This window comes from Notechis scutatus, chromosome 1 (assembly GCF_049901735.1).
Source record: "Notechis scutatus isolate UNSWTSFEM ecotype Mainland chromosome 1, rNotScu1.2, whole genome shotgun sequence".
Lineage (NCBI taxonomy): Eukaryota > Metazoa > Chordata > Lepidosauria > Squamata > Elapidae > Notechis > Notechis scutatus.
In genome coordinates this window covers 339,505,186-339,577,274 of record NC_142009.1, presented here as the reverse complement: position 1 = coordinate 339,577,274, position 72,089 = coordinate 339,505,186, and the positions used below count along the sequence as shown (strand labels likewise).

Genomic DNA, 72,089 nt, shown 5'->3' with positions numbered 1-72,089 from the left:
CTCAGAAAGGATAACAGTTGCATGATGAAGGATCTGCTTTTCATGAATCAGATTCAAGTATGAATATACAATCATTGGTTGTATAAAGAGAGGCATAGAATCAAAATCACGTGAAGTATTAGTACCGCTTTATAAAGCCTTAATAAAGCCACACCTGGAATTTTGCATATGGTTTTGGTCACCACGTTACAAAAAAGATCCTGAGACTTTGGGGGGGAAAAGGGCAAAGAAGAGCAACTAAGATGATTAAAAGGCCTTGAGACTAAAACATATGAAGAACAGATGAAGGTTTTGCTTTTGTCTAGTCTAGGTAAAAGAAGGACTAGAGAAGGGGTCATGATATCAAGAAGGGGAAAAGAAGGGGAACATGATATCAGTATTCCAGTATTTGGGATGCTGCTACAAAGAGGAAGGGGTCACTTTATTTTCCAAGGTGCCAGTGGGCAGGACAAGAAACAATGGATGGAAACTAATCAAGGAGAGCAGCAAATTGGAATCGAGGAGAAGCTTCCTAAAAGTGAGGAATATTAACCAGAGGAACAGTTTGCTTTCAGACCTTGTGGGTGCTCCATGCCTGGAGGTTTCTAAGAAGAGACTGGATAGTCACTGGCCTGAAATGGTACAGGATCTCCTGCTTGAGAAGGAGGCTGGAGTAGAAGACCTCCAAGGTCCCTTCCAGCTCCATTCTAATTGGAGCTCCCTCAGATTCCATTTGTGTTTAGAGGTGGTAATTGACAGCTCTATTGCATAGGGAAGCCAATTGCCCATTATTATTGCTACCAGATGTTGACCAGATGAAGCTTCCAAGTGGTCTTCAAAGGGAGCTCCATGAGGAGCCCATTGCAACTGTCCACCTGTGAGATGACTAAGGCCTAAAGGACTAGGAAGAAGGGCTCTCAATCCAGGGACAGGCACAACTATTGCACAAGCCAAATCTGTACAAAGGCCTTCCTGGCCAGAGGTGTCACCTGCTCCTAAGTCAGGTTCTGAGAGTCTGGAATGTCCTCCAAATTGTGCCCAAATCCCTAGTGTGACACAGCAATTCCATGCAGGATAAAAGATGGCTAATATGTGTGAATCGGGAGCTTCAAGCACTGACCACCCCCTGTTTGGCTCATCTTAATCTTGTGCCTGTTCCTCTCCATCCAGCTCCCAACAACCTTGATTAGATGATTAGGGGACTGGAGGCTAAAACATACAAAGAACGGTTCCTGGAACTGGCTATGCAAAGTTTGCTGAAAAGAAGGACTAGGAGTGACAGGATAGCAGTGTTCCAATATCTCAGGGGCTGCCCCAAAGAAGAGGGAGTCAAGCTATTCTCCAAAGCACCTGAAGGTAGAACAAGAAGCAAAGGGTGGAAATCAAGGAGAGAAGCAACCTAGAACTAAGGAGAAATTTCCTGACAATTAGAAAAATTAATCAGTGGAACAACTTGCCTCCAGAAGTTGTAAAATGCTCCAACGCTGGAAGTTTTTAAGAAGCGACCGGATAACCATTTGTCTGAAGTGGTCTAGGATTTCCTGCCTAAGCAGGGGGTTGGACTAGAAGACCTCCAAGGTCCCTTCCAACTCTGTTATTCTATTCTATTGTATTCTCAATGTCTAGAATCTGTGATGAGACCTTGCCAGCATTACGTGGTTGGCTAGGGGTTGACATTAATTTTTTTATCTATTGATATGCTACACATATCATGATTCCAGGTGACTCTGAGCAGCTTACAATGTGATTAAAAATAATGAAATATAATGGAAACATAAAAAAACAATTCTAAATATAAAACAGGTGAAAATTGTAATAAAATTCAAACAATCAAGCAGCTTAATAAAGATACCAGACCTCAAACCAAAATATGCCTTACTACAATGGCTAGATGTAGAAGTTAAACAAAAGGGGATAGAATGTCAAGCATTGGATCTCCCTGAAAATCTTGTTTCAGGATCATTGCACAATGACAGGAATCAGATGGAAAGAAAAGGGAGAGCTATGTTGCTCCATGTACACCAACTTGCTCTATGTAGTAAGTCTAGAAGATGCCATGATGGAAAGAAAAGGAAGAGCTATGTTGCTCCATGTACACCAACTTGCTCTATGTAGTAAGTCTAGAAGATGCCATGATGGAAAGAAAAGGGAGAGCTATGTTGCTCCATGTACACCAACTTGCTCTATGTAGTAAGAATAGAAGATGCCATGATGGAAAGAAAAGGGAGACCTATGTTGCTCCATGTACACCAACTTGCTCTATGTAGTAAGTCTAGAAGATGCCATGATGGAAAGAAAAGGAAGAGCTATGTTGCTCCATGTACACCAACTTGCTCTATGTAGTAAGAATAGAAGATGCCATGATGGAAAGAAAAGGGAGAGCTATGTTGCTCCATGTACACCAACTTGCTCTATGTAGTAAGTCTAGAAGATGCCATGATGGAAAGAAAAGGAAGAGCTATGTTGCTCCATGTACACCAACTTGCTCTATGTAGTAAGCCTAAAAGATGCCATGATGGAAAGAAAAGGGAGAGCTATGTTGCTCCATGTACACCAACTTGCTCTATGTAGTAAGTCTAGAAGATGCCATGATGGAAAGAAAAGGGAGAGCTATGTTGCTCCATGTACACCAACTTGCTCTATGTAGTAAGTCTAGAAGATGCCATGATGGAAAGAAAAGGAAGAGCTATGTTTCTCCATGTACACAAACTTGTTCTGTGTAGTAAGTCTAGAAGATGCCATGATTCATAGTACTCTTCCCCCACTGAGTGACAGCAGACAAATTTCTTGGCTTCTAACTTAGGCCCAGTACTCTTCAATATCTTCATAAAAGACTTAGATGAGGGAACAGAAGGGGAATTTGCCAAATTGGTGAATGATACTAAGCTGGCAGGAATAGCCAACACCCAAGAAGATAGGCTCAAGATCCAGATGGATCTTGACAGACTAGAACACTGGGCCATATTTAACAAAATGAAATTCAGTGTGGATAAAAGTAAAGTCCTACACTTAGGCAAGAAAAACCAAAGTACACATATAGACTGAGTGAAACCAGGCTCAATAGCAATAACTGTGAGAGGGATCTTGGAGTCTTAGTGGACAACCAGCTAAATAGGAGCCAGCCATGTGCAGCAGGAGCCAAAAAAGCCAATGCAATCCTAAATTGAGGGATAAACAGAGGGATACAATCAATATCAAGGGTGGTACTAATACCGTTCTATAAAGCCTTAGTAAGACCACACCTAGAGTACTGCATCTAGTTTTGGTCAACACATTATAAAAAAAGATGTTGAGACTCTAGAAAAAGTACAAAGAAGAGCAACCAGGATGATGAGGGGACTGGAGACTAAAACATATGATAAACGGTTGCAGGAACTGGGCTTGGCTAGTCTACCAAAGAGAAGGACTGGGGGGAGACATGATAGCAGTCTTCTAATATTTGAGGGGCTGCCACACAGAGGAGGGGGTCAAGCAGTGTTGGAATTCAAATGTTTTTGCTACCGGTTCTGTGGGCATGTCTTGGTGGGCATGGTAGGGGAAGGATACTGTAAAATTTCCAGTCAGAGGTGGTATTTGCCAGTTCTCAGAACTACTCAAAATTTCTGCTACTGGTTCTCCAGAACTGGTCAGAACCTGCTGAATACCACCTCTGGGGTCAAGCTATTTTCCAAGACAACTGAAGGCCAGACAAGGAATAATGGATGGAAATTGATCAAGGAGAGATTCAACCTAGAAATAAGGAGACATTTTCTGACAGGGAGAACAATCAACTAATGGAACAGAAGTTGCATTCAGAAGTTGTGGCAGCTTCATCACTGGAAGCTTTCATGAAGAGACTTGACTGCCATTGTTCAGTAATGGTATAGGGTCTCCTGCTTGGAGGGGGGTTGGAGGAGATGATCTCCAACTCTGTTAGTCTGAAATCTTGAGTACCCCACCCTCTATTTTTAAAAGTCATAGGAGAAATTAAATTGTATATCATTGCTAACCACGCAGAAGAAAGTAAACAGTTCTTCCACACACACACCTGCATTATTGATCACTTTCACAAGGTTATAACTGATCACCATGCTTAGCCCTCCCTTTATCTGAACAAACTCTGGCATAGGCCAGACTCCAACTTGGGTGCAGTTGCTCCATTTCAGGTAGGCCAAATACTTTGACCTGCATGTTGACCCTCAAGTCTATCTGCTCCTGATCATGATATAGGAAGGAAGGTGAGAATAGTGAATGGGTTGCTTCTCCTCCTCCTCCTCCTCTTCCTCTTCCTCCTCCTCCTCCTCCTCCTGCTTCTCCTTCTCCTCCTCCTCCTCTTTTGGCTCCTGCCTTCAACAACTCACAAGATAATGCAAACCGTATGTGTTGCGAGGAACCCCCTGCAGACTGTGGAGGACTACTACAGGCCTGGAGATCTCATTATTGGAGGGAATTTGCTCCTGGAAAAATTTGTTCTCTCTGAAATGATGGAATTTGACTGGAAGCCATCAAAAGCAACAATTACAAGAAGGTATGTTTTACCTAAGGGATGTGGTGGCTCAGTGGCTAAGACAATGAGCTTGTCAATTAGAAAGGTCAGCAGTTCGATATTCAAATCTCTAGCACCACATAACAGAGTGAGGTCCCATTACTTGTCCCAGCTTCTGCCAAACTAGCAGTTTGAAAGCCTGTAAAAATGCAAGTAGAAAAATAGGGACCACTTTGGTGGGAAGGTAACAGCGTTCCGTGCACCTTCAACATTTAGTCATGTTGGCCACATGACCATGGAGATGTGTTTGGACAGCGCTGGCTCTTTGGCTTTGTAACAGAGATGAGCACCGCCTCCCTAGAGCCCAAAATGACTAGCATGTATGTGTGAGAGGAACCTTTACCTTATGTTTTACTTGGAAGGGAATGGATTAGAACAGGGGTGTCAAATTCATGTCATGACTTGATGTATTAGGAATTTTTTCCCCTTTGCTAAACTGGGAGTGGGCAGAGCCAGCATGTGATGCATCTGGCCCATGGGCTGTGAGTTTGATACCCCTGGATTAGAAGATGTTCTGCTTTGTCTAGGATTCATAGTCACTTTTCAAAAAGTTTCTTGTTCTGGTTGCACTTCTAAGGTGCAGAAACTTTGGTGATTTCCTAGATGAAGAACCATGCTCATAAAATAGACTAGAATATTCCAGTTTAATCAGGAACTAAGCAAATAGCATAAAAAAGTGATCAAGGGGCACATGTTAGAAACTCTGGTGGCATAGTGAAGAAGTTGACTTGCTGTCTTTGAAATGATAGAATTTGACTGCAAGCCATCAGAGAAAAGCTTTACCAAGAAGATATGTTTCACCTGGAAGGGAATGGATTAAAAGAGTTTCTGCTTTTGTTTGGAATTCAGGGAAGTCCTTTCAGAAATTTTTGTTCTAGTGATACTGCAAGGTCTGGTGTAGTTCAGAAAGTTTGGTGATTTCCTAGATAAAGAGCCATGCTCGTAAAATAGATTAGAATATTCCAGTTTAATCAGAGATGAAATAAACAGCATAAAGAGTGACCAGGGGGTAAGTATTAGAAACTGTGGTGGGTTAGTGAAGAAGTTAGCTTATGACATTAATTTGGACAGAAAGTCATGGTGAAAAACTCAAAGAGAAGGTTAATCCACTCACAATGTGGAGATTTTGTATAAAAAGACAATGGAATCATTTGTGTGTGTGTGTGTTTTGTAATGGCCTTTAGCAAAATTAACTTCTGGCCTCCAGCGGAGTATTGTAAGAGCTGTGGTTCCCAGAGCTGAAACAGCCTTCAAAAGGACAATCAAACTGCCAAATCTATTTAAGATATTTCTCATGTGGATGAGACATGGCTGTTTAGGATTGCAAATGCGGTACTACCCTCTTTGCATGATCCATGGTTTCATGGCAGCACCAGCCACATAATCTTTTTAATCCCATTTTCTTGTGCAATGGCTCACAACATATGGATTCACCACTTCCAGGACAACACACACAAAAACACACTCAAGGAAAGGTGAATTCCATCAGCACAAAAAAGCTTCTATGTAATAATCTCCAATGTTTTCACATTCTAGCATTACATTCAAGAATTACCAGCTGTTCCTGGCGTTGGTCTATGCAGTCACAGAGATCAACAAGGATTGGATTCTCCTTCCCAACATCACACTTGGCTTCCATATTTATGACAATAAAGACACCATTATGAAACAGCCTCTCTCTTCTGTCTACAGGAAGTCAGATGGTTCCAGATTACAAATGTGACAAGCAGGACATGCTGCTCTCTGTCATTGGAGAGCTCAGCTCCCAACCCTCAAGGCAGATGGCCTCCATCTTCAGCATCTTCAAGGTTCCACAGGTAAGGAGGTTTCATAGGGTACCAGTTTGGAGCAGATAGAGGATAAGTGCAAGCACAAAAGCCAAAGATGAAATCAAAGTAACTCGGGGAAAATCAGGACTACATGATTTGCAGAACTCATGAAAGAATTGATTTGTTTGTTGGCATGTGTTTCATTACTTGCACATTGAAAAAAGAAACAGTTACAAACTTCTAAAATGCTTTCCTGGATGAATTCCCACCTAAGAGATTGTTTGTAAATGTAACTATGCTTCAATCTGGTTTATTTGTGAATCAGGGTGATGGTTTATTCCCTTGACTTCACATAAGTGAGTGCCAGGCAAACTATATCAGTGGTGCACTGTGTGAGAATAGAAGAAGATTGCCTTTGCCACATCAGGAAGGAAAGACTTATGGCTGCTGGTAGAGATTGAACAAGCATTTCTCTGAAATGGTATGGAGTTTCCTGCTTGAGTAAAGATCCCTTCCAACTAAGTTATTCTGCTAATTCTCTTAAGTGTAAGGTGAAAGGAAATTAAACCTTGAAAAAAGGGCCAGAATCCCCAATCCTTAAAAATGAAGATGACAAAAGAACAGTGCTAATGCCATCTTTATGGCTAGAAAAAATAGGGAGTTAAAAGAATACAGGGTAACTTTGTTAAGTATTGTCACTTATAACACTGTCATTTAGAAATATATCACTAGGCCCAGATAAATAGAAAAGTGGTATTAGCACACAAGGAGAGCATACTTTTAGAATAAAGCTATCTTGTTCATACATAGTAAAGGAAAAGCTCTCAGTTGAATGGTCTTCAGTGTCAGTCTTGGAAGCCATATTTCACTTGGAAGCTTCGAGGTTGCCACATTTAGTGCCTGGGGATTTGGATAGGGAGATTTCATAGAGAGGTGGAAGATTAGACTCAACAACATTCTTTCTCAGTGAGTCAAGGCCATGTTACCCTGCACCTGGGGAGGGTTGTCTGGAGGAATGTCTCCAGTTGGGACAAAGATTTGATTGGGCCAAGTGATGCACTGGTGTGTGCAGAGAATGGGTCTTTGATTTTCTTTTGGGAAGAGAAAACCCAGAATTTTCAGATTCAGGTTTTCCCAGATGTGCCAATATGACAACTCTAATAAAATGGAACTTTGAGGAAATGTTTGTCTTGGAGTTTATTGGGGTGGAGTTGGTTAGTTGGAATGCTGACATTCAGTTCTACTATAATGTAACTTTCAATCAATCAGAATGTAGATGGAAGGGACCTTGGAGGTCTTCTAGTCCCTATACCATTGCAGACAAGTAGTTGTCCAGTCTCTTCTTAAAAGCCTCCAGTGATGGAGCATCCACAACTTTTGGAGGCAAGTGTTCCAGAGATTACTTGTTCTCACTGTTAGGAAGATTTGGGGAAAACTGATCAACTCCCTCTAAGCATGAATTTCTTGGTCTTTCTATAAGCACATTTGCTTTTCCATCAAAGTTTATTCCTCACCAAATATTATCCTCAATGTTTCTACCTATGTTTGCAAATCTCCAAATTCTTTCAGTCATTTTTCAATCTTTATCCCTCTGTCATGACACACAAATCCATCCACCTTGTCATGCCCCTAGTGGAGACTGACTCTAAGGAACAGCTGACAGGGAGTGGAAGTGTAGCTTTGGAGGTTGTGGAGGAGGCTGGGGAAGGGAGACGCTGGCTGAGCAGTCAGAGGAGGACCCAGGCCCATCCCCTATCCATTCTAGGGCATGCAGGGAGGAGAGGATATGGGTGAGATGTGGTTTCTTCAGGAGGATAGGCCCTTGATCCTCTTCATGGGCTGCAGGTGTGACAACTGAATAAGAGTTTGGACCTCTGTACTGGCAAACGCTCGAAACAAAGTTTGTAAATATCTCGAGTGTATAGTTCCTCTCAGAGTTTGGTATCCTTCCCAGTGTGTATTATCTGTATCCTTACCAGTGTGTGTTATCTCCAGCCCTTATCTTGCCTGGTTTGTGTTGCTTTTTTTTCTTCTTCACGTAACTATATGTGTGGGAGGTATTTTGTCTTCCGTCAAAAATATTCGGACCTTGGAAGCAAAGTGAAGGAATAAAAGAGGCTTCACCTGTTTTCTGTGACTGTGTTTGTTTTGTATCCCACCCTAGATCATCACACATCTACTCTTAGATTGTATTTTTGTAGGCAGACATTGGGAATAGATTTGGTCATTCAGTGTTGGTCTGCATTCAGTTTTGTTTACCCTAACTGGTTTGGGTAAAAATAATAAATAAGTTATCATGGTTTGTTGGTAAAAGTGTGTGTAACTTTAACTACAAGAATGTAATTAAGGGTGTGGTTGTAAAAGCACCATAAAAGAAGCAAGTCAATTGCCTCTCTCTCTCTCTGGCTTAATGATCCCTAATTACTGGATGGATTGATGACTGCGTTTTTCCTTACTGGAACGGAGGAGAGAAAGGAGTGTTGATTTCTCAACGGAGAGAAGAGATAATATGGATTGATTTATTGTAAGTGAACTGACATTGGCTATTCAACACGGACTTTGCAAATTGAGTATCCTCGACTGGACTGACTGAAATGATACATGACTAATGGAGCGTTTATTTTGACTATGCTATAATTCCTAATGGAATAAACTATATTTTTGATAGCACAAGCGTATCTGCTTTTTACTGCGTGTTAACTAAAATACAAACTTATCTCACACATTTACCTGTCTGCCTATCTGACTACGCTACACATTTTGTTTAGTTTGTTTTCCTTAACACTCGTTGGGGAATTCAGGCTTAACACTGGTTATGGGCCCAGAGAATGCAAAGTCAGTTTAACTAGGATAAAAAACAGGTTTATGTAAAAAGTGAGATTTTGTGTTGTTACACGTTAGAGTAAACAGACAGCTGTGTTTTTATAATTATAGTTTTATATCCATATATTGAAACATGGCACAAGTCAGTCTACAAAGTTTGTCCCTTATATCCAAGCTGGATGGAACAAACTATGTTTCATGGTCTATGAAATGTAGTCTACTTCTACGAAGAGAAGGTCTGTGGAACATAATTGAAAACCCACCAAAGACCCCTCATTTCAACCCAGATCTACAAATATTCTCCTTTATTGGATACTCCATTTCTTTGTCAAACATGATTATCTTGATGTTTGATGTATTGGCTTTCAAATACATAAAACAAGTCTGCATGTATCCAATCTATGGAAAATTGCTGGAAAGGATTTGGGTCCTTAGATAACATACCATCATCTTTATACAGAAGTACACAGACATTTGCCTTCCCATATAGCAAGTGTCTAAGCATTTCTGCATTTTATCTGTTGTCAGGATTCCGGCAGTTACTCCAATTAAATCAAGAGCCTTGAGCCACACTCCCAAAACTAAAAAGGATTTATTAGAAATTAACATTCTGGCATTAGCCTGGGTGTAGCCAACTCTGAGATATGTAATTCACTGTCACCCTTGATCCTGCTTTCCCCCACACCCCTCTGGGTGTATCATCCAACGAAACATGTCCATAGCCAAGAGTCATCAATCATGCTCTCCAATTAGATTTTTGCACGACAGAAGCTTTAGTCATCTAATCGGTCTCTGAAGAAAATATGAATGGAATGTACTTTTGATTCCACACTGCTGCCTGCTCTTACAAACCCCTGCTTCTTTCTGTTGACAATTATAAAAGGTGTATCCAAAATGTTTTATGAGTTTACATCTGTAAGTTCTTAAAAAAAGAAGACAACAACTTATAATTGTCTGTTCCTCCCTATTTAATAGTGAACAATTCATGATTTATTCCATTTATTCTCACACATTCACCCTCCCTTTTTTCTATCCATCCCTCTGTCCATCCATCTTCATGATATTGGGACTGGATAAAAATTATTAACAATACCGAAGATTAGAAAATATCCATTGATATCGATTTAACATGATCTTCTCTACTAATAAACTATGTTTCTCTAGTATGTCAATAGAAAGTAAGACACTGTGGCTCATTTAAAGTTACTATACACTAATAGTCAATTAAATGAAAACATTAGTTGGGAACTCAGCACAATATCAGGAATCTGTGCAAACAATCAAGCTTAAAAACACTAACAATAAAGACAACTCAAGAATGTTTTAAAAACTCTTATAATTAAAATAAATAAAGTGAGAAACAATCATGCTTGAAACTAATATCCACATCTTTAATATCATTTTTTTTTCTAAACTGATCATGGGACTCATCTGGGAACAATTCGTACTTTAGTAAACTGAAAGGCATGGTAGTTGTTGCTGATTAATACATACATTATCATCAAAAATAACATCAAATATAAAAATGTCCCAAAGTCAGAATCAAGTTCTCTGTCCCCATATGAATCAGGGATTTCTGTGCCTCATTATATTCTCTTTACAATTCAGTTCAGGCCTGACTAGGATAATGTAGCATTTGGGGGAAAAGATGCAAGCCAAGAGGCCAGCCCCAGAGGCCAAGATGGAGAAGATCTCCACAGCCACCATGGACTTCCCTTTGGTGCTCAGATAGGTGGGGAGGAAGGTAATCCAAACACTACAAAAGACCAGGATACTAAAAGTAATGAACTTGGCTTCATTAAAGCTGTCGGGCAATTTCCTAGCCAGAAAGGCCATGATAAAACTGATGAGGGCCAGAAAACCCAGATAAGCCAGGACTGTGTAAAACATGGAAGCTGAGCCTTCCTGACATTCCAAGATGATCTCAACTTCCAAGGAGTGGAAGTCCATGTTGGGAAATGGGGGAGAGGTGATCAGCCAGATGGCACAAAGAATTGCTTGGATCAGAGGACAGGCTATGACAATGGAATTGGTCAGAGGTTTTCCTAAGAGTTTCTTTGTCCTATTCCCTGGTTTTGTAGCCATAAAGGCCAGAACCACCATGACAGTTTTTGCCAACACAGAGGAAACTGCAAAGGAGAAGAGAATGGCAAAGGCAGTTTGTCGGAAGAGACAAGTGAACTTCCCAGGTCGACCAATGAAGAGAAAGGAGCAGAGGAAGCAGAGCAGGAGGGAGACCAGGAGGATGTAAGTGAGATTTCGGTTGTTGGCCTTGACAATCGGTGTGTCATGATGTTTACAGAAAATTACCAGGACAGCAGTTGTGATCAGAGAAAGGAAAAGAGACAGAGAAACTAAGGCATATCCCAGGGTCTCTTTATAGGCAAGGAAGTGGATCTTCTTGGCAATACAGTGGTCCTTCTCCTTGTTGGGATATTGGTCTTTAGGACAGGGGTCACAGTGGGCTGCATCTGAAATGAAGATTTAAGAACTTTTGTATAAGGATTTCAGCATAATCTGCCACGACCATCGTCACTTTCCAAGAATTGACAAGACTGTCCCCTTTTTGCATTGGCCAAACTACAACTGATATTGGTAGTGATATAGTGCAGTTGATGGTGCATCAAGAAGGGGTAATCATCCTTCATTCAGGATGATTCTGGGGAAAGGTAAGCCAGAAAATTGGATCTGTTCAGTTCCAACAGGCCTGGTCAGTTTTTGTGAGAAAGAAAAGGTCATCTCCAATCACTGCTAAGTTGTCACTGCTGTGGCTTTCAGTGTGAGAGAGATTGGAAACTTTCCCTTTTCCACTTTAAACTGGAACCCTCAGAAGATGGATGGGTCTATCAGCCAGGAATGCTATATTTTATACGTGCAGGTTGTTTGTTGGCTTACCTCTGGCTCTGAGGAGAGGACTAGGCTGACATAGGGATGAAATGCATTATCAGTCCAGAGTCCCTCCACACCAAGTGGTTGGATTAAAAAAAAATTACTACTGGTTCTGTGGGCATGGCTTGGTGGGCATGGCATGGGAAGGTTACTGCAAAGTCCCATTCCCTCCCCACCCCACTAACCTGCTTTCCAGCTCCGTTCTCCTGTGCAGGGCAACAAAAGAAGACACAGCCAATCAGCTGGGACTCGGGAGGTGGAGAATAGATGTGGGCGGGGCCAGTCAGAGGTAGTATTTGCCAGTTCTCTGAACTACTCAAAATTTCTGCTGCCAGAACTGGTCAGAACCTGATGAATACCACCTCTGCTTCCCACCCAGAAGAGATCTAAATGTAGCCCACCTTGAATTCCATTGACTCTTATCCACCCCCAATTCACTTTGACCGTTTGTAGTTCAGATTCTTGAATGGATCTTAAGATTGCAATAAATCTTTATATTCATTAGAACTGCCTGAATTTCCTGATTTCTTCATATTTGACATGCTCAGGGTCTCTGCTTTGTACTCCAGATCTTCCCATTCGGCCATTATTTTTTCAGGGAAAAGTTATTATTATTTATTAAGGGTTATTATTAATTATTAAACATTATATGCCTCTGCTCTCACTTCTAAGGTGACTCTTGGCCGCTAGAAATCATAGATGGATGGATCTCCTCGTTCTCTAACAGGTGTATCAGTTCTGTTGGAGACAGAAGGTGCTGACAGAAGAAGGACCCCTAAAGATTGAGTGATAAAGCTTGGCTCCCATAAGCCACTCTTTCAGAGAATTGGCAGAGGGTTTTCCTGTTGGAATGTGACAATTGGTAAGGCTAGTAGGGCACCCATCCACTGTACCCTAAAACTATCCTGCATAAAATTATTGAGGAGAAAAAAAAATGTCCTGTTGGGACAGGACAGCTCAGATCCATTAATTGAAAGTTTCTGCAGAAGAGTATGAATGCTCTGATGTAGTATAAACAAATATGACAAATTAGCATCTTTATCTACTCAATGACTCCCTAGATCCTGGAAGATCTGCATTTGAAAAGTGATCCACCTGTCTGATTTGAAATAGTTCCTTCTGGACAAGGGGCACATTCATAGCAGCAAACTGGCTCGCCCTCTGGAACTCTTCTCCTCTCTCCTGCCTGACACCTCTTCTTGCCACACCTGGCAAAGGGCACCTTCTAAAAGAAAAAGAGAGAAATGTTTGAGGTGTCCTGTGCAATAACACAATTCATTTATTCATTTCCACATTCTTATTTTCCTGCTGAGAATGTCTTCATAAGAAATTGTTCACCAAGATCTAATAGAAAAAGAAGGGAAAGGAAAAGCTCCTGGGGGAATCAGTGGCACTAGTGAATCACCAATGGAGGCTAAAGTTTGGATCTTGAACTTCAGAGTTGCTACACTGAACTACTGCTTCTCTCAAAGAAAGAGTGATGACAACCCAACTGAACAAGAATGGTCCATGGAAATCACAGCCTGATCTAACAGCATCCTGGTTTCAAGCAGAATTCCCACCCATTGTTGGATTTTAACAGATTAGTCATAAAATTTGTTAACCTCCAATGTTTTCACCTTAGACGGATGTTCAGCATCCCTAAGAGAGAGATGGATTCTTTTACTGAGTTTACAACCTTTCCTTCCCGCTCACCTTTGGAGCCCAGGTGATCGCATCAGAGTTAATGCTGAAATCCTGGCCTGGGGCAGCCCTGGGATCCTTTTGACCAACTTTCACAGACACTAAAGACTTATTGGGGTGGACAACCCAGTTAACAATATCATAATGAGCAGTTCGCAATTCATTTTGTGAGAAGGAAACTTCATCTCCAACACTGTTGTTGAAGTGGACAGTCCTCAAATTGGCAAGTATCTGAAAGAAAAGAGGCCTTCAGAAATTGGAACAATTAGCAGAAAGACAGATATGAGACATCATGGCTTCTGTCAATTGTGATGGCCGTCATCTTAGGAAACAGGTATATATCTAAAAAGCTACCGTTTGTCCCTTGTTTGAGATGTGAGCAATCAGGAATAACATCAAATATTTGACTCAATTCTCAACAATACAAAAGATTGTCTTTGTCACAGGATATTTGTATTTTGGTTTTCAGAACTCCAGTTTAAACTTGATGACAGGGATGACTTTCCTCCAGAAGTTGTGGCTGCTCCATCACTGTAAGTTTTTAAGAAGAGATTGGACAACCTTTGTCTGAAATGGTATAGGCCTTGCTGCTTGAGTAGGAGCTTGTATTAGAAGACCTCCAAGTTCCTGTCCAATTCTGTTATTCTATTAAGCAGCTTAACACTACAAGAAATAGCAAACTAAACATATGGGGTGGAGTCACACATGATGCTAATTCATATAAATGTAAAAGGGGATGAAAATGAATTGAGCTGGGTATCCTTTTACACGTTGGATTCAAGCTACCTGCTCAGGAAACTGAGCAGGTTCTGCAGATATGCTCATTAGGACTTCAAGAGTCCTCGTGAAGCATGTTGCATGTTGCACAAATGCACCCAGATTATCATTTTGTTCCAAGATGACACCCTCCTTCTTTGTCACCTGCGGAAACTCAGGGACAATTAGTTGAAGACGTTTCAGGACCATATATGAAGATCTTTCTTCTATGGATATTATAGTTTAGGTTACTTTTCTTTTGCCCCATCTTTCAACAAAACATTATATTTAATTCATATTATTGATTTTGAAGCAATTGTTGTTTTAATCTTTTGAGAGATGCCATGATATGATATCCCTTGATATGATATGAAGAAATGCATATGAGAAGGTTACTCTCTATCAATGTGTGGACTGGATAAAATACCACAGAGGTTACCTGCCATGGCTCCACATTTGAGATCCTCTTTCCATGCTTCAGCCTCTCTGGTTGAACTCCTGATCCATAAATGGAATGCAATGCATGTGCCACAGCATAAATGGCATTGTAGATATTGTAACTTTCACCATCCATGGTCATTTCAAAAATAAAATCTGGAAGATCCTGTAAATTCTCCTTTCCTGTACAGTGTGGTGCCCATTTTGGAGGGACCTTGCCTGGTTTGGGAATACTGCAGTCGAAGAGTATTTCCCACCAATTCAGGAGAAAGATCTCCCCTTCTTTAATCAACTGCTCTAAAGATAGGAGGAAGTGGCTGAATTCTGAGACATCACCAGCGCTGTCCCTGAACTGCAAAGCCCCATGCAAAGTCTTTACACCTTCAAAAATGTCTCCTTCCAGAGTAAATTTCCAATGAGATGTTAGGATCCAAACATTCTGTATCTTTCTATATTTTACACAAACGTTCAGAACTGTCCAAAATTTTGCTATATCAGAGGAGTCTCCAAACTGAATAATAACTTCAGCTTTCAACAAAATGTGGTTCATTAATTTATTAAATATAACATTAAATTCATCAGAAATTCTTTCACTGAAGGCCAGGCAAATCTCCTTCTCCTTCAGCATTGGCATCAGAGTTGAGATGAAATATTCTCCAGTGTCATCTTCAGAGGTCACCAGCCCAACCCAGTTCCACTGGAAATACAGGAGCAGCTGGATTAAACCCACACACTCAGCAAAGTCACTGGGATTAATCCGGAAGAAGGAAGGATAAACTGGTCTGTATTCCTGAGGAATCTCAAAGCCAACACCGAGCTGGAGAAAGGGAGATTCCTCTTTCATATACAAAGTAAAGTTTCATGTGGAATTTAGTGGGTAACATCACATGCAGTTTTTTACCTAGCAGTCAGGCAGACTCACATTGATTACAGTAAGCTTATTCTTCTCTTCCTGGGGAAGAGCTGCTAGTGAGATGTGGCTAAACTTCTACGAAAGTTAGAAATTAATTTTTCTCAGGAAATACAGCATTTCAGAATTATTTCATTATTTGTTTCCTTGTGGTTTATATAAAAACATATATTAAAGCATAAGATAAAAAAATGAATTGAACTATAGAATATCCCCTTGAACAACTTCATTTTCATGCTTGCCTTCTGAGTTTGTTTCTGTTATTTATCTACTCTTTACTGTAACCAATGGAGCCCCCTTACCTGTGGAACCTTGTAGATGTTGAAGATGGAGGCCATCCGCCTTGAGGATTTGGGGTTATCACCTCCAATGACAGAGAGCAGAGGGTCCTGCCTGTCACATTTATAACCTGGAACCATTTGGCCTCTTGTGGAGAGAAAGGAGAGGCTGATTACGGAAATCCTCCTCTCCATCTGAAAATTGTCACAAATCTGGAAGCCAAGTGTGATGTTGGGGAGGAGAACCAAATCCTTGTTGATCTCTGTGATAGCAAATACTAAGGAAAAGAACTGCTGATATTTCTTGAGTATAGGTCTGTAGTAAAGAAAACAATGGGAACATAACAGAAATATGGGTGTATGTGTGGTTTAAATTTAGCCATTTTTGATGTTGTTTGGAATAGTAAGTCCCTGGTTTAATTGAAGGTTTTTTTTCATAAATGCCTTTTGATTAAAATTGTATGGCTTAGTGACAAAGAGAAAAGGTAAGCTGTGCCATTGGTTAATTGCTCTCGCCATTAGGAAATTTCACCTTAGTTCTACTTTGCTTCTCTCCTTGTTAGTTTCCAAGTATTGTCTCCCATCTTGGTGCTTTGGAAAATAGTTTGACCCCTTTGTCTTTGTTGGAGCCCCTCAAATATTAGAACAGTGCAATCATGTCCCCTTATTCCCTCTTTTCCTTCAACTAGACACAACCCAATTCCTGTATCAGTCCTTTAATTTCTCCCATAAAAATTAAAAATAGGTAGGAAGATTTGGGGAAATCATCAACTCCTTCTAAGCATGAATTTCTTTGTCTTTCTTTAACCACATTTGCTTTTTCATCAAAGTTTATTCCTCACGAAATATTATCCTCAACGTTTCTAGGTATGTTTGCACATCTCCTAATTATTTCAGTCATTTTTCAATCTTTATCCCTCTGTCATGACACACAAATTAATCCACCTACTCCTAGACTGTATTTTTGTAGGCAAACATTGGGAATAGATTTGGTCTAACATTCAGTTTTGGTCTGCATTCAGTTTTGGTCGCCACAATGTAAAAAAGATGTTGAGACTCTAGAAAGATTGAAGAGAAGAGCAACAAAGATGATTGGGGGACTGGAGGCTGAAGCATATGAGGAACGGTTGCAGGAGCCAGGTATGTCTAGTTTAATGAAAAGAAGGACTAGGGGAGACATGATAGCATGATAAGAGCCCTTCAAATATTAGAACAGTGCAATCATGTCCCCTTATTCCCTCTTTTCCTTAGACTAGACACAGCCCAACTCCTGTATCTGTCCTTTAATACGTTTAGCCTCCAGTCCCCTAATCATCTTTCTGGCTCTTCCCTGCATGCTTTCCAGAGTCTCCAAATCTTTTTATTTTTTATTTTTATGACCAGAACTGGTCACCACAATACAAAACTGGTCTGACAAATTATTAAGCTTTTCTTTGAGATTTGTACTATGTTTTTCTTTCTAAATGAACATTACATTAAGTTTTTTAGGACAGCACAGTTTCAAATTTATTGTTCCTTCCTCACTTTTTATGTGCTCTATCATCTTCCTGATATTGATTTCTAGAATGATTGAGAATACTAGCCTATTTTATGATTAAAGACAAGAACTGCACTCGGATATTAGAATATTAGGACAAGAGTTTTTGAAAGGAATCCCTGAGTCCTGAACACAGTAAAAAAAAAAAATGCATCTTTCCATGCCAGGTGAAACTTACAACATATTAAACCTAAGCTGGAATGGTTCCTTCCGAAAATATGGTATTCTGGAGGACATAAGAGTTCCCAAGGGTAAATTCCCACCAATAATGAGATCACCAGGTCTGTAATAGTTTAGTTTTCCATAAGGCTTGAACAAATTCTGCAACACACATACCGTTTGCCTTCTCTTAGCAGTAGTTGGAGGTAAGAGGCAGAAGAGAAGCAGCAGGAGAGGCAGCCCAGTCATTCTTGTCCTTCCTAAATGACAAATCAAGATTTGTGCTGAAGTGGAATTGAAGATGTGTTCTGACCTAGGCTTCCCCCAAAAGCACTAAGCAGACTATTTGTCCTGGCAGAACCCCTTTTATTAAACAAAGGTGAATTTCTTGCATTCACATTGAGCCAAAGGCCTGGCAGTCTCTCAAGGATGTAATTAGTAGTACAGACCTTATCTCGCCTGGAGAGCTGCCAAGTAAATATTTTCAAAAGCAGTGCTGACAAGGAAGGGCTTGGCAGAGAGTCTCTGAGATGCAGACAGATCTTCACAATGATGGAACATATGAATTGTTTCCTGCAAAAGCCCCCTCCCCTTTTGCTTCTCTTTTCATCCCAATGGGAGGGGCCATTCACTGTCCACCTAGGCTTTACTCCCAAGTGGGCCCTTAGTTCATTAGAGTTCTTTTCTTTTGGCAACTCTGTACGTGCACAGGCTGGGAACCGGCTCCAGCTGCTCCCCTGCCTCACTGCTGCCCAACTCCAAAGGCAGCTGATGACTGCCAGCCTGCCCTGGCCCCATCTCTGCTTCCAATGAAGAGCCCTTGTCCAAGCCTTCCTCAGTCTCCAGGACTGGCCCATGTTCCTCCCCAACCTCCTCACTGTTCGACTCTGCTGCCAGCTCCACTTGCTTCCACCGGACCAGAACAAGACCTTGGAATGTATTTTAAAAGCAGAGAAGCTTTTGTGTGCTAAGGGAGATTGTCTTTGCTTAAGTGTGCTTGTATGTATGCTGTCTTGGACTTTGAGGTGGTGACCCTAAACAACCATAACTCATCCATATGAGAAATACGTATCTTAAATAGATTTGGCTCTTTGATTATCCTTTTGAAAGCTCTTTCAGCTCTGGGAACCATTCTCTTCAAATACTCCACTTGAAGGCCAGAAGATAGATCAGCTAAAGATCATTGCAAAAGACCATGAATGGTCTCAAAACAGGGTGTTCCTGTTGTTAGCACACGTCCCCATTGCAACTGGATTTGTCCTTTCTTTTGAGATTTCCACCATGTTTTTTTGTCAAAATAAATAATAGAAATGACTTTTCTACTAAGCCAGCGCAGTATCTGACATGTACACCCTTTGTTTGCAGTGTGACTGCTATTGTGAGACAACACAATAAAAGGAGAGAGGAGCACAATACAGCACACAGAGGCTTTGCCTTTTAACAGTGGTTTATATACAGGAATACTATATACATCAATATACCTGTGAGGCACATACCAGGCAAGCAATCAGTCTTCATTACTCTGCATGGAGAATTACAATGGAGATGAACAGGAGGAGAGAGAGATATACCCTCTTATGGCCTCATTTATATGCACAGCTTCTTAAAGTGGTAAAACCCTGTAGGATCCATCCTCAGTCTTAAAGCGGTAATAACCACGCTGATTCATCCTCATTGCATCAGCCTTACAGCAGCTGGTCAGCTATTAAATCTCAATACCTTGATACCCTTCCTCACTTTTTTTTAAGTTTTATTGGGTTTTAACAAAATATAACAAATAAAACATCTTTTTTTGAGAACAGCATGATTCCAGGTTATCAAATCTCCATACAGACATAATCTCAAATACATATTCATCTCACATATTCACTTTCATATCTTATCACTATTTTTTCAATTTCTCAATATTTTCCCCTTACTTTCCTTAATCTTCTTTTATAATTATCTCATTTCTTTCTAATTCAATTACATTTATTTCCCCAAATTTCTATATCTTTCTATTCATTATACTTATACTTTTGTCTGTCCTGTTTACAATTTCATATATACTCTTCCATCATCATCCCAAAAGAGAGAGGGGAAAAAAATAATTCCCTCCCCTTCCAGGCATTGAAAAGCAAGATTCCCTCTATAGTTGTCAATTAAAGTATGGCACCTTTGAATCTTATAATTATTGTCATATAAAATCTCAATAAACCTTTAATTTATTCATTATGGAATTATAACATTCAGTTTCTAACATCTATCTTATATCATATAACTCTCATCATTTGAATTCCGCTTGGTACTTTGCCTTAGAAATACACACAAAATTCTAATACATATACATACATACATACATACATATATATGGTATTCAGCTTTGTTCGGGTATTTTCCCACATCATTATAGTTGTGCTTTTAAAGTTGTAGAAACGTTTCGGCAGAATCTCATCTGCCATCATCAGTCTTCTCTATTGTGTTAGTCTATGATTCAGACTTTTACAGTTGTTTCAATTTTAAATTTGGGGCTAGCCTACTGCTGTGCCAGAATGGTTTTTTCTTCCTCCAGATTAGTTGGGAGTCTTGGTCTGTGTTTATTGGTCTTGGAGTTTGCTGTGTTCTGCTTGATTGGTGTTTCTAATATCTTCTGTCTGTTTTGTGGCTTTTTTGTGTGTGTGTCTTGATTGGCTGGCAACATTGTGTTCCTGTATTGGAGGCTTTTAGTGCAGCTTGGCTCTGGGTAAATGGACGTCTATCATTTGTCAGGAAGCTAGGTTTCATCTGGGTGCCTGGTTGGGGTGTGTTTGAGCTAGAGGTACCAGGGGGGATCTGTTTGTGCCCAGGTGTTTGCCTGGCTAGTGGTGTGGAGACTTTTTGGTTTGTAAGTACAGGCTTCCAATTGATTGACAATCTGGTGGAATCATCTCTTCTACTCATGCTTTCAGGTCTTTTTTCAATCTCTATGGCTTCTCTGATAATATATATATATGTGGATCTTTGGTTATTCGGGTTTTCTCCCGGGTAAGATTGGAAGTATCTAGGCAATGTTTCAATGAAGTCTCATTCATCATCTTCAGGCTTCTGTCTTCAGCTCTGTGCTTCTCAGAGTGATGTGAGCTTGCAGCTGCTTCTTCCTTTTAACTGCTAGTGGGGGTGTGACTTGATTGGGTGGGGGCTTGGCTGTGTTCTGATTGGGTGGGGTGTGTTCTCATTGGTTGGGGGTTTGGCTGTGTTCTGATTGGTTGGGGGGTTGGCCATGTTCTGATTGGCTGGAGGTGTGTTCTGTTCAGGTGGGGGCTTGGTTGTGCTCAGGTTGGTCTTAGTTACTGGGGGATTTGAGCTGGTGAGCTGTGATCTTGCTGTTTGGCTTCGAGTTCGTGGTCATGCTGCATCTTCATGGTGGGGGTCAGTTCGCTTCATGTATGGCTCAGAGGGGTTGGAAGTGGGTAGTGATGCAGCTGCAGTGCGGTTTCTGGTCTGTGGTCGTGTCTCATCTTCTGTGTGGGTGTGAGTCTGCTTTTTACGTGGAAGTGTGGTGGTGGCATCTTGTGTGGCCCTCGTGGGTGTGGGTCTGGTGTCATTCATCATGTTAGGTACTCGTCTGTTCATGAGGGCGGGTTTCCAAATGGCTGGTAAGCGGGAGGTGTCATCTCTTTTATTCATGCTGTGTGGGCGTTTTTCTATCTCTATGGCTTCTCTGATTATTCTGTTGTTGAAGTGTTCGGTTTTGGCTATAGTTCTGGTATTTTTAAAGTCAATCTCATGTCCTGTGGCTTTGAGGTGTTGGACCAGGGAAGAGGTCGGTTCTTCTTTTTTGATTGAGTTCTTATGTTCTTCAACGCGTGCACTTACTCTTCTGTTAGTTTGTCCAATGTATGTGGTGGGGCAGGCGGTGCAAGGGATTTCGTATACTCCTTGGTTTTCTAACTCGATTTTGTCTTTAGGCTTTCTTAGGATGGTGGATATTTTTCTGTTTGTGCAGAATGCTGTTTTAATGTTGTGTTTTTGGAGGATCTTGCTGATTTTGTCTGTAGTGCCTTTCATATATGGGAGGAGGGCTTTGCCGTTCTCTTGTTCTCTGTCTTGGATTTTGGTTGTGGTTTCTTTTTAGATTAGGTGGGTAATCTTCTTTCTTTGGAATCAAAAAAGAAGAACCGACCTCTTCCCTGGTCCAACACCTCAAAGCCACAGGACATGAGATTGACTTTAAAAATACCAGAACTATCGCCAAAACCGAACACTTCAACAACAGAATAATCAGAGAAGCCATAGAGATAGAAAAACGCCCACACCGCATGAATAAAAGAGATGACACCTCCCGCTTACTAGCCATTTGGAAACCCGCCCTCATGAACAGACGAGTACCTAACATGATGAATGACACCAGATCCACACCCACGAGGGCCACACAAGATGCCACCACCACACTTCCACGTAAAAAGCAGACTCACACCCACACAGAAGATGAGACATGACCACAGACCAGAAGCCGCACTGCAGCTGCATTACTACCCACTTCAAACCCCTCTGAGCCATACATGAAGCGAACTGACCCCCACCATGAAGATGCAGCACGACCACGAACTCGGAGCCAAACAGCAAGATCACAGCTCACCAGCTCAAATCCCCCAGTAACTAAGACCAACCTGAGCACAACCAAGCCCCCACCTGAACAGAACACACCTCCAGCCAATCAGAACACAGCCAAACCCCCAACCAATGAGAACACCCCCCCACCCAATCAGAACACAGCCAAGCCCCCACCCAATCAAGTCACACCCCCACTAGCAGTTAAAAGGAAGAAGCAGCTGCAAGCTCACATCACTCTGAGAAGCACAGAGCTGAAGACAGAAGCCTGAAGATGATGAATGAGACTTCATCGAAACGTTGCCTAGATACTCCCAATCTTACGCAGGAGAAAACCCGAATAACCAAAGATCCACCATACAAATACCCGCGAGAACCTCAGAAAACAAATATTGCACCTCTACGGGGAGGAAACCCACCATCTGACCAGGACTTATGAAAAACTTGAAGTCCAAAGAGCTTCCATTTTATGTGACCTCGCATTCCTATGCAACTGCCAAGATCAAAATTTAATTCCCACAAGCTTCCAATTGAAATTCCACACCAACACAGCAGCCACCAAACGCATCCTAAAAAGAACAGAATTGGCCCTAATTAGAAATGAACTTCACACAAAAAGATTTCTCCTAGACCAAATCAACAAAGGTCTTCTCACACTTCACCTCAGACTCAGCAACAAGATTCACCCCTTACTTTGGGACAAATCCAAACAACTCGCTGTCTGGAGAGCCGAAACACAGACCACCCTCAAGACAGACACCCACACCAACAAACTCAGAAAACTACAACAATGCCAGAAACCAACTCCTCTCCCCTCACAGCCACACATGAAACAAACAGTGCACAACATCTCAGACAAGATCCTCACCGAAGCCGAAACCAAGGTCCTTTCAAAAGGATTCAACTTTGCTGTTGCTCCCAAACACATCCCCACAGAAACCAACATATGCGGAGTTGAAACCAGCCTGACCAAAACCAACCCTGATGATGCTAATAGAATCAGACTCGAAATCACCAACATCCTCTGCACTAGCAAACCACCCAAAAGCAACTTATCCAAAGAAGAACAAACTGCACTACGTAACCTGAAAGAAGACACCAGCATAATAATCCTACCAGCAGACAAGGGCAACGCGACAGTGGTTATGAACACATCTGACTACCAAACCAAGTTAACCAACCTACTCCTAGACCCCACATACAAACCCCTAAAGACAGACCCCACCACCTACCTAGAAAAAACCACCAGATCCAAAATAAAAGCCTCCCCCATCAGTGAAGAAATCCAGCAAAGAATCATACCCAGAGAGAAATCTTCCAGATGCCCTAAGCTTTATGGTCTCCCCAAGATACACAAAGAAGGAACTCCACTTAGACCAATAGTCAGCTCCATAGGCTCACCTCTACAAAACCTAGCCAAATTTCTCGCCAAACAACTACAGCCCTATGCAGAATCCATCAACTCACATGTAAGAAACTCATTCCAGTTCATCGAGATCATAAAGAAACAAAACTTACAACCCAGCGACCTACTAGTGAGCTTCGATGTCATATCCCTCTTCACCCAAGTGCCAATAAAAGAAGCCTTGACAGCCATCCAAAACAAATACAACCCCCCCCCCAGCACATCCTAGATCTGACCAATCACTGTCTATCCAATACATACTTCACCTACAACAGACAAAAATACAAACAAATAGAAGGAGCACCCATGGGATCACCCTCTCACCTGTCATCGCAAACCTCTACATGGAACACTTTGAAACACAAGCTCTAGAAAAATATGATCACAAACCCAAACTCTGGCTCAGATACGTAGATGACACCTTCATAATCTGGCCACACGGGAAAGAAAAACTGAACAACTTCCTCACACACCTCAACAGCCTACACCCCAAAATACAATTCACCATGGAAACAGAAGCTAACAATCAACTTCCCTTCCTAGATGTCTTGGTATACAAAAAACCCAATGGCTCCCTAGGACACACCATCTACCAAAAGAAAACACATACAAACCGCTATCTACACGCACTCTCACACCACCACCCAGCACAGATCAATTCCGTAGCTGAGACACTCATCTCCAGAACAAAATGCTTAGCTGATGAACAACACCTAAAAACCGAACTAAACACTCTCACCAACGTACTAACAGCCAATGGATTTCAAAGAAAGAAGATCACCCACCTAATCCAAAAAGAAACCCCAACCAAAATCCAAGACAGAGAACAAGAGAACGGCAAAGCCCTCCTCCCATATATAAAAGCCACTACAGACAAAATCAGCAAGATCCTCCAAAAACACAACATTAAAACAGCATTCTGCACAAACAGAAAAATATCCACCATCCTAAGAAAACCTAAAGACAAAATCGAGTTAGAAAACCAAGGAGTATATGAAATCCCTTGCACTGCCTGCCTCACCACATACATTGGACAAACTAACAGAAGAATAAGTGCACGCGTTGAAGAACATAAGAACTCAATCAAAAAAGAAGAACCGACCTCTTCCCTGGTCCAACACCTCAAAGCCACAGGACATGAGATTGACTTTAAAAATACCAGAACTATCGCCAAAACTGAACACTTCAGCAGCAGAATAATCAGAGAAGCCATAGAGATAGAAAAACGCCCACACAGCATGAATAAAAGAGATGACACCTCCCGCTTACCAGACATTTGGAAACCCGCCCTCATGAACAGACGAGTATCCAACATGATGAATGACACCAGACCCACACCCACGAGGGCCACACAAGATGCCACCACCACACTTCCACGTAAAAATCAGACTCACACCCACACAGAAGATGAGACACGACCACAGACCAGAAGCCGCACTGCAGCTGCATCACTACCCACTTCAAACCCATCTGAGCCATACATGAAGCGAACTGACCCCCACCATGAAGATGTGGCACAACCACGAACTCAAAGCCAAACAGCAAGATCCCAGCTCACCAGCTCAAATCCCCAGCAGCTGGTACTAGGCTGAGCACGGCCAAGCCCCCACCTGAACAGAGCACGCCTCCAGCCAATCAGAACACGGCCAGCCCCCAACCAATCAGAACACAGCCAAGCCTCCAACCAATGAGAACACACCCCCACCCAATCGGAACGCAGCCAAGCCCCCACCCAGTCAAGTCACACCCCCACTGGCAGTTAGAAGGAAGAAGCAGCTGAAAGCTCACATCACTCTGAGAAGCACAGAGCCGAAGAAGCAAGCCTGAAGATGATGAATGAGACTTCATCGAAACGTTGCCTAGATACTTTGAATCTTACGCGGGAGAAAACCCGAATAACCAAAGATCCACATACAAATACCCGCGAGAACCTCAGAAAACAAATATATATATATACAACATATATAATAAATAATTATTCTATTCATATATAATAAATAATTATTCTATTCAAACTCATCCAAGCAACTGGTATTGATTTCTTTGTAAATCTTTCACATTTCCTTCCTCACTTATTGTGCTATTTATCATCTTCCTGATGAAACTGGAACATTCTAGACTATCATGGAAACTTTTGTGTGGTAGTAGAGTTTACCTTTCTTTTAGTTTGTTTGTATTCTCATGAAGTTTGAGTTGGTGAATCCATTGGCTGTGAGCCTTTGGACAAGAAATTGTAGTTATGAAAATTATGTTAATGGTACTGAAACTATGGTCAATTTAGAAAGGGACTGCAAAATACCACATTTGCAACTCTAGGCATCCATGACTCATCACATGAGAAATATTGTGAGCAGCTTTGGCAGTATGATTGTTCTTTTGAAGGCTGTTTCAGCTCTGGAACACTGCTGTTCACAATGCCCCGCTGGAGCCCATAAGGTAGATTTGCTCAAGGCCATTACAAAATACCCTTCATGATTCCAAAACAGGCGACTATGGAAATTCTCAATCGTCCAGGTCATGGTTTTCCCAAAGATGCTTTTCAAAATGCAACTGGAGTTTGATTCTTTTTCCTTGAAAATGTTTTGCTTCTCAAGCAGGAATTGAAGTTAGAACTGAAGAAACTTCTTGGATGAGAAGCAAAATGTTTTTTGGGGGGAGGAGGGGAGGGGGAAGCCTTCCTTACTTATTGTGCTGTTTATCATCTTCCTGATGAAACTGAAACATTCTAGCCTACTTTAGAAGAATGGGTCTTTATCTAGGAATGCACCAAGACTTCTCAACTGAAGCAGAACCTGCAAACATCAGTAGAATAATAATTTATGAACGAAGTCTTCTGAATCCTGGGGTCTTGGAGTCTTAGTGGACAACCAGCTAAATATGAGCCAGCAGTGTGTATCAGCAGCCAAAAAAGCCAATGCAATCCTAAATTGTATTAACAGAGGGATACAGTCAAGATCCAGGGAAGTACTAATACCACTCTATAAAGCCTTAGTAAGGCCATACCTAGAGTCCCGCATCCAGTTTTGGTCACCACCTTATAAAAAAGATGTTGAGACTCTAGAAAAAGTACAGAGAAGAGCAACCAGGATGATTAGGGGACTGGAGGCTAAAACATACAATGAACGGTTGCAGGAACTGGGCTTGGCGAGTCTAGTAAAGAGAAGGACCAAGGGAGACATGACAGTGATCTTCCAATATTTGAGGGGCTGCCACAGAGAGGAAGGAGTCAAGCTATTTTCTCAAGTGCCTGTAGGTCAGACAAGGAATAATGGATGGAAACTGAACAAGGAGAGATTCAACCTGGAAATAAGGAGAAACTTTCTGACAGTGAGAACAATCAACCAATGGAACAGAAGTTGCCCTCAGAAGTTGTGGGAGCGCCATCACTTGAGACTTTCAAGAAGAGTTTGGATTGCCATTTGTCAGAAATGGTGCAGGGTCTCCTGCTTGGGCGGGGGTTTGGACTAGATGACCTTCAAGGTCCCTTCCAACTCTGATTATCTGTTATCTGAATCCTAAGCAAAGCAGAAACTTCCCCCCCCAATATTTTTATTGTACTTTTCCTTTGTTATACATCACATATTAGTACTTGTTATTGTACAATTTTCTTGGTTATGCGTAGGATTTCATTATTCACAGTAACAGTATTTCATCTGGGTGCAATCTCCACATTCTTAATTACATACCAATAATAAATCTTATGCATACAGTAGTGTTAGCCAATTTACTGCGTATAATCCTAATGTTTATTTATCTTAGTTATTCTCTATTCATTAGGCATCTATGTTTACATATCCAGATTTCTAATTTCTACCAATATTTCTACTATAGCATAGTTCCCAAATCAAAAAGGTAATATTCTCCCTATTTCTAATTTCTATGAGGACTAATTCTTGATGGTATAGCTTGTGTGTTAAACAATATTCTGCATTTATCCCTCATCTCTTCCCTGTTTTCATATCTCAACTCTTCTTGACTTCTTGATATTCACAGTAACAGTATACTGTCTGGGTGCAATCTCTACATTCTTAATTACAGACTGATAATAAATATTTTACATACAATAGTTATAACTATTATTCTCAATATCTATTCATCTTCATCTTCACTTATCCTTGTTATGAATTTTACATTGTATGTTTACGTCCTCTATTCATTTTTATCTGTAGTCCATTAATACTATCAAACAACTATAAAACCAAGTTGACATCACAATTATAATCAATTAACTGCCAAATAATCCTAGTTTCCTAACCTTAGTTATTCTCTATTCATTAGGCATCTATGTTTAGATATCCAGATTTCTAATTTCTGCCATTATTTCTACTATAGAATAGTTCCCAAATAAAAAAGGTATTCTCCTAATTTCTAATTTCTATTCTTTATACCACAAATGATTTTTGTTGTTTTCCACCAGTACAAATCATGTTTACATTTTCAACAGCATTTTGCTTTGACATACATACAATTTTATCATACATTTTCTATCCTTATTTATGTTTGTTATTAATATCTATCTTTATCTACTTTACATTTCTACATATCTATATATCAATTCCTTAAAGGTTCTTCTAGGTAATCCTCACTTTTCATTCCTTATTTCTATTTCTAATTTCTATTCTTGATGGTATAGCTTCTGTGTTAAACAATATTCTGCATTTATCCCTCATCTCTTGTCTGCTTTCATATCTCAACTCTTGTTCAGTTCTTGGCATGTCTCCCATACTCTTCCCATGTAATCCTGTATCTTCTTACCTCATTCAATCTAAGTATTTCTTCTATCTCTGTTGCTTCTTCACCCTTTTGGACCTTCCATACACTTTTCAATGGTTTTTTTCCTGACTTCATAATATCTTCCTGGGTATCCCCTTCTAACTCTTGGTCTTCCACACTATAGTTCACCATTCCTATTTCAGCTTTAACTATTTCCTCTATTGTATCTTTTTGTATCATTTGTCAGTTTCCCTCCCTTGTCCATTCCTCTATTCTTTCTATTTTGTTTTCTATTTCCTGGACTTCTTGTTTGTTGTTTAATGTCGTTTGGTAATAGTTTTCTGGTCTCTTAATCATATCATGTATCATTTCTTTTATCTCCCTATGGTTCCTTGTCATCATTTCCTGCAAAACTTGGATGGTCAATAATATTTCTTTTAATAAGATGTTTGTTTCCCCTTGCAATCCCATTGTACCTTATTTTAGTTAATTTAAAATTTAACTCAGTAATCAATCAGAAACTCTTCTAATCCATTCCCTTTCAGGTGAAACATACCTTCTTGCTAATTCTTGTGTTTGATGGCTCACCGTCAAACTCTATCATTTCAAAGAGAGAAAACTTTTCCAGGAGCAAATTCTCTCCAATAATGAGATCCCCAGACCTGTAGTAGTCTTGCACAGTTTGTAGAGGGTTCCTCACTACACATATGGTTTGCATTATCTTATGAGTTGTTGAAGGCAGGAGCCAAAAGAGGAGCAGCAGGAGAGCCAGCCCATTCATAATTCTCACCTTCCTTCCTAGACCATATATCAAAGCTGAACTGCAGGTGGCTTCCACAACATCCCACCAAGGCTTTAGCAGAGAAGAAGCAGACTGTGCCACATGGATGGCCTTGAGGCAAATTAATATGAATTGTGTTTTCTCTTACCTAGTTTGAGTTGTTATTGAAGACAAAATTGAGCCCAGTTAAGTTTCATGGATCACAAGAAATTGCTTGTTTGCTAAACAACCTAAGATGGCATGGCCAGCTCCCCTTGGGAGAGCTCAGACATTATTTCATTTTAGCAACTTTTATCTTGGAAGACTTGTGGGTAAACATCTATGTGGGATACATTAAGAATTACTGTACTTCCGCTAAAAAAAGTAGCATTCTAGACTTCCGGTGGCAGGACAGGGATGTCCAGAGGTGGAGAAGCCCAGCTGTGGCCTTCGATCACCTCTTCTCGTGTTTGGAGGGATCCCCAGTGGATACACGAAACCCATAGAGCTTCGTGTCAGAATAGAGGACCCCCGGGTTGCTGTTTGGGGGAAGGCAACTCCCCAGCAACGAAGGAAGAGCCTCTGAGACCAGCGCGATTGAGCCAGCCACCAGCTAATGGCGGCTCCAAAGTCCGGTCTGTCACTGAACTGATGAAGCGAAAAGTGACAGCCTGAAAGATCCGAGCTGAAAAGGGCAGAAGGACTACAAAAGCCGTGAGTGAGATCGGTCTGACTCTCCCTCTTTCATTGTGAGTAACAGTGGTGGGAAGCTGGAGACAAGCGGCTAGAAAAGCAGTTAAAAGTGTGAAAGGGGGATTAACGCAGACAGAATGGCTCGACACTTAAAGTGAAAGTGTGGATTGGAGCGTTTGGAAGAAGATTGTCGAGGAGAGAGGAAGGCGGTGGGAACTTTAAGAAGCTTGGGAGTGGATTGCCATCTGGGACCAGCGCCTGAGAAGACTAGAAGACTAGGGGAGAACTATAGCTGTGAAGGAGGGCAGAGCGAGCTGTAGAGGGCGAGATAGCGATGCACTGACTTTTATATGTAAGGTCCTCTCCCTTGTAGCTACACTGCCTACAAAACTGATTTCTAAAGTGATCGATTTGAGGCGGACACTCAAAGTGACTGTGAACTGACAATTGCTGGCAGAAAGGAAGAAGAGGGAAGAAGAAGAAGGAAGAGACAGATGGAAACCTGGTAAAGACTGTATGCTGAGCGCTGACAGCAATTAGTCAGCACTTCCTCCCCCTGTTCCTTCGGTGCGCCCAGGAAGAAAGACTATAAGACTACAACGCCAGCCCCAACTCAGACTTGTTTTTCTATGGAACTAATCCCACAGATACGTGTCTAGTGATTCCCCAAAATCTAAAAGACCCTTTTCTTCCCGCACCCTTTCTCTCTCCCTTTCTCTCTTAGTCTTTCCTTTCTCTCTATAACAATTATAAATATAGATGTAAAGGCAAACTGCTTATTATTGTTATTAGGGTTTACTGATTAGAGTCTTTTGAATATACAAAAATTTGAAGGTCTGTTAAATAGGGTTGACTCAGATTAACTGGAACCTTGAATATTAATTACATTATAGGATAAAGGTATATACAGAGTGAGAAATTCTAGAGTTGTTTGTTAGCTTTAAATAAGTTTGATTTGATATGGTATTGATTTATTAGGGGTTAAATATAATTAACTTTGGTATATGAACTTAGTATAGAGAATAATATATAATACATAATACATAATACATAATATTTGATAACATTCTATTGTATAGTATTTGATAACACTTTATTGAATTGGAATTTAAATTGCCTAAGCGACAAATTGGGCCGAAGAAAGAGATCTAAAATAACTTGGTGTGTAAGCTTAGTAAATAGACTTGCAATCACACTTAAAGGGCTATTACATCGAATGGTGATTTGGGATAATATTCTTAACATTGTCCAATTGCAAAAACAAATCTTATCAGAGATGACTTCCACAACAACCATGGCCCTGAAAACGGGAAGGAAGAACACCCAGACCTTGACAACAACTTTGGCAACTGCCTCCCCAACAACGCAGAAAACTATAGAAGAGACCTTGACAGGAGAAAAACAACCGACCGTCACTAATGCCAATCTGCAAGCGACACTATTATCCCTGCAAGAATCAATGTCTAGAATGCAGGAGATTATGATTAGGAACCACAATGAGACCAGAGCCGATATTAGCGAACTGAAGGAAGAAATGGGGAAATTAAAAGAAGAGATGAGAGCAGATATACAGAAAGTTGAAGATAAGGTTGGGACAATGCAATTGGCCATGGAAAGAACTGAAATAAAAATAAAAGAAATAAAGAGGAGGACAGAACGAGCGGAGAGGAACCTAGAAAGGACTGAGGAAGACTTTAAAAATGTTAATAGAGAAATGGAAGATTCCTTGGTCCAACTTGAGATGGACAGAGCAGCGGCATACCTAAGGTTCCAAAACGTGGAGGAATCCCAAAATGAAGAACTAGAGCAATTAATGGCAGGTTTGTTGGCTGAACTAGTTGAAAAAGAGAAAGATGACTTACTCAAAGAATTCGACGAAGTCTATAGGGTGAACACCAGTTATGCAAGGCGTCACAAGTGCCCAAGGGAGATTCATATCCGCTTTTCAAGAAGATGCGTGAGAGACCTAATACTTAGAATGGCCAGAGATGAGAGAATATTATATAAGGGCAAAGAGATCATAGTTCTTAAGCAGATTCCAAGAAAAGTGAAGGCAAGAATATAAATTTTTAGCTAACCACTTAAATAAAAAAGAAATCTCATTCAAATGGCAAATTCCAGAAGGGATGCTAATATCGTGGAAGGAAAGAAAAATTAAAATAGATTCAATAGAACAAGCACAAGACTTCCTAGAACAGCTAACAACCACAGAGGATCAACACACTAGGGAGGAAACCCAAAGGAACACGCAGGAAGATCGGAACCGCCATAGGAACAAAGAAAGACCTGTCCAAACTCAAGGGAAAGACAACTTACAACAAGAAAGAGTAGAAACATCCCCATACCAACCACAAAATGAGAGCCGTATAATTACGAGACAAAAAGCGAGGCAGACTTAAGTAAATGGAGGAAGGAAGGAAAATCCTTTCCATCAATATAAACGGTCTAAATTCAAGAGCTAAAAGGAAGAGGATTCTAACCAAACTAATAAAACAAAACGTTGATATAATTTGCATACAAGAAACACACATTAGGAAAAGTGAGGAGAAATTTCTAGATTGTCCGAAACTGGGAAAATTATTCACAGCACCAGCAGATAAGCACAAAAAGAAAGGTATTGCAATATATGTGAGAGATGATTTAAAAGCGGAGTTAATCTGGGCGGACCCTGAAGGAAGAACTTTGGTGGTACAAACTTCGATTAATGGCATTACATTTTTACTGGTAGTAATCTATGCCCCAAATGATGATCAAGGTAAATTTTTCAAACATCTCCACCAAAAAATAATAGATTTCGAAAAAGGCAATATTTGTCTGATTGGCGATTTTAACTCTATTGCTGACTACCGGAAGGATCATAGTAACATGAGTAAGAATAATAAAGGAAAAAGAGAATTTTCAAAGCCATGTAAGGATATGATGAATGAACTGAATCTGGTAGATATCTGGAGAAAACTAAACCCCAAAAAAGAACAGTTTACTTATTACTCTAACCCACACAAAATTTGGACAAGAATAGATATGGCTTGGATAAATGGTGAATTAATTAATGAAATCAAAGGTAGCGAAATCTTACCAAATGACTGGGCTGACCACAACCCAATTCAAATAACCTGGAGAGGTAGAAGAAAACCAAAGAGAAGATGGACTCTTAACACTCACTTAATAAAAGAAGAAGAATATACTAATAAAGTGAAAGAAGAACTTAAGAACTTCTTAAGAACTTCTTCTTAAAGGAAAATAATAATGAACTAACTTCGAAACAAAATATATGGGACAAAATGAAGGCATTTATAAGAGGAACAACAATCTCTTACAATGCTATGAGAAATAAAAGAAAGTATGCCCAACAAAGTAACTTACAACAAGAAATTAAGGATTTAGAAACCCAACTACAAAAGAACCCCAAAAATCAAAGAATACAGAATCAGTTAATAACAACTAACACAAACTAAATTTACTAGAACAAGAAAAATTGGAGATTAGTCTGAAAATGACTAAACAAATTTATTTTGAGCATGCAAACAAGCCAGGGAGATGGTTAGCCCACAAACTTAAGAAAACGAAAGAAAAAAGATTGATACACCAATTAATGGACGAGAGGGGCAATTTGCAAGAGGAGATAGAGAAGAAAAAAGAGATCACTTTTAAATACTTCGGGAAATTATACAAAAAGGAAGAAGTCTCTGAGGACAAAATAATGAAATACCTAGAGGAAGCGAACGATAAAGCAATTGGAGAGGAAGAGATAGAATTATTAAACAAAAATATAACATTTTCCGAACTGAAGTCAGCAATAGAGAAGCAAAGTAACAATAAAGCGCCAGGACCGGACGGGATACCTGTAGAACTTTACAAAATAATCATAGAACAAATTGGACCACTGATGCTGGAAGTATTCAATGAGGTACTCCTAGCAGCCAAGATGCCGGAATCGTGGAGGGGAGCCTTAATTTCGCTGATCCCGAAGGAGGACCTAGACCATAGACTTATTAATAATTATAGACCAATCTCGCTCCTGAATGCAGATTACAAACTATTCTCTTCTATAATAGCCAATAGACTAAAACAGGTTTTAAACACACATATCCATGAAGATCAAAATGGATTTCTCCCATTTCGACAAATTAAGAATAATTTAAGAACAGTGATAGACATTTCAGAATTCTACGAAGCCCATCCGGAAAAACAATTTGCATTTATGTTTTTGGACACTGAAAAAGCATTTGACAATTTAAATTGGCATTTTTAATTCAAAAAATATACAATATGAACCTCGGCACTAGATTCGAAACGTCGTCACTACAATTTACCACACCCAACAGGCAAATATTCTAATAAATGGGGAACAAACTGGCCCGATAAAAATAGAAAAAGGGGTAAGACAGGGTTGCCCTCTCTCTCCTCTGCTTTTCATATTCGCCCTAGAATCTCTTTTGACGTATATTAGACAAAATTCGAGAATTAGAGGACTGAGGATTAAATCAGAAGAGTATAAAGTACAAGCCTTCGCTGATGATTTGGTTTTTTTCTGGAGGAGCCCATAGAAAAAGGACATATCTTATTAGAAGAACTAGAACGATTTGGAGAAGTTGCAGGATTTAAAATTAATAGGGGAAAAACGAAATTAATGTCTAAAAACTTAACAGGAGACCAGAATAAAGAACTAGAGACAATAATGGGAATACAGGTGACAAAAAAAATTAAACACTTAGGAATTTGGCTTACTCCACAAAGCAAATCATTAAAAGAAAACAACTATGACAAACTTCTCCAACAATCCAAGAAAGATTTAGATTCCTGGAGTACATTACAACTTTCCTTATTGGGCAGGATTGCTCTGATTAAGATGAATATTCTGCCAAAATTTCTATATCTATTCCAGACAATTCCAATCAAATTAAATAAAAAATTTTTATGGAATTAAACAAGATAACACTGAAATTCATTTGGCAGGGGAAAAAAGCTAGAATTAATGTAAAAGCCCTACAAGATTTGAAAAGCAGAGGAGGGTTAGGCCTGCCAAACTGGGAAATATATTATAAGGCAGCCACCCAACTATGGATAAAGGAATGGGTAAATTTAACCAACAAAAGAACACTAATATTAGAAGGCCACGATATGCAGAAAGGATGGCATGCCTTTCTGTGGGAAACTGGGAAACCCAGGCAATCATATTTCCATAGGCATCTTATCAGGGACTCTCTATTAACCAATTGGAAAAAGTATGTAAAAAACTCTATCTAAAAATACCGATTTGGCTATCTCCAATGGAAGCGATAGTACACCCTAATAATTTGGATATAACTAAAATGATTAAGTACGAAAATTTATTAGACCCACATGGAAAACTGAAAACACGACAAAATTACAAGAGCGAGGATTTATAATTGATCAGTGGGTGTACCTTCAAATTCATAGTAGATACAAACAAGATATTAAGGAATTTGGAATCTACAATAAATTACAGACTTTAGACAAAATTCTATTAGGACCGAGCAAAAATATATATCTAAAATTTACAAACATTTATTAGAAACTGAACTAGAACAAGAAATTGTCAAAGGAAATATGATTGCGTGGAGCAGAAAGCGTGGGACGGAGCATTACCCTAGCAGAATGGGAAAGGATCTGGAACAGGAACATTAAGATCACGAAATAAGGAGCTTATAAAGAAAACATATAAAATGTTTTATAGTTGGCACCTGCCCCTTCGAGATTGGCGAAGATGCACCCCAACACGAGCCCCAATTGTTGGAAATGCCAAAGCATAGAAGGTACCTTCTTCCATATGTGGTGGTCATGCAAGGAAACCCAGAAGTACTGGCAAAAAATTAGGCGCTGGCTAGAGGAAATAACCAAGGAACAAATTGAGTACAAACCAGAGTCCTTCCTTCTAGGAATTTTCGATAAACAAATACCCAAAAATTGAAGTATATTGTAATTCATATCTTAACCGCAGCCAGACTGGCATTCACCCAGTGCTGGAAATTACCTTCCATTCCCACTGAACATATGGTTATTCAGAAAATTTTACAATGCGCGAAATGGACAAACTAACCCAAGCATTAAAAAATAAAGAATCCTCATCCTATTACAACAATTGGAATCCTTTGTATAATTGGCTAAACCAACGATAGATCACCTCTAGGAAAATTATGGCTGAGGGCCTACAAAGCAGAGATAATGAAAAGCACCTTGACGATATTTTTGAAGAAGAAAAGATCTTACAGACAGTCACAAAATATGGTTTTATTTTAACTGTTTTCCCTACTCTACCCTTTCCCTCCCTTACTCTTCCCTTTTTCCTCTCTTAGGCTTTCCTCTCTTTCCCTGTTGGCCTATGCTAAGGCCTGTTTGTCTTTTTGTTGTACATAACTTGTAGCTGTGTTGTTCTTTTAAAGGTAAAACTAATAAAGTATTTTTCCAAAAAAAAAAAAAAAAAAAGAATTACTGTACTTCTGATAATTGCAAGGAAGAGTAACATTCTACCCACTTAGCAACAGCTTCGCTTCCTGGGCCAGAAGGGGAAAAACATGTTTGTGTCTCTTGTTCTTCATCCAAAGAGGAGAAAGAATTGAGGGTCAGGGTTCAGGTGATATTTGGCTAACCTGAAACGTGGGAAAATACTCGAACAAAGCTGAATACATACATACTATATATATATATATATATATATATATATATATATATATATATGTATGTATGTATGTATGTATGTATGTATGTATGTATGTATGTATGTATGTATGTATGTATGTATGTGGATCTTTGGTTATTCGGGTTTTCTCCCGCGTAAGATTCAAAGTATCTAGGCAACGTTTCGATGAAGCACAGAGAAGCACAGAGCCGAAGAAGCAAGCCTGAAGATGATGAATGAGACTTCATCGAAACGTTGCCTAGATCGTTGAATCTTACGTGGGAAAACCCGATAACCAAAGATCACATACAAATACCTGCGAGAACCTCAGAAAACATATATATATATATATATATATATATATATATATATATATATATATATATATATATATTCTGAGGTTCTCGGTATTTGTATGTGGATCTTTGGTTATTCGGGTTTTCTCCGCGTAAGATTGGAAGTATCTGGACAACGTTTCGATGAAGTCTCATTCATCATCTTCAGGCTTCTGTCTTCAACTCTGTGCTTCTCAGAGTGATGTGAGCTTGCAGCTGCTTCTTCCTTTTAACTGCTAGTGGGGGTGTGACTTGATTGGGTGGGGCTTGGCTGTGTTCTGATTGGGTGGGGGTGTGTTCTCATTGGTTGGGGTTTTGGCTGTGTTCTGATTGGTTGGGGGTTGGCCATGTTCTGATTGGCTGGAGGTGTGTTCTGTTCAGGTGGGGGCTTGGTTGTGCTCAGGTTGGTCTTAGTTACTGGGGGATTTGAGCTGGTGAGCTGTGATCTTGCTGTTTGGCTTCGAGTTCGTGGTCGTGCTGCATCTTCATGGTGGGGTCAGTTCGCTTCATGTATGGCTCAGAGGGGTTTGAAGTGGGTAGTGATGCAGCTGCAGTGCGGCTTCTGGTCTGTGGTCGTGTCTCATCTTCTGTGTGGGTGTGAGTCTGCTTTTTACGTGGAAGTGTGGTGGTGGCATCTCGTGTGGCCCTCGTGGGTGTGGGTCTGGTGTCATTCATCATGTTAGGTACTCGTCTGTTCATGAGGGCGGGTTTCCAAATGGCTGGTAAGCGGGAGGTGTCATCTCTTTTATTCATGCTGTGTGGGTGTTTTTCTATCTCTATGGCTTCTCTGATTATTCTGTTGTTGAAGTGTTCGGTTTTGGCGATAGTTCTGGTATTTTTAAAGTCAATCTCATGTCCTGTGGCTTTGAGGTGTTGGACCAGGGAAGAGGTCGGTTCTTCTTTTTTGATTGAGTTCTTATGTTCTTCAATGCGTGCACTTATTCTTCTGCCCCACCACATACATTGGACAAACTAACAGAAGAATTTTTTGCGGGTACTTACATGTATGGCATTCAGCTTTGTTCGGGTATTTTCCCACGTCATTGTAGTTGTGCTTTTAAAGTTGTAGCAATGTTTTGGCAGAATCTCATCTGCCATAATCAGGCTTCTGATTCCAGACGGATATATATATATATATGTGTGTGTGTGTATGTGTGTGTGTGTGTGTGTGTGTGTACGTATGGTATTCAGCTTTGTTCGGGTATTTTCCCACGTCATTATAGTTGTGTTTTTAAAGTTGTAGCAAAGTTTTGGCAGAATCTCATCTGCCATCATAAGGCTTCTGTATTGTGTCAACAAATATTCTCCTTTATTGGACACTCCATTTCTTTGCCAAACATGATTATCTTGATGTTTGATATATTGGCTTTCAAATACATAAAACAAGTCTGCATGTATCCAATCTATGGAAAATTGCTGGAAAGGATTTGGGTCCTTAAATAACATACCATCATCTTTATATAGAAGTACACAGACTTCCCATATATGCCTTCCCATATAGCAGGTGTCTAAGCATTTCTGCATTTTATCTATTGTCAGGATTCTGGCAGTTACTCCAATTAAATCATGAGCCTTGAGCCACAATCCCAAAATGAAAAAGGATTTATTAGAAGTTAACATTCTGGCATTAGCCTGGGTATAGCCAACTCTGAGATATGTAATTCACTGTCACCCTTGATCCTGCTTTCTCCCCCACCACTCCGGGTGTATCATCCAACGAAACATGTCCATAGCCAAGAGTCATCAATCATGCTCTCCAATTAGATTTTTGCATGGCAGAAGTTTTAGTCATCTAATCAGTCTCTGAAGAAAATATAAATGGAATGTACTTTTGATTCCACACTGCTGCCTGCTTTTACAAACCCCTGCTTCTTTCTGTTGACAACTATAAAATGTGTATCCAAAATGTTTTATGAGTTGACATCTGTAAGTTCTTAAAAAAACAAGACAACAACCTATAATTGTCTGTTCCTCCCTATTTAATAGTGAACAATTCATGATTTATTCCATTTATTCTCACACATTCACCCTCCCTTTCGTCTATCCATCCCTCTGTCCATCTGTCCTCATAATATTGGGAATGGATAAAAATTATTAACAATACTGAAGATTAGAAAATATCCATTGATATCGATTTAACATGATCTTCTCTATTAATAAACTATGTTTCTCTGGTATGTCAATAGAGAGTAAGACACTGTGGCTCATTTAAAGTTACTATACACTAATAGTCAATTAAATGAAAACATTAGTAGGGAACTCAGCACAATATCAGGAATCTGTGCAAACAATCAAGCTTAATACATACATTATCATCAAAAATAACATCAAATATAAAAATGTCCCAAAGTCAGAATCAAGTTCTCTGTCCCCATATGAATCAGGGATTTCTGTGCCTCATTATATTCTCTTTACAATTCAGTTCAGGCCTGACTAGGATTATGTAGCATTTGGGGGAAAAGATGCAAGCCAAGAGGCCAGCCCCAGAGGCCAAGATGGAGAAGATCTCCACAGCCACAATGGACTTCCCTTTGGTGCTCAGATAGGTGGGGAGGAAGGTGATCCAAACACTGCAAAAGACCAGCATACTAAAAGTAATGAACTTGGCTTCATTGAAGCTATCTGGCAATTTCCTAGCCAGAAAGGCCATGATAAAACTCATGAGGGCCAGAAAACCCAGATAAGCCAGGACTGTGTAAAACATGGAAGTTGAGCCTTCCTGACATTCCAAGATGATCTCAACTTCCAAGGAGTAGAAGTCCATGTTGGGAAATGGGGGAGAGGTGATCAGCCAGATGGCACAAAGAATTGCTTGGATCAGAGGACAGGCTATGACAATGGAATTGGTCAGAGGTTTTCCTAAGAGTTTCTTTGTCCTATTCCCTGGTTTTGTAGCCATAAAGGCCAGAACCACCATGACAGTCTTTGCCAACACAGAGGAAACTGCAAAGGAGAAGAGAATGGCAAAGGCAGTTTGTCGGAAGAGACAAGTGAACTTCCCAGGTCGACCAATGAAGAGAAAGGAGCAGAGGAAGCAGAGCAGGAGGGAGACCAGGAGGATGTAAGTGAGATTTCGGTTGTTGGCCTTGACAATCGGTGTGTCATGATGTTTACAGAAAATTACCAGGACAGCAGTTGTGATCAGAGAAAGGAAAAGAGACAGAGAAACTAAGGCATATCCCAGGGTCTCTTTATAGGCAAGGAAGTGGATCTTCTTGGCAATACAGTGGTCCTTCTCCTTGTTGGGATATTGGTCTTTAGGACAGGGGTCACAGTGGGCTGCATCTGAAATGAAGATTTAAGAATTTTTGTATAAGGATTTCAGCATAATCTGCCACGACCATCGTCACTTTCCAAGAATTGACAAGACTGTCCCCTTTTTGCATTGGCCAAACTACAACTGATATTGGTAGTGATATAGTGCAGTTGATGGTGCATCAAGAAGGGGTAATCATCCTTCATTCAGGATGATTCTGGGGAAAGGTAAGCCAGAAAATTGGATCTGTTCAGTTCCAACAGGCCTGGTCAGTTTTTGTGAGAAAGAAAAGGTCATCTCCAATCACTGCTAAGTTGTCACTGCTGTGGCTTTCAGTGTGAGAGAGATTGGAAACTTTCTCTTTTCCACTTTAAACTGGAACCCTCAGAAGATGGATGGGTCTATCAGCCAGGAATGCTATATTTTATACTTGCAGGTTGTTTGTTGGCTTACCTCTGGCTCTGAGGAGAGGACTAGGCTGACATAGGGATGAAATGCATTATCAGTCCAGAGTCCCTTCACACCAAGTGGTTGGATTAAAAAAAAATTACTACTGGTTCTGTGGGCATGGCTTGGTGGGCATGGCAGGGGAAGGTTACTGCAAAGTCCCATTCCCTCCCCACCCCACTAACCTGCTTTCCAGCTCCGTTCTCCTGTGCAGGGCAACAAAAGAAGACACAGCCAATCAGCTGGGACTCGGGAGGCGGAGAATAGATGTGGGCGGGGCCAGTCAGAGGAAGTATTTGCCGGTTCTCTGAATTTCTGCTGCCAGAACTGGTCAGAACCTGCCGAATACCACCACTGCTTCCCACCCAGAAGACATCTAAATGTAGCCCACCTTGAATTCCATTGACTCTTATCCACCCCCAATTCACTTTGACCGTTTGTAGTTCAGATTCTTGAATGGATCTTAAGATTGCAATAAATCTTTATATTCATTAGAACTGCCTGAATTTCCTGATTTCTTCATATTTGACATGCTCAGCGTCTCTGCTTTGTACTCCAGATCTTCCCATTCGGCCATTATATTTCAGGGAAAAGTTTTTATTATTTATTAAGGGTTATTATTAATTATTACACATTATATGCCTCTGCTCTCACTTCTAAGGTGACTCTTGGCCGCTAGAAATCAAAGATGGATGGATCTCCTCATTCTCTAACAGGTGTATCAGTTCTGTTGCAGACAGAAGATGCTGACAGAAGAAGGACCCCTAAAGATTGAGAGATAAAGCTTGGCTCCCATAAGCCACTCTTTCATAGAATTGGCAGAGGGTTTTCCTGTTGGGATGTGACAGTTGGTAAGGCTAGTAGGGCACCCATCCACTGTACCCTAAAACTATCCTGTATAAAATTATTGAGGAGCAAAAAAAATGTCCTGTTTGGGCAGGATAGCTCAGATCCATTAATTGAAAGTTTCTGCAGAAAAGTATGAATGCTCTGATGTAGTATAAACAAATATGACAAATTAGCATCTTTATCTACTCAATGACTCCCTAGATCCTGGAAGATCTGCATTTGAAAAATACTCCACCTGTCTGATTTGAGATAGTTCCTTCTGGACAAGGGGCACATTGATAGCAGCAAACTGGCTCGCCCTCTGGAACTCTTCTCCTCTCTCCTGCCTGACACCTCTTCTTGCCACACCTGGCAAAGGGCACCTTCTAAAAGAAAAAGAGAGAAATGTTTGAGGTGTCCTGTGCAATAACACAATTCATTTATTCATTTCCACATTCTTATTTTCCTGCTGAGAATGTCTTCATAAGAAATTGTTCACCAAGATCTAATAGAAAAAGAAGGGAAAGGAAAAGCTCCTGGGGGAATCAGTGGCACTAGTGAATCACCAATGGAGGCTAAAGTTTGGATCTTGAACTTCAAAGTTGCAACATTGAGCTACTGCTTCTCTCAAAGAAAGAATGATGACAACCCAACTGAACAAGAATGGTCCATGGAAATCACAGCCTGATCTAACAGCATCCTGCTTTCAAGCAGAATTCCCACCCATTGTTGGATTTTCACCTATTAGTCATAAAATTTGTTAACCTCCAATGTTTTCACCTTAGACAGATGTTCAGCATCCCTAAGAGAGAGATGGATTCTTTTACTGAGTTTACAACCTTTCCTTCCCGCTCACCTTTGGAGCCCAGGTGATCGCATCAGAGTTAATGGTGAAATCCTGGCCTGGGGCAGCCCTGGGATCCTTTTTACCAACTTTCACAGACACTAAAGACTTATTGGGGTGGACAACCCAGTTAACAATATCAAAACGAGCAGCTCGCAGTCCATTTTGTGAGAAGGAAACTTCATCTCCAGCACTATTGTTGAAGTGGACAGTCCTCAAATGGGCAAGTATCTGAAAGAAAAGAGGCCTTCAGAAATTGGAACAATTAGCAGAAAGACAGATATGAGACATCATGGCTTCTGTCCATTGTGATGGCCATCATCTTAGGAAAAATGTGTATATCTAAAAAGCTACCGTTTGTCCCTTGTTTGAGATGTGAGCAATCAGGAATAACATCAAATATTTGACTCAATTCTCAACAATACAAAAGATTGTCTTTGTCACAGGGTATTTGTATTTTGGTTTTCAGAACTCCAGTTTTAACTTGATGACAGGGATGACTTTCCTCCAGAAGTTGTGGCTGCTCCATCAGTGTAAGTTTTTAAGAAGAGATTGGACAACCTTTGTCTAAAATGGTATAGGCCTTGCTGCTTGAGTAGGAGCTTGTATTAGAAGACCTCCAAGTTCCTGTCCAATTCTGTTATTCTGTTAAGCAGCTTAACACTACAAAAAATACCAAACTAAACATATGGGGTGGAGTCACACACGATGCTAATTCATAGAAACGTAAAAGGGGATGAAAATGAATTGAGCTGAGTTTGCTTTTATATGTGGGATTCAGGCTACAAGCTGATGGAAATGTAGCAGGTTCTGCAGATATACTCATTAGGACTTCAACGGTCCTGCTTAAGCATTTTGCACAAATGCACCCAGATTATTATCTTATTCTGAGGTGACACTTCATGCCTGGTCAGTCCCTCAATGTCAGGAAATCTTTCAACCAAACATTATATTTAATTCATATTATTGATTTTGAAGCAATTGTTGTTTTAATATTTTGAGAGATGCCATGATATGATATCCCTTGATATGATATGAAGAAATGCATATGAGAAGGTTACTCTCTATCAATGTGTGGACTGGATAAAATACCACAGAGGTTACCTGCCATGGCTCCACATTTGAGACCCTCTTTCCAGGCTTCAGCCTCTCTGGTTGCACTCCTGATTCATAAATGACATGCAATGCATGTGCCACAGCATAAATGGCATTGTAGATATTGTAACTTTCACCATCTATGGTCATTTCAAAAATAAAATCTGGAAGATCCTTTAAATTCTCCTTTCCTGTACAGTGTGGTGCCCATTTTGGAGGGACCTTGCCTGGTTTGGGAATACTGCAGTCAAAGAGTATTTCCCACCAATTCAGGAGAAAGATGTCCCCTTCTTTAATCAACTGTTCTAAAGATAGGAGGAAGTGGCTGAATTCTGAGACATCACCAGCACTGTCCCTAAACTGCAAAGCCCCATGCAAAGTCTTTACACCTTCAAAAATATCTCCAACCAGAGTAAATTTCCAATGACATGTTAGGATCCAAACATTCTGTATCTTTCTATGTTTTACACAAAAATTCAGAGCTGTCAAAAAATTTGCCATATCAGTGGAGTCTCCAAGCAATAAAATAACTTCAGCTTTAAACAAAATTTTGAACATTAATTTATTTATTAAATGAATAAATTTTTTAGATTTCCATTTTTCATTGAAGGCCAAGCAGATCTCCTTCTCCTTGAACATTGGCATCAGAGTTGAGATGAAATGTTCTCCACTGTCATCTTCAGAGGTCACCAGCCCAACCCAGTTCCACTGGAAATACAGGAGCAGCTGGACTAAACCCACACACTCTGGAAAGTCACTGGGATTAATCCGGAAGAAGGAAGGATAAACTGGTCTGTATTCCTGAGGAATCTCAGAGCCAACACCAAGCTGGAGAAAGGGAGATTCCTCTTTCATATACAAAGTAAAGTTTCATGTGGAATTTAGTGGGTAACATCACATGCAGTTTTTTACCTCCCAGTTAGGCAGACTCTCATTGATTACAGTAAGCTTATTCTTCTCTTCCTAGGGAAGAGCTGCTAGTGAGATGTGGCTAAACTTTTACGAAAGTTAGAAATTAATTCGTCTCAGCAAATACAGCATTTCAGAATTATTTCATTATTTGTTTCCTTGTGGTTTATATAAAAACATATATTAAAACATAAGATAAAAAAATGAATTGAACTATAGAATATCCCCTTGAACAACTTCATTTTCATGCTTGACTTCTGAGTTTGTTTCTGTTATTTGTCTACTCTTTACTGTAACCAATGGAGCCCTCTTACCTGTGGAACCTTGTAGATGTTGAAGATGGAGGCCATCTGCCTTGAGGATTTGGGGTTATCACCTCCAATGACAGAGAGCAGAGGGTCCTGCCTGTCACATTTATAACCTGGAACCATTTGGCCTCTTGTGGAGAGAAAGGAGAGGCTGATTAAGGAAATCCTCCTCTCCATCCGAAAATTGTCCCAAATCTGGAAGCCAAGTGTGATGTTGGGGAGGAGAACCAAATCTTTGTTGATCTCTGTGATAGCAAATACTACAGCAAAGAACTGCTGATACTTCTTGAGTATAGGCCTGTAGTAAAGAAAACATTGGGAACATAACAGAGAAATATGGGTGTATGTGTGGTTTAAATTTAGCTATTTTTGATGTTGTTTGGAATAGCAAGTCCCTGGTTTCATTGAAGGTTTTTTCATAAATGCCTTTTGATTAAAATTGTATGGCTTAGTGACAAAGGGAAAAGGCAAGCTTGTGCCATTGGTTAATTGCTCTCGCCATTAGGAAATTTCACCTTAGTTCTACTTTGCTTCTCTCCTTGTTAGTTTCCAAGTATTGTCTCCCATCTTGGTGCTTTGGAAAATAGTTTGACGCCTTTGTCTTTGTAGGAGCCCCTCAAATATTAGAACAGTGCAATCATGTCCCCTTATTCCCTCTTTTCCTTCGACTAGACACAACCCAATTCCTGTATCAGTCCTTTAATTTCTCCCATAAAAATTAAAAATAGGTAGGAAGATTTGGGAAAATCATCAACTCCCTCTAAGCATGAATTTCTTTGTCTTTCTTTAACCACATTTGCTTTTTCATCAAAGTTTATTCCTCACCAAATATTATCCTAAATGTTTCTAGGTATGTTTGCACATCTCCTAATTATTTCAGTCATTTTTCAATCTTTATCCCTCTGTCATGACACACACATTAATCCACCTACTCCTAGACTGTATTTTTGTAGGTAGACATTGGGAATAGATTTGGTCTGCATTCAGTTTTGGTCTGCATTCAGTTTTGGTCGCCACAATGTAAAAAAGATGTTGAGACTCTAGAAAGATTGAAGAGAAGAACAACAAAGATGATTGGGGGACTGGAGGCTGAAGCATATGAGGAACGGTTGCAGGAGCCAGGTATGTCTAGTTTAATGAAAAGAAGGACTAGGGGAGACATGATAGCATGATAGGAGCCCTTCAAATATTAGAACAGTGCAATCATGTCCCATTATTCCCTCTTTCCCTTAGACTAGACACAGCCCAACTCCTGTATCTGTCCTTTAATACGTTTAGCCTCCAGTCCCTAATCATCTTTCTGGCTCTTCCCTGCATGCTTTCCAGAGTCTCCCAATCTGTTTTTTTTTTTTTTTACCAGAACTGGTCACCACAATGCAAAACTGGTCCTATTACAGTACTATGCAATGACAAATTATCAAGCTTTTCTTTGAGATTTCTGCTACGTTTTTCTTTCTAAATGAACATTACATTAAGTTTTTTAGGACAGCACAGTTTTAAATTTATTATTCCTTCCTCACTTTTTATGTGCTCTATAATCTTCCTGATATTGATTTCTAGAATGATTGAGAATACTAGCCTATTTTATGATTAAAGACAAGAACTGCACTAGGATATTAGAATATTAGGACAAGAGTTTTTGAAAGGAATCCCAGAATCCTGAACACAGTAAAAAAAAAATGCATCTTTCCATGCCAGGTGAAACTTACAACATATTAAACCTAAGCTGGAATGGTTCCTTCTCAAAATGTGCCATTCTGGAGGACATAAGAGTTCCCAAGGGTAAATTCCCACCAATAATGAGATCACCAGATCTGTAATAGTTTTGTTTTCCGTAAGGCTTGAACAAATTCCTCAACACACATACAGTTTGCCTTCTCTTAGCCGTAGTTGGAGGTAAGAGGCAGAAGAGAAGCAGCAGGAGGGGCAGCCCAGTCATTCTTGTCCTTCCTAAATGACAAATCAAGATTTGTGCTGAAGTGGAATTGCAGACAGGAGCAAAGAAAAAAGTGAGGACAGCCGAGTCTCAACAAAGCCAAGAATGATTCATTTCAAGACAAGGCTAGGTAATTTGACAGATCCTGCCCCTAGTGGAAGAACTTGGAACATATTTTCAAAGCAGGAATAATTTGGGGGACAGAAATCCAGAGGGATACATTTAGAATTACTCTTCTCATAATGGGAAAGGAAATGAATTATCATATCCACTTAGCAATAGATTTTGTTTTTGCACACCAGAATGAGAAAAACAAGTTTGTGTCTCTTGTTGGCTTAAAGATAGGCTTAAAGTCCTTGAAGTAAAGCACCAGCTCTTGTTATTCTCAAAGTTACCAATCTGACAGAAAACAAAAACAAAAACAAGAAACAATGTATCCAAGCCTCTAGGTGGCAGTGTTATTGATTATCCTCCACTTTCACTTCCCTCTCTGTATACAAAGCAAAGGAAAAAAAAGTTAAAAAGTACTTTTTAAAAAATAAAGTTAATTAAAACTAACAAAATAAAGCACTAAAAAGAAAAAAGGAGAAAATCTTTCACCCCAAAAAAATTATTAAGTAAATATAAAAGGAAAAAAACAGTCTGGCTTATAATTGAAAGGTGACTATAGAAAGTCCAGCAATAAAAGAATAAACCCCCCCCACTAAGTTTGACTTAATCTTGCCGCTTAACCTCTTCTGTCTTCAGTTTTAACTTTTTCTTTTACCCCCTTAGGGTGTTCTCTTAGGGTATCACCAAACCGACACACTTTCTCTCCAGCTTTCTTCCGTTCTGGAGCTGTCCCAACTTCAGCAGCTTCTTGGGCTGCCTCTCTACTGCCGGAAAAGAGAGTTTCTCCTGGATCAACCAGGGACTTTGCAGTGTCCCTGGGATCAGCTGGATGTGCCCTCCTCTCTCACCATCTCTACGGGATGGTTGAGGTCCAAATGGACCATCCAGTGGCAAAGATATCGATAGCGATCCTGGAGCTACAAGATCATGCAACATACCATCGCAACGCCAGCCCCTCCCTCCTTCCAGTTATATTTTCAATCTTTATCCCTCTGTCATGATGCACAAATTCATCCACCTTCATCAGACTGTATTTTTGTAGGCAGACATTGGGAATAGATTTGGTAATTCAGTTTTGGTTGTCACCTATGTAAAAATGATATTGAGACTCTAGAAAGTGTGCAGAGAAGAGCAACCAGGATGCTTAAAGGACTGGAGTCTAAAGCATATGAGGAATGGTTGCAGTAGCCAGGTATGTCTAGTTTAATGAAAAGAAGGACTAGGGGAGACATGATAGCAGTGTGCCAGTATCTCAGGGGCTGTCCCAAAGAAGAGGGAGTCAAGCTATTCTCCAAGGCACCTGAGGGCAGGACAACAAGCAATAGGTGGAAACTAATCAAGGAGAGAAGCAACTTAGGACTAAGGAGAAATTTCCTGACAGATCAATTAATCAACTTGCTTCCAGAAGTTATGAACGCTCCAACACTGGAAGTTTTAAAAAAGATGTTGGATAACCATTTGCCTGAAGTGCTGTAGGGCTTCCTGCCTAAGAGGGGGTTGGACTAGTAGACCTCCAAATTTCCTTCCAACTCTGTTATTCTATTCTAGATGTTCTTCAGCTCTTCAACAAGGGCTTCTTATAAATTGGTCATTCCATGATGTTCTCTGAGCTGGGTTGTTTTCTTGCAGATGTTTCATTGCGCAAACTAGGTAAACATCATCAGTGGTAGCTCATCAGCCCTAGCACTAATGATGTCACCTAGGTTGGATAATGACATTTTCTGCATGAAATCAACCAAGCTCAGGGAGTACCAAGGACCCCACATTTCAATACAGAGCTACAAATATTCTCCTTTATTGGGCACACCATTTCTCTGCCAATCATGTTTATCTTGATGTTTGATGTATTGGTTTTCAAATACATAAAACAAGTCTGTATGTATCAAATCTATGGAAAATTGCTGGAAATGATTTGGGTCCTTAGACAACATAGGGTCATCTTTATATAGAAGTACACAGACATTTGTCTTCCCAAATAGCAAGTGTCTTAGCATTTTGTGTAATTTCATCTGTAAGTACTTAAAAAACAAGGCAACACCTATAATTCTGCCTTTCTCTCTGTTTAATAATGAACAAGTCATGATTTATTCCATTTATTCTCACACATTCACCCTCGCTTTTTTCTATCCATCCCTCTGTCCATCCGTCTTCATAATACTGGGAATGGATAAAAAATATTAACAATACCGATGATTAGAAAATATCCACTGATTTCTATTTCACATGATCTTCTCTTTTAATAAACCCTGTTTGTCTAGTATGTCAATAGAGAATAAGACACTGTGGCTCATTTAAAGTTACTATACACAAATAGTAAATTAAATTGAAAAGTTAGTAGGGAAGTCAGCGCAATATCAGAAATCTGTGCAAACAATCAAGCTTAAAAACACTAACAATAAAGATAACTCAAGAATGTTTTAAAAACTCTTATGATTAAAATAAATAAAGTGAGAAACAATTATGCCGGAAACTAACATCCACATCTTTAATATCATTTTTTTTTAACTGATCATGGGATTCATCTGGGAACAATTCGTATTGAAGTAAACTGAAAGGCATGGTGGTTGTTGCCCGATTAATACATACATTATCATCAAAAATAACATCAAATATAAACATGTCCCAAAGTCAGAATAAAGTTCTCTGTTCCCATATCAATCAGGGATTTCTTTGCCTCTTTATATTCACTTTTCAATTCAGTTCAGGTCTGACTAGGATAATGTAATGTATCCTTTTGGGGGAAAAGATGCAAGCCAAGAGGCCAGCCCCAGAGGGCAAGATGGAGAAGATCTCCACAGCATTCCCAACAAATATGACAAAATTAGCATCTTTATCGACTCAATGACTTCCTAGATACTGGAAGAACTGCATTTGAAAAGTGCTCCACCTGTCTGATTTGAGATGGTTCCTTCTGGACAAGGAGCACATTGATAGCAGCAACTGGCTCGCCCTCTGGAACTCTTCTCTCTCCTGCCTGACACCTCTTCTTGCCACACCTGGCAAAGGGCACCTTCTAAAAGAAAAAGAGAGAAATGTTGGAGGTGTCCTGTGCAATAACACAATTCATTTATTCATTTCCACATTCTTATTTTTCTGCTGAGAATGTCTGCATAAGAAATTGTTCACCAAGATCTAATAGAAAAAGAAGGGAAAGGAAAAGCTCCTAGGGGAATCAGTGGCACTAGTGAATCACCAATGGAGGCTAAAGTTTGGATCTTGAACTTCAGAGTTGCTACATTGAGCTACTGCTTCTCTCAAAGAAAGAATGATGACAATCCAACTGAACAAGAACTGTCCATGGAAATCACAGCCTGATCTAACAGCATCCTGCTTTCGAGCAGAATTCCCACCCATTGTTGGATTTTCACCTATTAGTCATAAATTTGTTAACCTCCAATGTTTTCACCTTAGACAGATGTTCAGCATCCTTAAGAGAGAGATGGATTCTTTTACTGAGTTTACAACCTTTCCTTCTAGCTCACCTTTGAGGCCCAGATGATCACTTCAGAGTTAATGGTGAAAGCCTGGCCTGGGGCAGCCCTGGGATCCTTTTGCCCAACTTTCACAGACACTAAAGACTTATTGGGGTGGACAACCCAGTTAACAATATCATAACGAGCAGTTCTCAGTCCATTTTGTGAGAAGGAGACTTCATCTCTGTGGTAACATATTTTATTGATCATTTTCTGTAAGTCCTTTGTACAACTATTAGCATAGATCTAGGGATATGCAGGCATTCTTGGTGGGGGTAGGAGTACCTTTGCAATGAGTGTCTCATCCTGTTATGATCTGCAGGTTTAGAAGGAACAGGAAAATAGGTAAAAGTTCAAGGTACACAGTTGTGCTTTCTCATGGGACTTTCCAGACTTTCCCATGGGACTTTCCGTACCTGTATGTTCTCATGCTGTTGAGGTAATATCCTGTTGAGGTCATTGTTTTCTGAATATGCATACTGTACTTTTGCTTGTTTTTTCTTTTTCTCAATAAATACTGCTACCTGAGTTCACTCAGGGCTGGCATTTGCTCAGACATTTTCCCTGTGTCTCATTTCGAATGCCAGACCACCACAAGTGGTGACCCCGACGTGATAGCTTGGAAGGCTATACGTTTCCCGCATCCTATACTCATCGTCGCGGACGTCGACTGGGCCCTCATCTTCTTCGCTGGACGAAGATAGATTCTTTTCGTGAGTATGGGGGGAGATCTCTCGAAGGCTCAGAAAGAGCACATCAGGGAATTGAGAGGGATCATTGGGAATAGTTTTGGGTTTGGAGTTGGCAGTAGGGGTTGTGCTGTAGGAAAGAAAGAAATTGAGGACTTACTACAGTATGTTTGGAAAAATATTAAGTCATATCCGGAGGGAGGTAGTATTAAAGTAGAGTCCTGGAAAAGATAGGAAATTTTTGCACGAGGAACCTCGTGCCCCTTCTTCAATTTTGTTAACCTGGAGGGTGATTATGGATGCGTTAGCTACTTATGAACAACCGCTCCTAGCACCCCCCGAAGAAGGTTTGCCGCCTTACCATGCGGTACGTTTGTTGCCGCCGACGGCACCTCCAGATAAATCTGGGGGACTGTCGGCGCTAGAAATACTTTGTCAGAGGATAAGAGTTTACCTTTAAGGGTTCAGGTGGATGCAGTTACTGCAGCTATTCAAGAAGCAAAAATAGAGGGGAATTATCAGGAGATGATTTGGTGGAGTTTGGAGTAGAAGTTCAACTTAATCCAGTAGAAATTGTCATGGATGCTGCGTTGAATCCGCAGCGGCAGTGGAAGCCTTTACCTCTCAGGGTTTTGAAGGAAGTTAAGCAAGCAGCAAAGGAATATGGTGTTAGATCGCCATATACTCAGGCATTGTTAGAAGCAGTTGGTTATGGAAATAAAATGATTCCGGCTGACTGGAAAGCTCTGTTGAATATGATTTTAACTCCAGCTCAATATTTGGTGTTAGATCAGAAATGGAGACAGCTGGCAGTCCAGAGGGGAACAGCAAATGTTACCCCAGATCAGCTTTACGGAGCTGGTAATTTTACAACAGTGGAACAACAGAGAGATGGTATGCCTGAGGAGGGGTTCGTTCTTCTCCCACAATTAATTTTTCAAGCCGTAGGGGCTCTCCCTGATGGCGAAGGTGGTGAGAAGACCTTTACTAACATCAAACAAGGGAACAATGAACCCTATGAAAATTTCATTAGCAGACTGAAATTGGCTATTGAAAGACAAATTGATAATCAATTCGCCCAGAAAGAGTTGCTTTTGAAGTTAGCAGTAGAACAAGCTAACACAGATTGCAGAAAGATCTTAAATCCACTTGTAGCAAGTGGAGAGCGAGAAATCGCGGATTTGATTAATGCATGTAGGAAGGTTGGGAGTCAGTCTTTTAACATGGAAACTTTAGCTCTGGCTTTACAAGCAGGACATGCTCAAAAGGGGAATTGTTTCAATTGTGGGAAGCCTGGACATTTTAAAGCGCAATGTTCGGGCTCCTGGAGGAGGTCAAAGTCAGCAAAATAAGAGATCAATGGGACAGGGTGTTCGTCCTAAATCAGTGTGCCCGAAATGTAAGAAAGGGTACCATTGGGCAAATCAGTGCAGACTTCACTCTGAGGGAAAAAACTAGGAAGCAGGGATCAGGGCATTCTCCCTACTCTAAAGAGTGAAGTAATGTCCGAAGGGTTGGAGCCACCAGAAAGAGGTAAGGATAAGATATGGTTGCCAGCTACTAAAGGTTCAGCAGGAATTGATCTTCCATTAGCCGAGGATTTGGAATTAGGGTATCCGCATGTGGTTTGTTTAGGGTCAACGGATTTCTATGGACCGTTGCCTCCGGCTTCTGTGGGTCTTCTTCTTCCTAGATCATCGGCTCATAGGCGTCAATTGTTTGTGGTTCCTGGGGTTATTGATTCAGATTATGAGGGTCAGATCAAAATTCAGGTTCATTCACCTGTTACTCAATCTTTGAAAAAAGGGGATTGTTTTGCACAGCTTATAGTTTTGCCATCTATGTCTTTGGGAGAGTCAGATAGAATTCGTCAGGGTGGATTTGGATCTACAGATATGTTTAATGAGTCTAGTGTGTTTTCCATCATGCAAAATGTCAAGGCTGATCAGAAACCAAAATTAACTCTTTTGGTTGAAGGTAGAAAGTTCATTGGGATGCTGGACACTGGAGCAGATGTCTCGGTGATTAGCGAAAGTGAGTGGCCTAGGGAGTGGCCGACGGATCCTACACCGTCCGTTCGAGGAGTCGGAGGACTTCAGGACGCACGGGTTAGTAGGAGGATTCTTTCTGTCAAAACAGAGCAGGGAGGTGCTATTGCACATTTCCAACCAATTGTTCTGCGCCTTCACGTTAACTTGTGGGGCAGAGATTTGATGCAACAGTTTGATACAAAGGTTGTCATTCATGATGACTGAACACCCACCTGTGGAGTTATTAAAATTACAACTACTCCAACAGGAGCCAGTGTGGATAGACCAATGGCCTTTGACTAGTGAGAAATTAGTTCATTTACATGAATTGGTTCAACAACAATTAGAAAAGGGACATATAGTGCCTACCACTAGTCCTTATAATTCTCCAGTTTTTGTTATCAAGAAGAAATCTGGGAAATACAGATTTTTACATGATTTGAGAGGCATAAATGCAATATTAAAGCCAATGGGTCCATTACAGTGTGGGATGCCTAATCCTAATTTAATACCTGATGGATGGAATATAAGAGTGTTAGATTTGCAAGATGCTTTCTTCTCCATTCCTTTGCACCCTGAAGATGTAGATTTGTTTGCTTTTACTATTTTGAGTATAAATCAGGGGCAGCCCGCTAAGCGATACGCATGGACTGTCCTTCCGCAGGGAATGTTAAACAGTCCTACCATGTGTCAAATGTTTGTGGATTGGGCTTTACAACCTTTCCGGAGTAAATTCCCGGATTGGAAGGTTTATCATTACATGGATGATATTTTGATAGCTGCTAATATTTCTGATGCTGCCATGAATTCTGCTGTCATCCTTTTAACTGCTATGCTAAAGGAGAAAGGCCTAATAGTTAGTCCTGAAAAATTGCAAAAAGAATATCCTTTTGCCTATTTAGGTCATAAATTATTCCTGAGTCACATTACACCCCTGAAATTGGAATTTGTTCTTCCTAATCCTTTAACCTTGGTGGGTTTACAACAATTTTTGGGTCATATAAATTGGATCAGACCGTATTTGGGTTTAACTACCCTTCAATTAAGTCCTTTGTTTCAAGCTTTGGCTAGTGTCAAGCAAGCATCTGACATAATAACCCTGAATGAAGAACAAAAGGGGATTCTGTCATTGATTGAACAAGTTTTAAGCCATAGATGGACAGATAGATGCTTGCTAGATTGTCCATTATCAGTGATTTTAATCTCAGAATGAAGGGCTACTGCATTGATAGTTCAGGTAAAAGAAAAAACTGCTTTAAGGATTCTGGAATGGATTCATTTGTCTCATACACCATCGAAATCCATAAATTGTATCACAGAACAGCTCGCTGATATTTTTAATCGTGCTCGTCAGCGCTGCAAGGCTATTGCTGGTATGGAACCAGTAACATGTTATGTTCCTTTTGCTTTGGCTACCTGGGAACAGATGATTTGCAATAGTGAGTTTTTGCAGGTTTTGGTACATTCCTGGCCAGGGAAGTTTTCTTGTCATCCTCCAGCCGATCCTAGGTTATCTTTGTATAAATCAGTTAGAATAAATTTAGCAAATCTTTTTGTAACTCAGCCTATATCAGATGCTCCTACAGTTTTTACCGATGGAGGGAAAGTTTTTGGTGCTTGTGTTTGGAAAGATAAATCTGAAATTTGGCATACAAAAGTGACATCAGAGCAGAAGTCTGCCCAGCAGGCAGAACTTGCTGCTGTAGTTTTGGCTTTTCAAAATTTTCACAATCAGGATTTTAATTTAATAGTGGATTCATTGTATGTGTATAATTTGTTACCCTTTGTAGCAGGTTCTTACTTGTCTCCTGGAATATCACCTGATATTTTAAGATTGCTTTTGCTGTTACAAGGATGTTTGGAGCAGCGTGTGAATGTGTGTTTTGTTGCCCACATTCGTAGTCATAGTAATTTGCCTGGAATTTTATCACAAGGTAATGCCAAAGCTGACAGTGCTGTAACTTCAGTCCTCACTGTCCAGCCATGGGACAGCCATAGTTATTTTCATCAAAACGCTAAAGCATTGGCACAGCAATTCAAACTTACTACTGCAGAAGCTGCTGCCATAATTCAACAATGTCCAACTTGTTCAAGGCAGGGCACGACTATCCCTATGGGAGTTAACCCCAGAGGGTTGAAACCCTCAATGATTTGGCAAATGGATGTTACTCAATATCCGTCATTTGCACCCTGGAAGTATATACATGTGACTGTGGATACTTACTCAGGATTTCTAATGGCTACCCCTCAAAGAGGTGAGGCAGTTAAACATGTCATCAATCATTGCATTAAGACTTTTTCAGTTGCTGGTACGCCTAAAACTTTAAAAACTGATAATGGTGCGGCTTATCGGAGCACCGTCTTTGATCAGTTTTGCAAACAATGGTCCGTGGAACATAAATTTGGGATTCCATACAATTCTACAGGGCAAGCTATTGTAGAACGTCATAATGCCACGCTCAAGACCATGTTAACTAAATTAAATAAAAAAGGAGGGAAGCTCCTGGGGCTTCCGGCGATTCAAGATCAATTAAATCTAGCTTTATATACTTTAAATTTTTTAAATTTGTCTGGTAACCCCCCTGCGAGTGCGGCCAGCAGGCATTTTTCTTCTCCTTCTACAGATGCGGTGAGACCTCGGGTGTTGGTGCGGTTCCTTCCGGATCCGGCATGGGTTCCTGCTGAGCTGATAACGTGGGGACGTGGTTATGCAGCAGTTGAACATCTTGGTCAAATTCGTTGGGTTCCTGGTCGGTGCGTTCGACCTGATCATTCGCAGGCATCTGTGAAGGAAGTTTCGGAGGAGTAGGATGGCGTACCTGTGGTTCCTGATTCTCTTGATGCCGATAGCTCGGACGCGGCGCTGTGAAGACTGGGAAAAGATGACTGCTTATCTGAGGTTACCAACTTGTATGCAGCAGGTTCCTTTGGGGAACCGGACTAAATTAATCTGCAAACAGCGGTATCCTTTGGTTTTTCCAGCATATTGGTCCTGGCATAAGGATCAAGACATTCTTTACTCGGGACCTGATAAGGATATTATATCTTCAGCCTGTGCAACAACTCTGATCCTGTTTAATGTTTCTGTTTCAGACTATGGACAATATCAGTGTCAATTGGAGTTGCCTAAGTTACCTTATACAGACTCTCTTTCCATTCGTCTTATGCCTCCACGAACTTCGATACGGAGGCAAAGAGATGTTATTATCTCAAAAACTAGAGACCTTGGTGATAATTTATGGAAAGAAAATTCCTATATCAAAGATGTCCGGATTGCGGCCAAGGGTTTAAATGTTACTAATTGTTGGCTTTGCATGCATGTGCCAGGAACTGGGGAGGGTGGTGTATTGTTGCATGCTATTCCTTTGGATGAGTCTAAAAGTCAGAATCTGGGCACATATAACAATTTTACTTATTGGAATCCTGATCCGACAAAGAAAAATCAGACTTTGTACATGGCTAAGGTGACCTTTACCACGACAGCTTCGGTTTGTTACTATCGCCCTCCAGTTGCAAACTCTATTGATTTAGGTAATAGTACCCTTTGTAATACGGTAGTGCTTATGGAAGGAGGCTGTATGGAGTGTGCTGCTATTACTAAAGGGGAAGAGGCAAGGAACATTTCTGTTCCAGGCTGTGTCAATAATTCAAGAACGTCCAGTTCATTGTCTAAGGCTCTGTCCATCGCTAATGACTGCTGTGTCAATAGAACAACTACTAAAATGAAGGGAATTACACACGGGGCATATGTTCTTTGTAATTGGATGTGGTTGATGTGGAAGTGGGAAAGTCAGGATGCGGCCAATACAAATCTGAGAAATGTGGTCTATTTTCCCCTTCCTGATGGTTTATGGCTGCTGTGTGGAGACACGGCTTATCAGCAATGGCCAAAAAATTGGACAGGGGTTTGTACAGTGGGTATGCTAGTTCCTGTTATCTATAAGCTGGATTCACTTCCTTCAGATACTCGGATCCGAAATCGTCGGGAATTGGATTCAGGTCTAACTATGGGAGGTAACCTATGGACACAAATTTCCCGAGGTCTTATCCCACCTTTGGGAGTTGCTATGAACTATAGGGATATTCATATTTTAAATAATTTTACTGTAGCTATGTTTAATGATACTATCAGAAACTTTAAGATGATTAATGCAGAAATGTCTGAAATTCGTAAAGTTACTTTGCAAAATCGATATGCTTTAGATATTATGTTAGCTGCCAAAGGAGGAGTTTGTGCTTTAATTCATTCGCATTGCTGTGTTTTTATACATAATTATGAGCCAAACATTACAAAGACTGTTCAGGACATGGAAGCTCGTATTGCTCAGCATCAATCTGGAGCCGATGGGTTTAATGCATCATTCTGGGACAGTCTGTGGTCCTGGCTTCCTGATGGGTCATGGTTTCGCTCCTTATTGCAAGGGGTTGTTATTATTATTGCTATATGTATCTTATTATGTTGTTTTATTCAATGTATTCCTAATCTATTACAAATGTGTACCTCAGCCTTCCAGCGTATGGGACCAGGTCGTGAGGGAACTGTGTACTATGCCACTAAAACACCCCCTATCTTTGAATAAATAAAAAAGGAGGGAATGTGGTAACATATTTTATTGATCATTTTCTGTAAGTCCTTTGTACAACTATTAGCATAGATCTAGGGATATGCAGGCATTCTTGGTGGGGGTAGGAGTACCTTTGCAATGAGTGTCTCATCCTGTTATGATCTGCAGGTTTAGAAGGAACAGGAAAATAGGTAAAAGTTCAAGGTACACAGTTGTGCTTTCTCATGGGACTTTCCAGACTTTCCCATGGGACTTTCCGTACCTGTATGTTCTCATGCTGTTGAGGTAATATCCTGTTGAGGTCATTGTTTTCTGAATATGCATACTGTACTTTTGCTTGTTTTTTCTTTTTCTCAATAAATACTGCTACCTGAGTTCACTCAGGGCTGGCATTTGCTCAGACATTTTCCCTGTGTCTCATTTTGAATGCCAGACCACCACAATCTCCAGCACTGTTGTTTAAGTGGACAGTCCTCAAATTGGAAAGTACCTGAAAGAAAAGAGGCCTTCAGAAATTGGAAAAATTAGCAGAAAGACAGAAATTAAACATTATGGCTTCACCATTTTTTGATGGCCGTCATCTTAGGAAACAGGTATAGATCTAAAAAGCTACTGTTTGTCCCTTGTTTGAGATGTGAGCAATCAGGAGTAAAATTCACATATTTGACTCAATTCTCAACAATAACAGATTGTCTTTATCACGAGGTATTTGTATTTTGGCTTTCAGAACTCCAGTTTTAACTTGATGACAGGGATGACTTGCCTCCAGAAGTTGTGGCTGCTCCGTCACTGTACGTTTTTAAGAAGAGATTGGACAACTTTTGTCTGAAATGGTATAGGGCTTGCTTCTTGAGTAGGGGCTTGTATTAGAAGTCCTCCAAGTTCCTGTCCAATTCTGTTAATCTGTTCTGTTAAGCAGCTGAACTGTTCAAGAAATAGCAAACTAAACAAATGGAGTGAAGTCACATAGAATGCTAATTCATAGAAAGATAAATCAATGGTTAAATTAATTGAGCTGAGTTTTCTTTTATATGTGGGATTCAGGCTACAAGCTTGTTAGGGATATACACCCTAGCAGAACCTGCACGGCAGTCAGGTAGGCAGGCAAATATGTGAGACAAACATTTTTGTAGCTTACACTCAGTAAAACAGATACAATGTGCTAGTTAAATAGTTTATTCCAGTAAGATTTTTAGCATAGTCAAACAGTCCATATATCATGCACTAGTTCAGTCCGTCCGGGGATTAATCAGTTGCAAAGTCCAGTGTCGAAAAAGAGGTCAGTAAACTTACAAATATCAGTCCAGTAATATATCTCTTTGCAGTAGAGATATGAAGAAGTCAAACCTCCTTTCTTCCTTCAGCAACAGCAGAGAACACGCAGTTATCAAACCATCAATCCATCATCGTCTGCAAGGAATCCAGTAAGCCAGCAATCAATCCAGTTCTCTTGCTCCCTCTTATGGCGGTTTTACAACCGCACCCAAAATTACATGCTTTGCAGTTTAAAGTGACACACACTTAAACTCATTATCATAGTTTATATATATTATTTTACCCAAACTACGTTAGGTAACCTTGTTATTCCTAACAAAGCTGATGGAAATTTAGCAGGTTCAGCAGATATACTCATTAGGACTTCAACGGCCCTGCTTAAGTATTTTTTTTTGCACAAATGCACCCAGATTATTATCTTATTCTGAAGTGACACTTCATCCCTGGTCAGTCCCTCAATCTCAGAAAATGTTGGACCTTTCGAACCATATATGAAAATCTATCTTCGATTGATATTATGCACAACTGGTTTAGGTCACTTTTCCTCTGCCGCATCTTTCAACAAAACATTATATTTAGTTCATATTATTGATTTTGAAGCTATTGTTGTTTTAATCTTTTGAGAGATGCCATGATATGATATCCCTTGATATGATATGAAGAAATGCATACAAGGAGCTTCCCCTCTATCAACGTGTGGACTGGATAAAATACCACAGAGATTACCTGCCATGGCTCCACATTTGAGATCCTCTTTTCACGCTTCAACATCTCTGGTTGCTCTCCTAATCCATAAATGGCATGCAATGCATGTGCCACAGCATAAATGGTATTGTTGTCACTTTCACCTTCCATGTTCATTTCAAAAATAAAATCTGGAAGATCCTGTAAATTCTCCTTTTCTGTACATTGCATTTGCCCTTTTGGAGGGTCCTTGCCTGGTTTGGGTATATGACAATCAAAGAGTATTTCCCACCAATTTAGGAGAAAGACGTCCCCTTTTTTAATCAACTGGTCTAAAGATAGGAGGAAGTGGCTGAATTCTGAGACATCAACAGCACTGTCCCTAAACTGAAAAGCCCCTTGCAAAGTCTTTACACCTTCAAAAATATCTCCAACCAGAGTAAATTTCCAATGAGATGTTAGGATCCAAACATTCTGTATCTTTCTATGTTTTACACAAAAATTCAGAGCTGTCAAAAAATTTGCCATATCAGTGGAGTCTCCAAGCAATAAAATAACTTCAGCTTTAAACAAAATTTTGAACATTAATTTATTTATTAAATCAATAAATTTTTTAGATTTCCATTTTTCATTGAAGGCCAAGCAGATCTCCTTCTCCTTGAACATTGGCATCAGAGTTGAGATGAAATATTCTCTACTGTCATCTTCAGAGGTCACAAGGCCAACCCAGTTCCACTGAAAATACAGGAGCAGCTCGACTAAAGTCACACACTCAGGAAAGTCACTGGGATTAATCCGGAAGAAGGAAGGATAAACCGGTCTGTCTTCCTGAGGAAACTCAAAGCCAGCACCAAGCTGAAGAAAAAGAAATTCCTCTTTCAAAGACAAAGTAAATTTTTGTGATGAGTTTAGGGAGTTACCATTGCATGCTTTTTTATCTACCTGTCAGGTTGACTTAATTCGATTAAAGTTAGCTTAAGTTTCTTCACTTCCTAGGAAGAGATGCTAGTTTCATATTTTGTCTAGTTGTGAGATGTTAGAGACCAAGAAATTGTTAACTTGATGTAGGTAATAAATTGCAGTGAAATGGTGGCTAAACTTTTAAGAAAATTAGAAATTAATTCTTCTCGGGAAATACAGCATTTCAGAATTATTTCATTATTGGTCTGTTGGGGTTATATATCTTGAAACATAAAATATAAAAATGAATTCAACTATAGGATATCCCTCTCAGCAAAATTGCTTTCATCCTTGACTTTGTGTGTGCTTCTGTTATTTGTCTACTCCATACTGTATCCAGTGGAGCCCCCTTACCTGTGGGACCTTGTAGATGTTGAAGAAGGATGCCATCTTCCTTGAGGATTTGGAGTTATCACCTCCAATGACAGAGAGCAGTGGGTCCTGCCTGTCACATTTATAATCTGGAACCATTTGGCCTCTTGTGAAGAGAAAGGAGAGGCTGATTAAAAAAATCTTCCTCTCCATCTGAAAATTGTCACAAATCTGGAAGCCAAGTGTGATGTTGGGGAGGAGATACAAATCTTTGTTGATCTCTGTGATAGCAAACACTAACGCAAGGAATTGCTGATACTTCTTGAGTATGGGTCTATAGTAAAGAAAATATTGGAAACATTACAGGGAAATGTGTGTGTGTGTGTGTGTGTGTGTGTGTGTGTGTGTGTGTGGTTTAAATTTGCCTGGAGATATTTTTGATGCTGTTTGGAATAGCAAGTCCCAGATTTCATTGAGCGTTTTTTATTGATGCTCTTGGATTAAAATTGTGTGGCTCAGTGACAAAGGGAAAAGGCAAGCTGTTCCATTGATTACCGTATTTGCCGGCGTATAAGGCGACTTTTTGCCCTGAAAAACATGCCTCCAAGTGGGGGGTCGTCTTATACGGCGATATATAACAAGGTCGTCTTATCGCCAGCAAATACGTTGTCACTCGGTGCAAGAGCGACGGGCGGAGCTCCGCAACGAAGCCCCTTCAAGCCCAGCCGAGTCTCTCTTCCTCCTCCTCCCCACCCACCCACCCACCCACTCCGCTCGTGCGGCGGACAGGCAAACTCCAGGCTTTGCCCCCATCCCTCACCTCCTTCCATCCCCTCCACCCCCAGTGGCAGAAACTTCGCCGCACGTGGGGACGAGTGGAGGGTGGGAGCGCGACGCAGCTCAAAGCTGAGAAAGCGCCATCCTTGCTTTTGTGCCGGGAAGAGTTCGTGTTTTTGTTTTTGTTTTTCTCCCAGGAATGGGATGCTGCTCGTGTGATTTTCTTTGGGAAGTTTTCTCTTCCCGGTTTCAGCCTTTGCTCCGAATCCTCCCCCCATTCACTTCTGGAAAGGATGCTTGTGTAACTCTTTTCCTAAGCGTTGCTGGGGTGGAGGGGGCAGTGTGCAGCGTGAGCGAGAGGCTCTTTTCCTTTCTCCCTGAGCGCAAAACCGTCTGCCTTCTTCTCTCTTGGACGGACCGAGCAAGGCTAATAAGATAATAATAAGATAATAAGATAAGATCCTAAGCGCGTTGTGGAAACAGATCTGGATCTCATTGGAGAAAGGTAGCAAATGAATGAACTGGACTTTTGGCAAGCCTCGGGGTAGGAACTCGGCGCTTTCTGGAAAGTTAGTGAGCAGGAAAATAGACATCCTTTCCGCTTTCTCCCAGCGTGGGTATTTCATTATCCCTCCCTGTAAGAAGTAACAACCACAAAGCCAAGGGAAAAAACGATGCGCAGGAAAAAGCCACAGTAGGAAGCAAGATTTCTTCCCCCCACCCTCTCTCTGAAATAATTAATGTCGCAATCAGTGTGGTGCACCCTTGGAGACAAATTGGTTGGGGAGGTGGAAAGATATTAAGAAACAACTCGACTGTTTTTCGTCCAGTTTTATTTTTATTTATTTATTTTCCCTGAAAAAAGCAGATCGCTCAACGGTGTCACAAAGAAAGGGAGAGGAATTGGTGCCAGCCTTTCAGGCGAAGCTGCCTCTCTAAAGCATTTTGGTGGCTTTGTAAGTTTGGGGGAAAGGGGCGGGGTGTCAATCAAGAATTATATCCAGAATACCCCAAGTGTTACAACTTAACCGTATTTGCGGCGTATGACTTTTTGCCCTGAAAAACATGCCTCCAAGTGGGGGGTCGTCTTATACGGCGAGTATATAACAAACTCTATATTTTGAGTGGAAATGTTGGGGGCTCGTCTTATACGCCCAGTCGTCTTATACGCCCGGCAAATACGGTAATTGCTCCCACCATTAGGAAATTTCTCCTTAGTTCTAAGTTGCTTCTCTCCTTGTTAGTTTTCAACCATTGTTTCTCATCTTGCCGCTTTGGAAAATAGTTTAACCCCCCTTGACTTTGTAGGAACCCCTCAAATATTAGAACAGTGCTATCATGTCCCCCTTATTCCCTGTTTTTATTAGACTAGACATAACCCAACTCCTGTAACTGTCCTTTGTATATTTTAGCCTCGTGTTCCCTAATCATCTTGTGGCTCTTCTCTGCACTTTTTTTTAGAGTCTCCAAATCTTTTTTGTATTGTGATGACCAGAACTGGTCACTACAATACGAAACTGGTCTTATAACAGTACTAGATAATGAAAAACGATTAAGATTTCATTGAGATTTCTATGTTTTTCTATCCAAATGAACATTATGTCAACTTTTTTAGGCCACTACATTTCAAATTTCCTTCCTCACTTTTTATGTAGCCTATCATCTTCCTGATCTTGAGTTCTAGAATGGTTGAAAATTCTAGCCTGTTTTATGATAAAAGACAAGAACTGCCCTAGGACATTCAAATAGTAGGACAAGAGTTTTTGAAAGGAATCCCTGAATCCAGAACACAGGAAATAATTCATGCATCTTTCACTGCCAGGTGAAACTTACAAAACACGCAAACGAAGCCAGAATGGTTCCTCCTCAAAATGTGCGATGCTGGAGGAAATAAGAGTTCCCAAGGGTAAATTCCCACCAATAATGAGATCACCAGGTCTGTAATAGTTTTGTTTTCCATAAGGCTTGAACAAATTCCTCAACACACATACAGTTTGCTTTCTTTTAGCAGTAGTTGGAGGTAAGAGGCAGAAGAGAAGCAGCAGGAGAGGCAGCCCAGTCATTCTTGTCCTTCCTAAATCAGAAATCAAGATTTGTGCAGAAGCTGAATTGCAGGCATGAACAAAGAGTAAAATGAGGACAGCTGAGTCTCAGTCAACCTAAGAATGATTCTTTTCAAGACAAGACAAGGCAAGATAATTTGATAGATCCTGCCTCTAGTGAAAGATGTGTTCTGATCTAGGCTTCCCGCAAAAGCACTAAGCAGACTATTTGTCCTGGCAGAACCCCTTTTATTAAACAAAGGTGAATTTCTTGCATTCACATTGAGCCAAAGGCCTGGCAGTCTCTCAAGGATGTAATTAGTAGTACAGACCTTATCTCGCCTGGAGAGCTGCCAAGTAAATATTTTCAAAAGCAGTGCTGACAAGGAAGGGCTTGGCAGAGAGTCTCTGAGATGCAGACAGATCTTCACAATGATGGAACATATGAATTGTTTCCTGCAAAAGCCCCCTCCCCTTTTGCTTCTCTTTTCATCCCAATGGGAGGGGCCATTCACCGTCCACCTAGGCTTTACTCCCAAGTGGGCCCTTAGTTCATTAGAGTTCTTTTCTTTTGGCAACTCTGTACGTGCACAGGCTGGGAACTGGCTCCAGCTGCTCCCCTGCCTCACTGCTGCCCAACTCCAAAGGCAGCTGATGACTGCCAGCCTGCCCTGGCCCCATCTCTGCTTCCAATGAAGAGCCCTTGTCCAAGCCTTCCTCAATCTCCAGGACTGGCCCATGTTCCTCCCCAACCTCCTCACTGTTCGACTCTGCTGCTAGCTCCACTTGCTGCCGCCAGGCCACAACAAGACCTTGGAATGTATTTTAAAAGCAGAGAAGCTTTTGTGTGCTAAGGGAGATTGTCTTTGCTTAAGCGTGCTTGTATGTATGCTCTCTTGGACTTTGAGATGGTGACCCTAAACAACCATAACTCATCTATATGAGAAATACATATCTTAAATTGATTTGGCACTTTGATTATCCTTTTGAAAGCTCTTTCAGCTCTGGGAACCATTCTCTTCAAATACTCCATTTGAAGGCCAGAAGATAGATCAGCTAAAGGTCATTGCAAAATACCATGAATGATCCCAAAACAGGGTGTTCCTCTTGTTAGTACACGTCCCCATTGCAACTGGATTTGTCCTTTCTTTTGAGATTTCCACCATGTCTTTTTGTCAAAATAAATAATAGAAATGACTTTTCCACTAAGCCAGTGCAGTATCTGACATGTACACCCTCTGTTTGCAGTGTGACTGCTATTGTGAGACAACACAGGAGCACAATACAGCACACAGAGGCTTTGCCTTTTAACAGTGTTTTATATACAGGACTACTTTATACATCAATATACCTGTGAGGCACATACCAGGCAAGCAATCAGTCTTCATTACTCTGCATGGAGAATTACAATGGAGATGAATAGTAGGAGAGAGAGGTATACCCTCTTATGGCCTCATTTATATGCACAGCTTCTTAAAGTGGTAAAACCCTGTAGGATCCATCCTCAGTCATAAAGCGGCAATAACCATGCTGATTCATCCTCATTGCATCAGCCTTACAGCAGCTGGTCAGCTATTAAATCTCAATACCTTGACACCCTTCTTCACTTTTTTTTAAGTTTTATTGGGTTTTAACAAAACATAACAAATAAAACATCTTTTTTTGAGAACAGCATGATTCCAGGTTATCACATCTCCATACAGACATAATCTCAAATACATATTCATCTCATATATTCACTTTCATATCTTATCACTATTTTTTCAATTTCTCAATATTTTCCCCTTACTTTCCTTAATCTTCTTTTATAATTATCTCATTTCTTTCTAATTCAATTACATTTATTTTCCCAAATTTCTATATCTTTCTATTCATTATACTTATACTTTTGTTTGTCCTATTTACAATTTCATATATACTCTTCCATCATCATCATCCCAAAAGAGAGAGGGGAAAAATAATTCCCTCCCCTTCCAGGCATTGAAAAGCAAGATTCCCCCTATAGTTACCAATTAGAGTATGGCACCTTTGAATCTTATAATTACTGTCATATAAAATCTCATTAAATCTTTAATTTATTCATTATGGAATTATAACATTCAGTTTCTAACATGTATTTTATATCATATAACTCTCATCAACTGAATTCCGCTTGGTACTTTGCCTTAAAAATACACACAAAATTCATATATATATATGACACAATACATATATATATGACACAATACATATATATATGACACAATACAGAAGCCTGATGATGGCAGATGAGATTCTGCTGAAACGTTGCTACAACTTTAAAAGAACTACAATGACGTGGGAGAATACCCGAACCAAGCCGAACACCATACATGTAAGTACCCACGAAAACTTAAGAAAACATATATATATACATATAAATACATATAAATACTAGCCTATATAAATACATATATATACTGATATATATTTGATATATTGTGTTCCTGTATAGGCTTTATATATATATATATATATTTGTATAGGTTTCATATATATATATATATATATATAGGTATCAGGGGATCTGTTTGTGCCCAGGTTATATATATGGATCTTTGGTTATTCGGGTTTTCTCCCGCGTAAGATTGGAAGTATCTAGGCAGCGTTTCGATGAAGTCTCATTCATCATCTTCAGGCTTCTGTCTTCAGCTCTGTGCTTCTCAGAGTGATGTGAGCTTGCAGCTGCTTCTTCCTTTTAACTGCTAGTGGGGGTGTGACTTGATTGGGTGGGGGCTTGGCTGTGTTCTGATTGGGTGGGGGTGTGTTCTGATTGGTTGGGGTTTGGCTGTGTTCTGATTGGTTGGGGGTTGGCCATGTTCTGATTGGCTGGAGGTGTGTTCTGTTCAGGTGGGGGCTTGGTTGTGCTCAGGTTGGTCTTAGATACTGGGGGATTTGAGCTGGTGAGCTGTGATCTTGCTGTTTGGCTTGAGTTCGTGGTCGTGCTGCATCTTTATGGTGGGGGTCAGTTCGCTTCATGTATGGCTCAGAGGGGTTTGAAGTGGGTAGTGATGCAGCTGCAGTGCGGCTTCTGGTCTGTGGTCATGTCTCATCTTCTGTGTGGGTGTGAGTCTGCTTTTTACGTGGAAGTGTGGTGGTGGCATCTTGTGTGACCCTCGTGGGTGTGGGTCTGGTGTCATTCATCATGTTAGGTACTCGTCTGTTCATGAGGCGGGTTTCCAAATGTCTGGTAAGCGGGAGGTGTCATCTCTTTTATTCATGCTGTGTGGGCGTTTTTCTATCTCTATGGCTTCTCTGATTATTCTGTTGTTGAAGTGTTCGGTTTTGGCGATAGTTCTGGTATTTTTAAAGTCAATCTCATGTCCTGTGGCTTTGAGGTGTTGGACCAGGGAAGAGGTCGGTTCTTCTTTTTGATTGAGTTCTTATGTTCTTCAACGCGTGCACTTATTCTTCTGTTAGTTTGTCCAATGTATGTGGTGGGACAGGCGGTGCAAGGGATTTCATATACTCCTCGGTTTTCTAACTTCGATTTTGTCTTTAGGGTTTCTTAGGATGGTGGATATTTTTCTGTTTGTGCAGAATGCTGTTTTAATGTTGTGTTTTTGGAGGATCTTGCTGATTTTGTCTGTAGTGCCTTTTATATATGGGAGGAGGGCTTTGCCATTCTCTTGTTCTCTGTCTTGGATTTTGGTTGGGGTTTCTTTTTGGATTAGGTGGGTAATCTTCTTTCTTTGGAATCCATTGGCCGTGAGTACCTTGGTGAGAGTGTTTAATTCAGTTTTTAGGTGTTGTTCATCAGCTAAGCATTTTGTTCTGGAGATGAGTGTCTCAGCTACGGAATTGATCTGTGCTGGGTGGTGGTGTGAGAGTGCATGTAGATAGCGGTTTGTATGTGTTTTCTTCTGGTAGATGGTGTGTCCTAGGGAGCCATTGGTTTTTGTATACCAAGACATCTAGGAAGGGAAGTTGATTGTTAGCTTCTGTTTCCATGGTGAATTGTATTTTGGGGTGTAGGCTGTTGAGGTGTGTGAGGAAGTTGTTCAGATTTTCTTTCCCGTGTGGCCAGATTATGAAAGTGTCATCTACGTATCTGAGCCAGAGTTTGGGTTTGTGATCATATTTTTCTAGAGCTTGTGTTTCAAAGTGTTCCATGTAGAGGTTTGTGATGACAGGTGAGAGGGTGATCCCATGGGTGCTCCTTCTATTTGTTTGTATTTTTGTCCGTTGTAGGTGAAGTATGTATTGGATAGACAGTGGTTGGTCAGATCTAGGATGTGCTGGGGAGGGTTGTATTTGTTTTGGATGGCTGTCAAGGCTTCTTTTATTGGCACTTGGGTGAAGAGGGATATGACATGAAGCTCACTAGTAGGTCGCTGGGTTGTAAGTTTTGTTTCTTTATGATCTCGATGAACTGGAATGAGTTTCTTACATGTGAGTTGATGGATTCTGCATAGGGCTGTAGTTGTTTGGCGAGAAATTTGGCTAGGTTTTGTAGAGGTGAGCCTAGGGAGCTGACTATTGGTCTAAGTGGAGTTCCTTCTTTGTGTATCTTGGGAGACCATAAAGCTTAGGGCATCTGGATGATTTCTCTCTGGGTATGATTCTTTGCTGGATTTCTTCACTGATGAGGGAGGCTTTTATTTTGGATCTGGTGGTTTTTTCTAGGTAGGTGGTGGGGTCTGTCTTTAGGGGTTTGTATGTGGGGTCTAGGAGTAGGTTGGTTAACTTGGTTTGGTAGTCAGATGTGTTCATAAAAACACAACATTAAAACAGCATTCTGCACAAACAGAAAAATATCCACCATCCTAAAAACCCTAAAGACAAAATCGAGTTAGAAAACCAAGGGTATCACGAAATCCCTTGCCGCCTGCCCACCACATACATTGGACAAACTAACAGAAGAATAAGTGCACGCGTTGAAGAACATAAGAACTCAATCAAAAAAAAAGAACCGACCTCTTCCCTGGTCCAACACCTCAAAGCCACAGGACATGAGATTGACTTTAAAAATACCAGAACTATCGCCAAACCGAACACTTCAACAACAGAATAATCAGAGAAGCCATAGAGATAGAAAACGCCCACACAGCATGAATAAAAGAGATGACACCTCCCGCTTACCAGACATTTGGAAACCCGCCCTCATGAACAGACGGTACCTAACATGATGAATGACACCAGACCCACACCCACGAGGTCACACAAGATGCCACCACCACATTTCCACGTAAAAAGCAGACTCACACCCACACAGAAGATGAGACACGACCACAGACCAGAAGCCGCACTGCAGCTACATCACTACCCAGTTCAAACCCCTCTGAGCCATACATGAAGCAAACTGACCCCACCATGAAGATGCAGCACGACCACGAACTCGAAGCCAAACAGCAAGATCACAGCTCACCAGCTCAAATCCCCCAGTAACTAAGACCAACCTGAGCACAACCAAGCCCCATCTGAACAGAACACACCTCCAGCCAATCAGAACATGGCCAACCCCCAACCAATCAGAACACAGCCAAACCCCAACCAATCAGAACACACCCCCACCCAATCAGAGCACAGCCAAGCCCCACCCAATCAAGTCACACCCCACTAGCAGTTAAAAGGAAGAAGCAGCTGCAAGCTCACATCACTCTGAGAAGCACAGAGCTGAAGACAGAAGCCTGAAGATGATGAATGAGACTTCATCGAAACGTTGCCTAGATACTTCCAATCTTACGCGGAGAAAACCCGAATAACCAAAGATCCACATACAAATACCCATGAGAAACTCAGAAAACAAATATATATATATATATATATATATATATATATATATATATATATATATATATATATATATATATATATATATATATATATATGTGTGTATGTGTATGTGTATGTTGTGTATGTGTATGTGTATGTGTATGTGTATGTGTATGTGTATGTGTATGTGTATGTGTATGTATATGTATATGTGTATGTGTATGTGTATGTGTATGTGTATGTGTATGTGTATGTGTATGTATGTATGTATGTATGTATGTATGTATGTATATATGATTCTTTGGTTATTCGGGTTTTGTCCCGTGGAAAATTGGAAGTATCTAGGCGACGTTTCAATGAAGTCTCATTCATCATCTTCAGGCTTGTGTCTTCGGCTTTGTACTTCTCGGAGTAATGTGAGCTTGCAGCTGCTTCTTCCTTTTAACTGCTAGTGGGGGTGTGACTTGATTGGGTGGGCACTTGGCTGTGTTCTGATTGGGTGGGGGTGTGTTCTCATTGGTTGGGGGTTTGGCTGTGTTCTGATTGGTAGAGGGGTTGGCTGTGTTCTGATTGGGTGGGGGTGTGTTCTGTTCAGGTGGGGGCTTGGTTGTGCTCAAGTTAGTCTTAGTTGCTGGGGGATTTGAGCTGGTGAGCAGTGATCCTGTTGTTTGGCTTCGCGTTCGTGCTCGTGCCACATCTTCATGGTGGGCATCAGTTCGCTTCATGTATGGGTCAGAGGGATTTGAAGCGGTAGTGATGCAGCTGCGGTACAGCTTATGGTCTGTGGTCCATGGCCCAATCAGAACACAGCCAAGCCCCCACCCAATCAAGTCACACCCCCACTAGCAGTTAAAAGGAAGAAGCAGCTGCAAGCTCACATTACTCCAAGAAGCCCAAAGCCGAAGACACAAGCCTGAAGATGATGAATGAGACTTCACATCCAGGCAACTGGTATTGATTTCTTTGTAAATCTTTCACATTTCCTTCCTCACTTATTGTGCTATTTATCATCTTCCTGATGAAACTGGAACATTCTAGACTATCATGGAAACTTTTGTGTGGTAGTAGAGTTTACCTTTCTTTTAGTTTGTTTGTATTCTCATGAAGTTTGAGGTGGTGAATCCATTGGCTGTGAGCCTTTGGACAAGAAATTGTAGTTATAAAAATTATGTTAATGGTACTGAAACTATGGTCAGTTTAGAAAGGGACTGCAAAATACCACATTTGCAACTCTAGGCAGCCATGACTCATCACATGAGAAATATTCTGAGCAGCTTTGGCAGTATGATTGTTCTTTTGAAGGCTGTTTCAGCTCTGGAACACTGCTGTTCACAATGCCCCGCTGGAGCCCATAAGGTAGATTTGCTCAAGGCCATTACAAAATACCCTTCATGATTCCAAAACAGGTGACTATGGAAATTCTCAATCATCCAGGTCATGGTTTTCCCAAAGATGCTTTTCAAAATGCAACTGGAGTTTGATTCTTTTTCCTTGAAAATGTTTTGCTTCTCAAGCAGGAATTGAAGTTAGAACTGAAGAAACTTCTTGGATGAGAAGCAAAATGTTTTTTGGGGGGAGGGGGGAGGGGGAAGCCTTCCTCACTTATTGTGCTGTTTATCATCTTCCTAATGAAACTGAAACATTCTAGCCTACTTTAGAAGAATGGGTCTTTATCCAGGAATGCACCAAGACTTCTCAACTGAAGCAGAACCTGCAAACATCAGTAGAATAATAATTTATGAACGAAGTCCCCTGAATCCTGGGATCTTGGAGTCTTAGTGGACAACCAGCTAAATATGAGCCAGCAGTGTGCAGCAGCAGCCAAAAAAGCCAATGCAATCCTAAATTGTATTAACAGAGGGATACAGTCAAGATCCAGGGAAGTACTAATACCACTCTATAAAGCCTTAGTAAGGCCATATCTAGAGTCCTGCATCCAGTTTTCGTCACCACATTATAAAAAAGATGTTGAGACTCTAGAAAAAGTACAGAGAAGAGCAACCAGGATGATTAGGGGACTGGAGGCTAAAACATACAATGAACGGTTGCAGGAACTGGGCTTGGCGAGTCTAGTAAAGAGAAGGACCAAGGGAGACATGACAGTGATCTTCCAATATTTGAGGGGCTGCCACAGAGAGGAAGGAGTCAAGCTATTTTCTCAAGTGCCTGTAGGTCAGACAAGGAATAATGGATGGAAACTGAACAAGGAGAGATTCAACCTGGAAATAAGGAGAAACTTTCTGACAGTGAGAACAATCAACCCATGGAACAGAAGTTGCCCTCGGAAGTTGTGGGAGCGCCATCACTTGAGACTTTCAAGAAGAGTTTGGACTGCCATTTGTCAGAAATGGTGCAGGGTCTCCTGGTTGGGTGGCGGGTTGGACTAGATGATCTACAAGGTCCCTTCCAACTCTGATTATCTGTTATCTGAATTCTAAGCAAAGCAGAATTCCCCCCCCCCAAATATTTTTATTGTACTTTTCCTTTGTTATACATCACATATTAGTACTTGTTATTGTACAATTTTCTTGGTTATGCATCGGATTTCATTATTCACAGTAACAGTATTCCATCTGGGTGCAATCTCCACATTCTTAATTACATACCAATAATAAATCTTATACATACAGTAGTTATAGCCAATTTACTGCGTATAATCCTAATGTTTATTTATCTTAGTTATTCTCTATTCATTAGGTATCTATGTTTACATATCTAGATTTCTAATTTCTGCCATTATTTCTACTATAGCATAGTTCCCAAATCAAAAAGGTAATATTCTCCCTATTTCTAATTTCTATGAGGACTAATTCTTGATGGTATAGCTTGTGTGTTAAACAATATTCTGCATTTATCCCTCATCTCTTCCCTGTTTTCATATCTCAACTCTTCTTGACTTCTTGATATTCACAGTAACAGTATACTGTCTGGGTGCAATCTCTACATTCTTAATT

The 72,089-nt window shown here is 40.5% G+C and overlaps 2 protein-coding genes across 2 annotated transcripts; both read right to left on the bottom strand.

Annotated features, from left to right (window-relative positions):
* Positions 1-10,471: 10,471 nt before the first annotated feature.
* LOC148133615 (vomeronasal type-2 receptor 26-like) lies at positions 10,472-28,673 on the bottom strand. Its single transcript, XM_087952047.1, has 7 exons — positions 28,476-28,673; positions 25,876-25,937; positions 16,075-16,366; positions 14,864-15,679; positions 13,681-13,899; positions 13,081-13,210; positions 10,472-11,567 (listed from the first exon to the last, which is right to left on the bottom strand). The coding sequence occupies exons 1-7, from the start codon at positions 28,671-28,673 to the stop codon at positions 10,663-10,665; spliced, it is 2,622 nt and encodes an 873-aa protein (XP_087808173.1). The 3' UTR covers positions 10,472-10,662.
* A 10,510-nt stretch (positions 28,674-39,183) lies between these two features.
* Positions 39,184-44,855, bottom strand: LOC148133614 (vomeronasal type-2 receptor 116-like). The gene is made up of 4 exons (XM_087952810.1): positions 44,555-44,855; positions 42,249-42,467; positions 41,649-41,778; positions 39,184-40,146 (listed from the first exon to the last, which is right to left on the bottom strand). Exons 1-4 carry the CDS (start codon positions 44,723-44,725, stop codon positions 39,242-39,244), a joined length of 1,425 nt encoding a protein of 474 aa, XP_087808936.1. The 5' UTR covers positions 44,726-44,855; the 3' UTR covers positions 39,184-39,241.
* Between the last annotated feature and the right edge of the window lie 27,234 nt (positions 44,856-72,089).

What these genes read in the sequence shown, in the direction of transcription:
- LOC148133615 (XM_087952047.1), bottom strand. Translation starts at nt 28,673, where the DNA reads ATGATACAAAAAGATACAATAGAGGAAATAGTTAAAGCTGAAATAGGA. An exon ending in ACAAACAAACTAAAAGAAAG is followed by an intron (nt 16,367 to 25,875) that starts GTAAACTCTACT and finishes TCTTTACTACAG; the next exon opens with ACCTATACTCAAGAAATATC. An exon ending in CAAATGTGGAGCCATGGCAG is followed by an intron (nt 13,900 to 14,863) that starts GTAACCTCTGTG and finishes CTTTTCTTTCAG; the next exon opens with ATACTTGCCAATTTGAGGAC.
- LOC148133614 (XM_087952810.1), bottom strand. Translation starts at nt 44,725, where the DNA reads ATGGAGAGGAGGATTTCCTTAATCAGCCTCTCCTTTCTCTCCACAAGA. An exon ending in ACATCTACAAGGTTCCACAG is followed by an intron (nt 42,468 to 44,554) that starts GTAAGAGGGCTC and finishes CTTTTCTTTCAG; the next exon opens with ATACTTGCCCATTTGAGGAC. An exon ending in CGATCACCTGGGCTCCAAAG is followed by an intron (nt 41,779 to 42,248) that starts GTGAGCGGGAAG and finishes TTTTTCTTTTAG; the next exon opens with AAGGTGCCCTTTGCCAGGTG.